This window comes from Doryrhamphus excisus, linkage group LG1, assembly GCF_037039965.1.
Source record: "Doryrhamphus excisus strain RoL-2023G ecotype Guam linkage group LG1, RoL_Dexc_Guam_v1.1, whole genome shotgun sequence".
Classification (NCBI taxonomy): Eukaryota; Metazoa; Chordata; class Actinopteri; order Syngnathiformes; family Syngnathidae; genus Doryrhamphus; species Doryrhamphus excisus.
Genome location: NC_136357.1, coordinates 391600 through 463401, shown reverse-complemented (window position 1 = coordinate 463401; position 71802 = coordinate 391600). Strand labels below are relative to the sequence as shown.

At 44.4% G+C, this 71802-nt stretch overlaps 5 protein-coding genes across 5 annotated transcripts; 4 read left to right on the top strand and 1 right to left on the bottom strand.

Moving 5' to 3' along the window:
• Positions 1 to 18705: 18705 nt before the first annotated feature.
• n4bp1 (nedd4 binding protein 1) lies at positions 18706 to 30313 on the top strand. The gene is made up of 12 exons (XM_058076283.2): positions 18706 to 19238; positions 22601 to 22828; positions 23047 to 23220; positions 23319 to 23863; positions 23921 to 24248; positions 25072 to 25404; positions 25506 to 25735; positions 25859 to 25989; positions 26067 to 26163; positions 26878 to 26985; positions 27108 to 27206; positions 28830 to 30313. The coding sequence occupies exons 1-12, from the start codon at positions 18927 to 18929 to the stop codon at positions 29182 to 29184; spliced, it is 2940 nt and encodes a 979-aa protein (XP_057932266.2). The 5' UTR covers positions 18706 to 18926; the 3' UTR covers positions 29185 to 30313.
• Positions 30314 to 34234: 3921 nt separating this feature from the next.
• siah1 (siah E3 ubiquitin protein ligase 1) lies at positions 34235 to 45593 on the top strand. Its single transcript, XM_058076258.2, has 5 exons — positions 34235 to 34392; positions 40039 to 40095; positions 42842 to 43023; positions 43453 to 43749; positions 44930 to 45593. Exons 2-5 carry the CDS (start codon positions 40086 to 40088, stop codon positions 45299 to 45301), a joined length of 861 nt encoding a protein of 286 aa, XP_057932241.1. The 5' UTR covers positions 34235 to 34392; positions 40039 to 40085; the 3' UTR covers positions 45302 to 45593.
• Positions 45594 to 49135: 3542 nt separating this feature from the next.
• Positions 49136 to 52269, top strand: cry1b (cryptochrome circadian regulator 1b). Its single transcript, XM_078791547.1, is given in 10 exon segments — positions 49136 to 49308; positions 49382 to 49628; positions 50789 to 50911; positions 50980 to 51110; positions 51188 to 51201; positions 51204 to 51253; positions 51256 to 51318; positions 51320 to 51401; positions 51683 to 51817; positions 52106 to 52269. Coding segments are annotated over 10 exon segments (1182 nt in total).
• A 1620-nt stretch (positions 52270 to 53889) lies between these two features.
• On the top strand, positions 53890 to 57812 carry LOC131131624 (dihydrofolate reductase). Its single transcript, XM_058076479.2, has 6 exons — positions 53890 to 54092; positions 55958 to 56007; positions 56326 to 56431; positions 56914 to 57040; positions 57223 to 57338; positions 57499 to 57812. Exons 1-6 carry the CDS (start codon positions 53986 to 53988, stop codon positions 57602 to 57604), a joined length of 612 nt encoding a protein of 203 aa, XP_057932462.2. The 5' UTR covers positions 53890 to 53985; the 3' UTR covers positions 57605 to 57812.
• A 2872-nt stretch (positions 57813 to 60684) lies between these two features.
• mterf2 (mitochondrial transcription termination factor 2) lies at positions 60685 to 63722 on the bottom strand. The gene is made up of 2 exons (XM_058076477.2): positions 63604 to 63722; positions 60685 to 62591 (listed from the first exon to the last, which is right to left on the bottom strand). The coding sequence occupies exon 2, from the start codon at positions 62559 to 62561 to the stop codon at positions 61434 to 61436; it is 1128 nt and encodes a 375-aa protein (XP_057932460.2). The 5' UTR covers positions 62562 to 62591; positions 63604 to 63722; the 3' UTR covers positions 60685 to 61433.
• Positions 63723 to 71802: the final 8080 nt, after the last annotated feature.

The window sequence follows — 71802 nt, the reverse complement described above, 5'->3', positions numbered from 1 at the left end:
GTGACCTTATGGATGAGCCGTCGGTTGCACTCTTGGGGTTATTTTGGTCGGCCGGCAACTCCTGACGAGGTTCATTACTGTTTCACCATTTGTGGATAATGGCTCTCACTGTGGTTGGCTGGAGTCCCAGAGATTTAGAAATGGCTTTAAAACCTTTTCCGCACTAATATACATTCTGTACATACATATATACTGTATTTTCCGCACTTTTTTTCATAGGTTGGCTGTTCCTGCGACTTATACTCCAGAGCGACTTATACATGAAAAAAGTGTTTATGTTCCATAAACACTGGACACCTTTTGTGTTCATGTTTATTTTTTGTGTATCTGAATAAGCGATGTGTTAGCATAGCTTACACCTATTCAGCCTGTTCCCTATTCTTTTATTTATTTATTTATTTATTTATGTACGTTTGTTTGTTTTTTAACTCTTTTGTTGGGTGATCAGTTCCAACCTCAGCCCTGGAACTACCGCACCAAAGTAGCACTCTGACCCTGAGCCGGACTTCATCAGTCAAGACAAAGACGATGCAGGCAGCCATCAAGTGAGGAGGCGTGACCAAGCACGATGGCCACGTTGACACGTTGCAAAGATCATGTATTTGATCAGAGCAATTTCCTCTCCATCATTGTCTTCCTCTTGGGGGTCCGTGCTGCATTAAAAGCTCATTTGTACTTTTGAACGCCGCCTTCCCCTCTGCTCTGGTTAGCCGTGGCGTCGCTCTGGCGCTCATTAAGATGATGATTGTCGTTTCTTCTCGCGTTGACCTTCAGGATCAGGATGGAATAAGGTTGAATTATGCTGGCACGCTTGCTTACTTTCAACATTCCGGAGTTGGAATTCCCATCATTCCAAATCACACATCTTGCTGTTGACGCAGTACAAAAAGTATCTGAGATTGCAGTTTCCCAATTTGTCGAGGTACATATTTGACGTAGAAACAGCAACAGGTGGATTTACATTACGTACAATCACGTACTTCTGCCATCTAGTGGAAGAGTATTGAATTGTTTACTTCACTGGCATGGACACATGGAAATATATAATCATAAATAACAAATACTTCCAAAGTGAGTGTTAAGAATATGAAGGTATTGTTCTTATTTAGACCACACAAACATGCATGGTGTCTGTGAATGCACCTCACGCTCCTGTAGTGAAACATGCATGGTGTCTGTGAATGCACCTCACGCTCCTGTAGTGAAACATGCATGGTGTCTGTGAATGCACCTCACGCTCCTGTAGTGAAACATGCATGGTGTCTGTGAATGCACCTCACGCTCCTGTAGTGAAACATGCATGGTGTCTGTGAATGCACCTCACGCTCCTGTAGTGAAACATGCATGGTGTCTGTGAATGCACCTCACGCTCCTGTAGTGAAACATGCATGGTGTCTGTGAATGCACCTCGTGCTCCTGTAGTGAAACATGCATGGTGTCTGTGAATGCACCTCACGCTCCTGTAGTGAAACATGCATGGTGTCTGTGAATGCACCTCACACTCCTGTAGTGAAACATGCATGGTGTCTGTGAATGCACCTCACGCTCCAGTAGTGAAACATGCATGGTGTCTGTGAATGCACCTCATGCTCCTGCAGTGAAACATGCATGATGTCTGTGAATGCACCTCGTGCTCCTGTAGTGAAACATGCATGGTGTCTGTGAATGCACCTCGTGCTCCTGTAGTGAAACATGCATGGTGTCTGTGAATGCACCTCACGCTCCTGTAGTGAAACATGCATGGTGTCTGTGAATGCACCTCACGCTCCTGTAGTGAAACATGCATGGTGTCTGTGAATGCACCTCACGCTCCTGTAGTGAAACATGCATGGTGTCTGTGAATGCACCTCACGCTCCTGTAGTGAAACATGCATGGTGTCTGTGAATGCACCTCGTGCTCCTGTAGTGAAACATGCATGGTGTCTGTGAATGCACCTCGTGCTCCTGTAGTGAAACATGCATGGTGTCTGTGAATGCACCTCGTGCTCCTGCAGTGAAAACCTGAGCGCTTGGAGACGTGTTTGTGAGTTGGAGATCCAAAAACGGGGTCGGAATCGCATGGCTCATAATAGAGCGTCAGACTCTGCGTGATGCTGTGGGGATGCTACACGGTGCTTCCGTCTGCCATCAAAACAAACAAGCATGGCTTGTCATTATGTGCGTTAATTCATTTTATCGGATGAATCGCAATTTTTGTATTCAAGGAACAGAAAGATAAAAGACAGGATTATACATATTTGTTTGTATTAACAACTAAATATCTATTTGTCTAATTTCATTGGAGCGGAATGTTTGAATAACACCTTAACCGGCTTATTATTACCAATGGGGGGTTGCGTTCAGAGACATCAGGTAGTTTAAGGTCAAAATGACTTGTTTTCAGTGGTTTTCCCAGCATACTTCAATGTAGCAAATTGTACAAAGTGAGGATAAGAATATGAGAATAACATAATAATATTATGAGGAAAATTCATTTAGTCATTTTGGCATCAAAGTTGCAATTATTGGAACGTTAGGTTTGCGGAAAAAGTTTGAACGTTGCAAACATCAAGTGAAAATATTACAGGAATAAAGTCATAAATAATTACAAAAAGAAAATGTGCAATAAGTGAGCTCAAACAATAAGACATTTTTCCCAAACAGCAAAAATGGGGGAAGAAATCATTTTACAAGAATAAAGTCTAAATATTAAGAGAAAAAAGTTGCAATTTCACAAGAATAAACTTGTAATATTCTAAAGAAAAACACTTTTATTTTTATTGCAATAAATGAGTAAATGAGGTTGGACAAAAGTTATAATATGAGAATAAAGTGTAAATATTCCGAGAAGAAAATTCCCAAGGATTATTGAAAAAGAAATGTTAAGTATTTGGAAAATAAAACTCATAAAAAGTCTTTTTCACCTATATGACAAAGCAGTTTTTCTTTAAATATACATCTTAGCATGACAAACTATCATAGTGGCCCTTGCATCCTGTCATTTTTCACTTTGTGGCCCTTGATGGAAAAAGTTGGGACACCTGCTGGAAACCAGGTGGAAACCTGCTGGAAACCTGGTGGAAACCTGGTGGAAACCAGGTGGAAACCTGCTGGAAACCTGCTGGAAACCTGGTGGAAACCTGGTGGGAACCTGGTGGGAACCTGGTGGAAACCTGGTGGAAACGTGGTGGAAACCTGCTGGAAACCTGCTGGAAACCTGCTGGAAACCTGCTGGAAACCTGGTGGAAACCTGGTGGAAACCTGGTGGAAACCTGGTGGAAACCAGGTGGAAACCTGCTGGAAACCTGCTGGAAACCTGCTGGAAACCTGGTGGAAACCTGGTGGGAACCTGGTGGGAACCTGGTGGAAACCTGGTGGAAACGTGGTGGAAACCTGCTGGAAACCTGCTGGAAACCTGGTGGAAACCTGGTGGAAACCTGCTGGAAACCTGGTGGAAACCTGGTGGAAACGTGGTGGAAACCTGGTGGAAACCTGGTGGGAACCTGGTGGGAACCTGGTGGGAACCTGGTGGAAACCTGGTGGAAACCTGGTGGAAACCTGCTGGAAACCTGCTGGAAACCTGGTGGGAACCTGGTGGAAACCTAATGGAAACCTGGTGGAAACCTGGTGAACGGAGTCCACATGTATTCCTGTTTTAAAAAGTATTCTCACCTTCTCATGCGAGCGTCAAAATCAGCCAACGCCACCCAATGCCGTTCGATTTGATCCTTTGCTTTTGGAGGCAGACTTCCCTGTAGGAGATTTCAGGAAGAATGTCCATAAATAAATGATGAATGTGACAGCTTTTGGAGAAACTCCATTGACAGATGGGCGTGGGTCGTCACGTAACAACGAGGGTGAATGTCATCCAAGGTTTCTGAGGAACAAATTGCTCATCACTGCCAGGAGAAGCGTCTTTTCCGTGTGACACTTTATGATTTTGCATTTGATCTCTTTGGAATGTTTGCCACTCGGATTGAATCACATGACAGCGAGCAGCCTCTGATTCCATGCGTCTTCTGTAATTGGAAGCGCATGATTACGTTGTATCAGAAGCAGCCGAGCGCCGCATCAATGTGTGTGCGTGGCATGGGGCGTGGGGGGGTTGAGGGGGGGTACTGACACGTCAAAGCTGAAATCAATAAGGTAAGTGCAAGACAGGAATTTCTTTCCAGGATCAGCACACGGGCGGAACACTGACAGCCACGTTTGCCGAAGGGATGAGGAGGAATTTGGACTTCATATGTGGAAAAATGGAGCAAATTGACCCACTGGATGAGGGAAGTGTTTCATTACACGTCCTCGGGGTGTTCAGGCTAATAAGGTTAAAGCTCGGGGCAGGAAGCGGCTGGGATGAAGATGAAAAGAGCGTAGTACTGTAATGACAGTGTTGTACAACCAACCCCCAACCAAACCCCCGCCCCCTCACAGAGTCTGGTCTCGATTCAGCGGGCGAGAATAAGATAGCACAAGTGTTAGCAGGTCATGAAAGGATTAGCTGATGCATTAGCCGCACCCGGTGAGTAAGACGGGTGAAGAAATCACATTTTATTTCACTCCTTCTTCTACTTCTTCCTCTGTCTACTTTATTTGCCGTGGATTTTTACACACAACATCAGCAACCTCAACTGAATGAGCAGAAAAGTAATGGCGTTTGTAGCACTGCTACACAGCTGTACTGGTAATTACAGATGAATAATAATAATAGTAATAATACATTTTATTTGTATAGCGTTTTTCAAAATACCCAAAGACACTTTACAGAAGAATGGAGTTGAATAAAAACAAGTAAACAGAGTAAAAGATGTCGTCGTGGTGAATCATAAGGAATGGAATGCAACCAAAGGCATGCAAAGCAGAACTAAGGCATATACGGGGAAATAAAGACGGGGCATGACAGTACCCGCCCCTAAGGGTGTGTAGTGCAAGGACAAGTGGTGAGTCACCAGCGACCCTACGGGACATGGCGTCAACAGGAAGCCTCAGGGGGATGGCCGGGACGCCAAAACGAAAATCATCCGGCCAAGCGACATTTTGTTTTGCAGGTGTAGTTATTGTAGGATTTGAGCTATTTCCACTTTTTCTTTACCTGTGTGATGTTCTAATGGTTCTTTGTCCAGGCAGTTTTTTGTATTTTGTAAACAATATTGCAAACTAGCTCGCACTGTGCCAGATGGCCACGGAGTACGTGCTGCGATGTGGTACAGCAGACTACCTGAGGTAGTAAAAAAGTGTGAAGTTTGAATATTAGTCTGTGCTTGGCCGTAGCTTTGTCGCCAGTCAGGTTGTTGCCATTTATGAATCTTTTATAGCGTACACTTGAATGTCACACCAAGACCAACAAAACCCCCGCCTGTGTAGGCAGCCCACTTCCAACACGCACCCGGTGAATGGATCCGGCTGGAGGGCAGAGGGGCAGGGTTTAGAGGTGACCAGTGTCCAGGTGCGTCTCTCCAATTATTTGGTGCCGCCGCCTCTTCAAAGTACACACACACATGCACGTATAAACACCGCAGTAGGTCCAACTCCTCTTTCATCAATCGAAAAAACACAATTAAAGCACCTCACAGCTCCAGCACCTGCTCTCCCACCGTACACGAGGCAGGGAGGCAGGGAGGCTGGGAGGCAGGGAGGCAGGGAGGCAGGGAGGCAGGGAGGCAGGGAGGCAGGGAGGCAGGGAGGCCTGAGGTCCAGGAGGAAGGCGGTTCTGGGACTATTCAACTTGAGGGTGAAGCAGGTGAAGGTGGAAGGAGATGTAAGGGATGACAAAAACGGAGGATTCTGAAGACGGATGGTTTGTGAGGTGATGGAGGAGGTGTGGGTGAGAAAATGGTTAAACAAAGCGATCAGGAGAGCCAAAAGAAAGAAGGGAAAACTGGTGCACATCAAAGAAAGGAAGGCTGATCCAGAAATAGTGAGAGGCAGAGGTTAAACAAAGCAGGCCAGGCCTCCATCGAGCAAACGTACGCTTCCCCTTGAAGCCGATACTTACCGTCTTACCGTCTATAGTTCCATGACTTCCATGAAAAAGTGACAGCGTGACAGAAACTGCAGAATTCAGCACAAAGTGGCTTGGAATCACTGTATTTTGTTGTCATATATGCTCATTTATTTGTATGTCTACGAAAAAACAAATGAATAAAATAGAGTGGTGCCTTGGTTAACATCTGCTCTGGTTAGGGTATGTTTTGGTTAACATCCAAAATTTTGGCAAAATGTTGCCACCTTGGATAGTGTATGTTTTGGTTGACATCCAACATTTTTGCAAACATTTTGCCACCTTGCTTAGTGTATGTCTTGGTTGACGTCCAAAATTGTTGCAAAAATGTTGCCACCCTGGATAGTGTATGTTTTGGTTGACATCCAAAATTTTTGCAAAAATTTTGCAAAAATCTTGGTTAAATAAATAAATAAATAAATAAATAAATAAATAAATAAATAAATAAATAAATAAATAAATAAATAAATAAATAAATAATAAATAATAAAAAAATAAATAAACAAATAAAAAAAATAAATAAATAAAAAATAGGGCGGCACGGCGGTCGAGTGGTTAGCACGCAGACCTCACAGCTAGGAGACCAGGGTTCAATTCCACCCTCAGCCATCTCTGTGTGGAGTTTGCATGTTCTCCCCGTGCATGCGTGGGTTTTCTCCGGGTACTCCGGGTACCCCGGGTACTAGTAGGTTAGCACTTCCTGATATGTTAGCATGTGTTTCCACAAAGGCATTTGCCGCTACTATTTTGGGCATGCAACGTACAGAGTAAAACGCAGTCAAATGCTCCACTCGATATGTCGAGGAAGCTTTGGTGGACGTGTGTGTTTGTGTTCCGAGGCGTTTATATCTGTAGTGGAATTGGCAGCGTTGTCAAGGTGGGTGTTTCCAACAAGATCTCTCCCACGATGCTCTTGGGGTTGTGGTTGGAGAGACGTACATAACATGGTGGGAGCGTGTGCTCATCATTTCAAACATCGTGTTCCGTCACATGACAAGCGTTACCCGTAAACTCTCAGTGGGGTGTGACACTCAAACACTTAAAATCATAGTCTTACGCTTTAACTTGAATGCAAACCAAGGCAGCGGGCCGGTGGTCCAGTGGTTAGCATGTTGGCCGCACAGTCAGGAGATCGGGAAGCTGGAATTGGAATTGTGGCTTTCCGTGTGGAGTTTGCATGTTCTGCCTGTGCATGCGTGGGTTTTCTCTGGGTATTCCAGACTTCCTCCCACATTCCAAAAACATGCTAGGTTACTTGGCCACTCCGAATTGTCCAAAAGTATGAATGTGGGTGGGAATGGTTGTTTTTTTAAATCTATATGTGCCCTGGGATTGGCTGGCAACCAGTCCAGGGTGGACCCCGCCTCTTGAAGGAAGTAAGGTGGGATAGGCTCCAGCATACCTGTGTGACCCTAGTGAGGATAAGCGGCATAGAAAATGGATGGATAGACAAACCATCAGGTGGCAAAATTTTTGCAACAATTTTGGATGTTAACCAAGATATACACTAACCAAGATTTTTGCAAATTTTTGACATTTGACTGCGTTTTACTCTGTACGTTGCATGCCCAAAATAGTAGCGGCAAATGCCTTTGTGGAAACACATGCTAACATATCAGGAAGTGCTAACCTACTAGTACCCGGGGTACCCGGAGTACCCGGAGAAAACCCACGCATGCACGGGGAGAACATGCAAACTCCACACAGAGATGGCTGAGGGTGGAATTGAACCCTGGTCTCCTAGCTGTGAGGTCTGCGTGCTAACCACTCGACCGCCGTGCCGCCCTATTTTTTATTTATTTATTTTTTTTATTTGTTTATTTATTTTTTTATTATTTATTTATTTATTTATTTATTTATTTATTTATTTATTTATTTATTTATTTATTTATTTATTTATTTATTTTATTTTTTATTTTATTTTATTTTTTATTTTTTTTTATTTTATCTTATTATAGCAGTGGCTTATGTGTCAACTTTGTGTCAATTTGTGGGGCATGGTCTCGTGACACCCCAAAGCATTCCGGTATTCCGATAGCTTTTCCTTTTTGCTCTTTGTACAACCCCCCAATACTAAATGATTCCACACAGAAACAATAGGTTGAATAACAAAGAGTTTAAACAGCCATTTTAGTGCCAGATTGTAACGCCGGATTCATCTGCATATCCCGAGGCAGGTATTTTGGAATGCTGTCATAAATTTTCAGTAATTCTTAAACACAAACCAGACAGCTGCAACATCGAACACACACACACACACACACACACACGTGCACACACACGTGCACGCTGTTGTAGGTCCTTACTTAATGAGCTCCAAATGCAGCGCTTCCCTACTGCGCTGAATAGGGGGTGAAAGATGGACACATTAGCTAGGAGATGAGGAAGGAGGGCAGCAAGATGACACTTGGAGAAAAAGAAAAAGTCTTGAAAGGACAAATGAAAGGAGAGCTGGATGGGGGGGGGGGGGGGGGGGGGGGGGCTGGAATGACTTATTACCACTTTGGTGGTTTTTCCGTGATTTTAAAACACGTGTAGTCGTCCCATCGCCACGTTGTGCTTCACTCTATGTGTACTTTTTATCTTAGTGGATGCAAATGTTGGTATCAGTACAATAGCAAGGAAATACAGCAGTAGTACTACTACCTCCGATACTGATAGCATTTTAGCATCGTGTTTCTCATTTGTTGATTATGATTCCTCCCCGCATACTTCATAATTCAGCATACAGCGCCCCGCAAACTCATGGACTTCTGGTCGTTTCTTCCAGACACAGAAAATACGTTTTTCCCACGGTCGAGTGGTTAGCGACCTCACAGCTAGGAGACCCGAGTTCAATCCCGCCCTCTGCCATTTCTGTGTGGAGTTTGCATGTTCTCCCCGTGCATGCGTGGGTTTTCTCCGGGTACTCCGGTTTCCTCCCACATTCCAAAAACATGCTAGGTTACTTAGCCACTCCAAATTGTCCATAGGTATGAATGTGAGTGTGAATGGTTGTTTGTCTATATGTGCCCTGTGATTGGCTGGCCACCAGTCCAGCTGGGATAGGCTCCAGCACCCCCCACGACCCTCGTGAGGATAAGCAGTAAAAAACTAAGTTCATCCACCTACCCGGTACTCATGCAGGTAACGTTCCTGATACGATCCTAGCCTCGGTATGGACTCTTTAGGTATTGTGGTCTACCCGCCAGCCCCTTGTTTTCCTGCCAGGCTTTAGAATCCATTATGCTCACTATTTTGTCGTCTTCCAGGCGCCATCTTTATTGCGTCTCATTAGCCAGCTCCCCTCCACTTATACACAAAGTGCTGCGTGTAAAGAAGATTTACTCCTACTTTGCTTTATTGTAATGAATGTCTCTTCCCAGTAGCTTCTCGTTAGCGTAGTCACAACATTCCAACTCCCGCTTGTGTGACGGATATTCCAAGGAGCATATTTATTGGCCAGACAATACCTTGTGACACGTTGCTTTTTAGCTAAAAGTCTTTTCATCAATTTGTAGCTCATCCAGCATATGGACTTACTGCTGCAGGCCAACACCACTGGACTCTTCCATCCGTTAGAATCCGACCATGCTGGGGTTTCAAAAGCTCCCTTGAATGGAAAAGCATCTTTACATCAACGTATATTTCATATTTCATATTTCATATTAATGTTAGTGGCGCCAACAGAGGCAATCGTGTCTTCACATCGTGTGAAGTCACAAAGTGGGCTCTTTGTGGGCTGGATGGATTCCACTACTTGAATGACTCCAGACTGCAAAGGTGCTCTTTGGTTGACAGACACGTTCTGGTCCACAAGCCCAGTTGGTTTCAGCGTGAGGTCACCAACACATGGCCGAGCGTTCTCCTTCAGCGGAGTTCATGCTTCAGCTTGAGGTCACCAACACATGGCCGAGCGTTCTCCTTCAGCAGAGTTCATGCTTCAGCTTGAGGTCACCAACACATGGCCGAGCGTTCTCCTTCAGCGGAGTTCATGCTTCAGCGTGAGGTCACCAACACATGGCCGAGCGTTCTCCTTCAGCGGAGTTCATGCTTCAGCTTGAGGTCACCAACACATGGCCGAGCGTTCTCCTTCAGCGGAGTTCATGCTTCAGCTTGAGGTCACCAACACATGGCCGAGCGTTCTCCTTCAGCGGAGTTCATGCTTCAGCTTGAGGTCACCAACACATGGCCGAGCGTTCTCCTTCAGCGGAGTTCATGCTTCAGCTTGAGGTCACCAACACATGGCCGAGCGTTCTCCTTCAGCGGAGTTCATGCTTCAGCTTGAGGTCACCAACACATGGCCGAGCGTTCTCCTTCAGCAGAGTTCATGCTTCAGCTTGAGGTCACCAACACATGGCCGAGCGTTCTCCTTCAGCGGAGTTCATGCTTCAGCGTGAGGTCACCAACACATGGCCGAGCGTTCTCCTTCAGCAGAGTTCATGCTTCAGCTTGAGGTCACCAACACATGGCCGAGCGTTCTCCTTCAGCAGAGTTCATGCTTCAGTTTGTGGTCACCAACACATGGCCGAGCGTTCTCCTTCAGCAGAGTTCATGTCCCATTTATCACGGCAAGTCTTCCAGGTCCTGAAGCAACCAAACAGCTCCAGACCATCACACTACCACCACCATATTTTATGTTGCTATGAAATGCACCGGATGGAATAGGACACACACCTTCCAAAGAGTATTTTCCCAAAAGGATCTTTGGTTAAGGGTCGTTAAGATGTTTTGTGGCAAAATGGAGACAAGCCTTCATGTTGTTGTTGTTCAGCAGTGGTTTTGGTCTTGGAACTCTGCCGTGCAGGCCGTGTTTGCACGGTGTCTTTCTTATGGTGGAGGCATGAACACTCACCTTAACTGAGGCAGGTGAGGCTTGCAGTTGTTTGGATGTTGTTGTGGGGTCTTTTGTGACCCCTCTTGGGAAGGTTCACCACTTTTACGTGTTTTAGCCATTTGTGGACAATGACTCTCACTGTGGTTGGCTGGAGTCCCAAGCTTTATAGAAATTGCTTTACAGTATTTTCCAGACTGATGGAGCTCAATTAATCGCAGTCTGGTTATGTTTTAACAGGGCATGGGGGTGGGGCATGGGGGTGGGGCATGGGGCATGGGGGTGGGGGCAATCACTTTTTCATACATGTAGGGTTGGATTTTGTTTTCTCTCAGAAGCAAAAGTTCCATTCAAAAACGACCTTTTTTGTTGTCATTGACTAAAGCATGTCTGACCTCTTCCATGATCGTGGTTGTGATCTTGGGTCATTTTGGTTGGCTGGGAAGGTTTATGAGGAGACGTTATGAGGTTTATGAACAGTAGATGAGGCTCATTTACCCATCATGCACTCCAGCTCCACTCCATGCCAGTATCAGTAGAAATCAGAAGATGAATAATAATAATAATAATAATAATAATACTAAGGACTTGGAAGTGTCGGCTTCTTCCCTGACTTGACGCGTGCCTTCTGTTTTCTGTTCAGTATTCTTGTTCCTTGCTCCTTCTGCCATGTTGTCTGTGCTGGCCGTGACTTCAGTTCCAATTACCTTGCAGCTCGGGCAGCAGGACCCTAAATAGGTTGTAGCACCAAACAGGCATGTCTGCAGCGGATCGCGCAGTGGGAGAGAGGTAAAAAAAAAAAAACATGAAGAAGACGGAGGGGGAAGAGCCAAAAAGGAGTGCTTTGCTGGAGATTGAAAATCAAGAGGATGGAAAGGACTTTTACTGTATGTTCAGATGAAGGGGAGGACAGGTGACAAAACACACACACACACCACACACACACACACCACACACACACACCACACACACACACACACACAGCGAGAGCACAAGAGGAGAAAGCTACAGATGCCTGCTGGACGGAGAGGAAGAGAAGGAAACGTGACTCAGGAGAGGAGCAATCCAGACATAAAAGCAGATTGTTGCATGTTAATATTGCATATTGCAGATGGTGGCTGCATGTTGGCATGAAGATGGGAGATGAAGGGTTGGAGGCCAAGTGGTGGAAGGAATGAAGCAGGGAATAAAAAGCAAGCAAACTAAAGGCCAGCTGTAATGTTCTACACATCTTAAAGAGCCACATTGAGGGAAAAAACATCTGAGATATCCAGAATAAAGTCACATTTTTTGGGGTCTAATTTTTAGTTGAATTCACGAAAATGAAGTGGAAATATTACAAGACTAAAGTCGTAAATTTGTAAGAATAAAGTCATACTTTTAGAATAATAAAGTTGTTGTAATAAAGAAGTTGTAATTCATGGGAATAAATGGTATGGTACGATCACAACAATAAAGATATACATTTCCAACCTTAGTCTTGTAAATTTATGACAAAAATAATTATAATATTCCAAGAATAAAGTCATAAATGTACGTGTCGTATGTATCAGAGGGAAAAGAGCATCGCTCTCTATTTTGGTCCAGCGACAGGAAAGAAGCAAACCAGACAAAAGTCATAAATTTAAGAGAAAAAAGTCACAATATCACGAAACTAAAGTCATGAATTCACGAGAATAAAGTTGGAAATTTAGAAGAAGAATAAAGTCGTAATATTACTACATTTATGAGAATAAAATTGTAAATTTAGCTGATGAAGTTGGAATAAAGTTGTAAATATACAAGAGTAAAGTAATAATATGACAAGAATAAAACTGTACATTTACGAGAATGAAGTCATAAATTTCAGAGAAAAAGCCGCACTATATTGAGAATAAAGTCGCAAATTTACAACAATAAACTTCCCAGAAAAAAGTGTTATATTTCGAGAATAAAGTTGTACATTTACTTGTCACCATGTCATATGTATCAGAGAGAAAATAGAGCATAGCCATGTCAATACATTTTTTATTTTTACTCATTTACCGTATGCTTTAAAAAAAACATAATTCCATACAATATATAACATGAGGAATCATGTCAGGGACCCTTGAAAGCCATATATTTCTCTGATTTAATGAAACATAGTCATTTGATTTCCGTGCCATTAAAGAGGATTATATTATTATATCGTGTGTCCTTGTCTTCTCAGACAAGGACCCTCTGATACCGTCCATCGTGATTTGTGGCCAGGAATAAATGTCAACAAGGACTACAGTGAATTTAGCATGAAACATGTGACATATACACGACGTCCAAGTTTCAACTCACTTAAATGTCACACAAGCTGTTGTCTACTGCAAGTTGCAAAAAGCAAAACTACCCACTACAGTCGTACCTGAACACATCGTGACTCCAATTTCGTCTCTTGACCCTGTGGCGGTTTTTCAAAAATATATGAATGAATAAATCGTGCTGTCTTGGGGCCTATTAACAAGCCTCATTTACGCTGGCACGCATTTTGCCGCCACAGTGGTGCGCAATTCTGCGTGCCAATGGTGTGCCGGTGACTAAGCAGGGATCAAGTACACAATGCAGCAGCACGTATCAAAGCATCTCGTTTCCCGACTTAGAACAGGGGTGGGCAAACTGTGGCCCGCCAAGCACCTTAATCCGGCCTCCCAGTCATTTCCAAACTATAAAACTTTAACATTTAAACTTTAGCTGCCATTTATTAAGTAACCTACATATCTGCGTGCAAAAAACACACATATATTCCCTGCCGCAAGGCATGCTTGGTAGCTTGCGGTAATCTTTCTCACAACATTTTGTGGCATTTTTGCTCGATTGGAAAATATGTTGAGACAAACATTCCTGTCCCCCAACAGGGGCATGAGCTAGGCCGACCTAGACCGTCACAAGGGTATCCGGATGCCGTGTTTTATGACAGCATGGGGGTACTGTGAAACTCTGTAGCCCTTGAATGCACCACAGGTGCTGTGAGACACCAAAGTTTGTTTGGCTACGGAAGCACTAGCTTCAACAGTCAGTGATGGGTTAGAGGTTAGCAGCTATTTAGAGCTTAAACCTGGATTGTGTCCCGATTGAGCACTTGTATTGCAAATGTTGATCTGAAATTTCCAAGCAAGGGAATGAGACGAGCGGAGGACTTCGCTGCAACCTCATCCACATGTCATATTGTCGCTAAGACCAGCTACGTCATTTTAATTCTCCCTTTCTGATTTAACTGTGATGAATTGTGATCGATTCCATCGAAAGAGCAAAAAGTGTGAATGCATTGCAGCTTTAGCTCCCAGGGACGCCCGACACTCTTTTTGGACAGCTAATGTGACCTCTCGTCTGAAGGCACGGATAGAACACGAAGCAGCAGGAGAAAATGTGCCCCGGTCAGCTATATTTATCTCCACCTCTTCCTTCTCTCCATCAGCCAAAGTGAGTTCGACTCTTGACAAAATAAAAGCGGGTAAATTCCTGCCTCCCTTAACTGACATGCCTCCAATCTCCGAGCCGGTGCGAGTGCAAAGTGGATGCGCGTCTGTACATGTCTTCCATATTTTCAGCGTCCACCTTCTCGGGTTCCTTTTTGTCACGCGTGGGATGGTGTCTTGTTTGTGTGTATATGTGAACGTGTGTGTGTGTGTGTGTGTGTGTGTGTGTCCGTGGCCACTTGTGCACTCTGCATCGCCATTCGTCTCAATTTAAGAGTGTTGAATGCGTGACTCCCCCCTGCGCTGGTGTTGTGCGTCTGCAGCCATGTGAGGCTGTAGATGTATAAATCATTGGTAGGAGATTACTGCTGTTTCATTATTCATGATGCAGGCCTTTTATTGCCGCTGATATTTATCTCTTCACTATCTGCCTTGACCCGCAAGAGAAAGAGGGATGAGGGAAGAGATGGAGAAAAGAGGGGTGGGAGGCTTTGGCTGATGTGTACATAAATACTTTTGTTAAGTAGGCGGGTGTGGTTGGGTATTAGAGTGTGTATTTGCGCATGTTACCTTCTGTGTTCCTCCCGTGTACTCTAGGAGTTGAATAACGTAAAAGAATCAGTGGAAGCAGACAGCAGTGAGAGTGTAGGCAGAACATCATCATAATCACAACTGGTAGTTAGCTGTGAGCTGTGATGCATTCATTTTCTACGCCGCTTGGTCTCACTGGAGCCTTGGGGGAGAGGCGGGGCACACCTTGGACCGGTCGCCATACTGTTGGCTTGGTTTCTGGTGGGAGCGTGATTTCCCTTGGGAACGCTTCCGGCATCTTGTTCTGGTCATAATGTAGGAAGACACAATGATATATGTTTACATATGACAGACTAATGTTGCATTTATTATATCTATGTATACTACATATACACGTACCATGTTACATACACTATATCATGTCTTTTTATTGTTAGCATACTTATGCTTTTGCAAAAACAGACAGATTTTTAATAGAATGAGAATTGGTTCTACGATCAAGCTTTTAAAAAATAAGCCAATTGGGCTGTGGGCCGTAAATCCCGTAATTACGCAAATGTGTTTTTCAACATGTAATTGTTATTATTGCATTCATTTATGATGAATTGGAAACATCTTGTTGTGATTTTGATCATTGTTTTTGTTGTTGTTATTTTATTATTTATTATTTATTATTTATTATTTATTATTTATTATTTATTATTTATTATTTATTATTTATTATTTATTATTTATTATTTATTATTTATTATTTATTATTTATTATTTATTATTTATTATTTATTATTTATTATTTATTATTTATTATTTATTATTTATTATTTATTATTTATTATTTATTATTTATTATTTATTATTATACGGGAGCCAGGCAACGACATTTCATTGGCAATTTCACTGCTGTGTTATTGTACAATAACAATAAATCTATCTATCTATCTATCTATCTATCTATCTATTTATCTATCATCTATCTATCTATCTATCTATCTATCTATCATCTATCTATCTATCTATCTATCTATCTATCTATCTATCTATCATCTATCTATCTATCTATCTATCTATCTATCTATCTATCTATCTATCTATCATCTATCTATCTATCTATCTATCTATCTATCTATCTATCTATCTATCTATCTATCATCTATCTATCTATCTATCTATCTATCTATCTATCTATCATCTATCTATCTATCTATCTATCTATCATCTATCTATCTATCTATCTATCTATCTATCTATCTATCTATCTATCATCTATCTATCTATCTATCTATCTATCATCTATCTATCTATCTATCTATCGATCTATCTACCTATCTATCTATCTATCTATCTATCTATCATCTATCTATCTATCTATCTATCTATCTATCTATCTATCTATCATCTATCTATCTATCTATCTATCTATCTATCTATCTATCTATCTACCTATCTATCTATCTATCTATCTATCTATCTATCATCTATCTATCTATCTATCTATCTATCTATCTACCTATCTATCTATCTATCTATCTATCTAGTATCTATCTATCTATCTATCTACCTATCTATCTATCTATCTATCTATCTATCATCTATCTATCTATCTATCTATCTATCTATCTATCTATCTATCATCTATCTATCTATCTATCTATCTATCTATCTATCTATCTAGTATCTATCTATCTAGTATCTATCTATCTAGTATCTATCTATCTATCTATCATCTATCTATCTATCTATCTATCTATCTATCTATCTATCTATCTATCTATCTATCTATCTATCTATCTAACTGTACTGTACTCTGACTCTGCTTCCTGTATGGAGTATTATGGAGTATTTCAGTGCGATTGAGAAGGGCCTCAAAGTATTCCTTTCACCGTCCTACTACATCCTCAGTCCAGGTCAGCAGGCCCCCAAAGCCACTATAAAGGGTGTGGACCGGATTTGGTCCAATTCCTCCCACACCCAGGTTTTTGCCTTGACCACCCTGGAAGCCGCGTGCCGCCTGGTCTGATGGTACCTGTCAGCTGCTTCAGGAGTCCCACAAGCCATACATGATCGATAGAACTCCTTCTTCAGCTTGACGGCAGGCCTGACCTCTGGTGTCCACCATCGGGTTCGGGGCCTGCCGCCCCCACTGGCACTGACCACCTTGCAGCCGCAGCTCCGATCGGCTGCCTCAGCAATGGAGGCCCAGAATATGGCCCATTCGGACTCAATATCCCGGTCCTCCCCCGGGACGCAGGCCAAGATCTGCCGGAGGTGAGAGTTGAAGACTCGACAAACGGGATCTGGGGAAGGTTTTCCAAGGAAGGAGTAGAGTAGTTGTACTGAGGAACTAAGGCACGCACAGTACATTTACTTCCTGAGGAAGTAATGAAGAACTTATTAGTGGTTAGGGTTAGGAAGATTCCTTCTTCATTAACGACAGTAATTTGGTGTACATTATTGTTAGGCGTTACCAGTGGCGAGTTACACTCTCTCTCTCTAGTTTGTCATTTTTTTAATTGTTGATATATTTTTAGATGTTCAAACCCAAACAAATCAGAGGTCTGTTTGAGTTCCATCTTGGTGGTTCTACCCTGTACTGTTTGTGTCTGGAGGCGTGTTGAATATGTTTGTTCAACACAAAGCTGCGCCGCTTCTAAGACACTTACATGATACTACACTTATATTACAGTGGAGCAACCAGGGTGATGGCTATCTAGTGGACTCGTAAAGAGAATCAGCGTATTCCTGCTTTAAGTGCTCATAAATGTTCTCCCCCGCAGGCATGTTTCCCCTTGGACCCACGGCACAGTCGCTGTTTCCTTATGGTTTTACATCCTGAAAACATCACCTTAAAATAGTGGCTGCTCCACATGTTTAGGCGTTTTAGCATTTTGTAAAATACTGATCTCTGTTGATAAAAGTCAGTTAAGATCAGGTAGTATTTGTCTCTCAGACAATCTTTTAGATAATTCAACGGAATTGTAACAACAAAACCTATTCCGTGTGTGTCTGAAGTGAAACAGTGTCAAATATACATACTGATATCTTGAGGCATGTATTCCTGTCATCCCAGTGCAGTGCTGACATGCTGAGGCTTACAGCGCCATCTAGAGGCTGCGGCTGCTACAACCTTGAAATGAAGAAGAATTACAGGATTTTTGTTGTCTTATTTTGAAAGGAAATATTTAACACATGAAAATATTTCATATTTTGAAAATAAATGACTCACTGAGAACAAATAAAAATAATGTGGTTTTGAATAGCCTTTAAAAGAAGTCACTAGGTCTCAATTGAACTTGATTTGGTGAATAATATTTAAACATGAAATGTTACTTTTCCATGAGAAATTGCAATTTTCCTGTGAATGTAGATGAGTGCTATCATCAAAATTAAATGTTTCAAACATTTCCTTTGTAGACTCGGGGTTATCAATTTTGTTAAAGAAGACACAGGCATTTAAAAATAACGGAAGAATGACAATATCTTTGTTTTAGCACACATGACATACTTAATTTTGTTTGTGTGTGGCTACTTGCATTCAAAAATAGTGCGATATTTTTTTTAACTTATTTTGTAGATACACGCATTTTAAAATAGTATTAGAATAATAAGAACAAATAATTGGATTTAAGCACAAATGACCCACCATATTTCCATGTTTTGTGCAAGTAGAAATGAGTAGTTTTACAGCACAATTCATTCAGCGACACCTATATAAGGCCTGCACAAATATTTTAAATTGACCTCATCAACAGCTATTGCTGGCTTCTAACTGCCTCAGGAAGTGGGGGCTTTCAAACATGTACAGTGGAATAAAAACATCCGTCTTCGTCTACACCAGATAGACGCTTAAGGTTTTTCTATGTCGTAAGAATAAAGGTCAGAGTGCAGTTTGCTTGCGCAAAGCCACAAGTCTTTAACAGATAAACAGTGGAGTACACACTGGCTTGTCGGCCGTTGATGACGTCATAAGTGGGACTTTCCGCATACGTCATCGGCTGCTTCCGACTTCTTAGCTAACCTGGCTGTGGTGTTCTTTATATCAGACGTTATAAACCTCGCTCTACCGCCCCGTATTGCTTACTAAAGAGGCCATGAAGATACCAAAGGGTCCTAACATCGCCGACGGCTTGGAAAATTGAGACCTGCTCGGCCGAGGCGACGCTAACACCGAGAGACGCTAATGTCAACAACGCGGCCCCTTCTCGGTATGAAGCGAGTCACCGAGCTCGCGTGCGTGGAGCAGCCGAACAACAGGCTCCCCTCGTCGGCCGCGAGGCAGCAACAAGACACGCAGACGGTCGATGAGTTTACCGTCCTGGAGAATAAAGAAGACGAGCTGAAATTCGCCCGGCCTCGAGTGGAGCGTGTTTTCAAAGTGACGTTCACTATTATCGGGCTGTTGGACCACACGGGACAAGCACACGGCAGCACAGCTGCGCGCCAGATATGGCTACAGCTCCGAGGAAATCCTGACGACGTTTCCAAAGCAAAGGTGAGGTACATTTTAGAGCTCTGCGTCTCCAAATACTGGGACATGCCACCGTGACCAGTCGTGAGGCATGAACAGGTGTTTCTGAGTGGACGTGTACAACTGCTGGGAGGATGTGGGGTATTGAACTTGTGATGTGTAGTTTCCCTGACGAGCAGCCAGTGCCAAACAACAGCACAGGGGCGTAGCACCAATGTCAGGGCCCCCATGCACCCCCCTCACCCTTACGCTGTTTTTATATTTTGGAGCTTAAAACAATGCACATAACGGCATAAATAACTCTCCATACACCCAAAGTCCGAAGCGCAGTAAAGTAGTAGTATTCCTGTATTGAATGGACCACATGCACATATGTCCAAAAAGGAGTAGGGAGAAGCAAAGCTCACCATATCCTGCTCACCGAGGTGACGCACAAACTCATGCTGAATTTTTAGGAATGTCAAAACATGGTATTTCATCAGTCATAACATGCTCGAACATTTTGGCTGAACTAACCTTTCTTCATAGAACGGTAAAGCCGAATCCCAATTCCACACCTTACCACTTATCTTAGCCCTGAACCCCTTGGCTTTGCACATTCATGAGACTCAAGTGGTGTCCCAATTCTTGTTGAGGGGATAGATTGTATTTTTTCACAGGAAGTTGTATGACATTTCTATCAGCAGTGTAGTCCATCAATAGTGACGTACCCCAAACTTGGTCCTGTGAGCCCACTTCTGCTCGGATTTTCAGTAATGAGAAATGTAGTTCCAGTTCGTGGCTGGGGTTACTTTTGTGAAGAATATTCGTATTAATGCGCTTTGTCGCCTATGTGAAGATGCATCTGCCTTGAGCGTCGCGGCGGCCATCTTGTTTATGTATGTGTTCCACAGCAGATGACAATGTGGGTGTTGCAGCCACACAACTGCATGTCAAACAAGTCCAAAGTATCCCGTTAAGTCGAGGGTTAAAGGCTAAGGGGTTGTAGTCCTTGAAACCAAGTCTGGTCCGGAACCACACTTGAAACGAAGGGTAGAAGACATTTTCTCAGCTGGACCACTCCCACTGACAAGACGGCAGAGCGGAGAATGAAAGATGTAAGTAACCAATCATAATTATTCTAATGTTTCAATTGCTGGTTGAACGCCGATATTGAAAGACACTGCAATCTGTTTTTTTATTTTATGAATGATTAGGTAGGGACTACATTAGCGTGTTAATGTACGTTGTATTTATGAGGTAGCTCATGCAGCTATTGGGAGCTACATCACTGAAATGGATTGCACTGTGATGCTAGCGTTTTATATTTGCTGTCTAATCACATGTATTTTGTACATGTGTACTTGTATTCACCGTACAGTATCGAAAGTCAGTGAGTTAAATGTTAATCATGTACATGTTAATGAGGAAAAACCCTAAAGAACAAACAACCTGGCTGGCCATATGTGGACAGCACTCCAGGTGATCAAAGTTTATCAAACTTTTGGAATTAGTCACCATTACAATGTTGTTATCAATTGTTTACACGGTAACGCATTGTGCAACACTAATGCTGCAGGGACACCACTAGCTAGTTAGCTAACAAGCCAGCGAGATATCATGGATATCATGACTTTATAAAAGATAAGATATGCCTTTATTACTCCCGCAAAGACATTATGTAGGCTAAAAACAACTACTGTATATACATTACATGTTGACAGTCACAGCTTTACAGTATGTCACAATTATTGCACTTAGTTATTGCATGGTTTATTGCACAGTTATTCTACAGGATTTTTGGAGCAGTTTATTTATAGAGTCTGCAGCTGCAGGAAGGAAATACCTGCAATAGCCTTCCTTCACTCACTTTGGATGTCTTGTTATGGTCATGGCTCAATGTTTTGTGTCATTACTGTCTCAGAGTGACCCGAATACCACTACACTGTACGTATTGTACTTGTATTTCAATATGTTTTGACTACTAATAGACCATAGGCTACCATGAAACAGCGATCATGTATCAATTCATTTCAGAAAAAATGTTAAATAGCGAGGGAGTGATAATGGAACCTTGACATTACGAGGGATGACCGTACTATGTTCACTGTGTACTTTGTGTCTGAGGGTACAAATGTGACAGCATAGTGCTGCCTGAACTCCGTTAATGTCATTGTGCACATCCCAGTCGTGACAATCGTAATGTTTATCTGCTCTTCGTTCTTGTCTGCATTTTACTATGGTCTCCATTGAACATATGTTATCAAGTGTTTGGCTTAAAACATAAAGTGAACTCAAATAATAATAATGGCGTGTGTCTGTCTGCTGGAATTCCACTGGAAACTCATTCCTTCAAACACGTATCTACTAATGTTAGTGATGGTTTCACTTTGACACAAGCCCAAATACGTGACATCAGCTTCTCTTTCTACACCGAAACCTAGCTTTCTGTCCCGCTGATTGTTGAGTCATTTCAAATACTCGCTACGACATCGGTATTTGTTGGTGCATCGATTCAACGAACCTTACATGTGACACAAGAAACCTGTAAGGAAGTCACCAGACTAACTGGCAGCTGATTCATTCAACTTCCAGTGCCAGGAGATTCCCTGAATGTGTGTGTGTGTGTGTGTGTGTGTGTGTGTGTGTGTGAGGCGTGTCAAGTTTATTCAGTTACGTATATCTTAAAAAAATTGTGTGTGTATGATTTTCTAGAAATGTCTGTATGAAACAGTGCACATTCTCCATATTCACAACTAGGCAATTATGTGGACGTTTGATTTTAAAAAAAAAAATGCAGGAACACCAGCCATTTTGTTCTTACCTCCAGAAATAGGCGGTTTATTGGTATAAAAGCCACCTTGTTTGCCCGGCATCGGTAAAGCCGGAGTTGTACATAAAGTAGTTGGAGGCAACGTTTACTTACTTTTGGAGGTGTTCTTTCATGTGCAGTGAATCAGCTTGATATTTACACTACAAGAGCTTATTGACCCCAAATGCCTGCCTCACTCGCGGTGCGACCAAAATAACACAACTCACACAAACTATGCCGGTATCACAATAGACGTTTACACACCATTATACAAATGAAAAACTATTTTATTCAAATGTGTAACCCACAAAGTATTTTGATTCCCCCATAGATGGTGTTGTGCAGTTATGTTGAGTGGGCCATAAGGTGTTATATTTGGTTGCACCGTGACTGAGACAAGTGTCAAAATAGAGATTTTTATGGCCGTTTCAATTATTGGCACCCTCGTTCTCATAGGTTTATTTCTTTTAATAAGAGGTGGGCTCCTCCCTGGACTGGAATGTTCCAGTCGTGTTTGATTTTTAACTGCAGGGTCATTTAAACGGCTAAAATGGACTGTCCTGAAATGTTTTTTTTCTTCCTTGATTTTGCATAGGAATATGTCCGGGGACTTTGTGACCCCGAACTGAAGAAAGACGAGCGGTACCCAGTGGACATGCACTGTATCTTTGCTGGAGCCCGGGGCCTCTTCCTAGACAGACTTGTACGGGACACCAGCGCTGAGGTTTTAGTCCCTGAGCCGGGGCGCCTGCGGTTGTTGGGCCGTGCTGAGCCCGTCGTCATGGCGCAGAGCCGAGTTCAGCAATTTGTTGCACTTTTCCAGGTGCGTCTAGCAGGGTTGTTCGTCTGAAAAAGGTCTATTTTTTAAAACACAGTGCAGCCAGCTCCATTGTAATCGCTCCTCCACAGTAACATTTCACAAACAAACATTTGATAATAGAAAGTAAGAAGAACCGGAGACATGTTATTCGGGGTATGCCACAATTAGGGCTGAAACACTTTAACTGTTCATTTCCAAAACTCTGCCATTTTGTCTAACAGGAGAAACGAAGTTTACTCAGTGATCGAGAGCAAGCGGTGAAACGAGCATTCAAGTCCTTTGTGGAGGAAAGGGATGATAAATACACCATGGAGCTTCTTCTGCTGCCCAGTGCCCTGAAAGAAGAGCTACTGGGATTGGCTCACAGTCCGACCAGCACAAGTACCCCCTCTCTGGTGTGTTTTTGACATGATTGTTTTTGTTTAGGCTGCCTGTTCTTGCCTGCCACGTTCTGGAACATTCCATCTTGGCCTGATTGTGTTGTGTCTCTCAGGCTCAGCTCAACCAGAACCTGCATCCTTGCGTTGTGGAGATCGACCAAGACCGTTCACAGAGTAGCACCCCTGTGACGGAGCTGTCCATTCGCATCCTAGACACCAGCTTTGAGGACAGAGGGACAAAGGCTTTTGGAGACGGTGCCGGAAAAGCGGCATCCGCAACAACAGCAGCATTAGGAGCAGCAGGAGGAGGCATCGGTTTGGGTCCTGAGCTAGTCCTCCTGAATGGCAGCAGGCCCTCACACAAGCGCCGCTTTTCTGAAAGCGAACCTCGGGACACAAAGAGACAGTATTCTCTGGAGCGCAGGGACGAGTCCCCAGAGAGGTCAAGGGACAGGGAGCGACACAGGGACAGAGATGGGCACGCCGGCAGCTGCCGATCCAAAACCCCATCTGCTTCATCGACATTGTATTCCTCTTCTTCAGCTAAAGCAAACACAGTTGCTGGCCCCATCATACTGGAGCCCAGTGAGGCTATCACGGACGACAATGAGGTGGTCAGCCCGGAAACCAACCTGCGCTGCTTAGTCAATTTTTTCAGGTGAGCATCACAGTACGTCCTGAGTTTGATTTCATATTGACGGCGTGTTTTCTTTAGAACCATGGGTTACCAGCAAGACGTCGTGGAGCGTGTCATCAAGGAGACGGGACAGACGGAAGACACCTTCCTCATTCTAGAGAAAATTGTCGCAGAAACAAAGAATTGCGAGGGAGGAATAAAAAGAGGAACAAAAGACAGTAAAGCGAACAATGTGCACTCCTCAGACCTTCCATCGGCTTCCTCCACGCTATCCTCTCGCTCTGTCGAGAAGGAATGGGAGCCAGGGAGGTCCAAAGAGAACATTAAGCCAAACCAGTATGGAGCAAGAAGCAATGGCCTGGGCCACCGGAGGCAGTGCAGTGGAAGTGAGACCAGCACCCAACAGGTAACATCCTTAAAGCCATGTCCCCATGTCTCCTCCAAGGCTGGTTAGCCATGGTGGAAGTTCCAAAGGGGAATGTGGCTTATGCTTCCTGCATATGGGCTGGATAGTCGTGTAACTGGAACAAAACCAAGAGCCGTGAACACTAAATGATCAGCTTTGAGTCTTCTCTCTGGCCTCGTGTATATTTTTATATTTAAAGACAAATCTCTGTTCATTTATTAATCAGCATTTCAGCTTGATCATTAGAGTAACACCTCCTTTATCACAGTTAATTGGTTGTGAATTTCACCAAAGTAGTCGTCCTTCTGTATAAATGGAATCTTTCCATACTTTGAAGGGATGCTCCCATCAGGGTTTTATGCTGCGATTCAGATACTGATCATACATGAGTGCAACCAGCCAATACCGATCACCTGGATTAACTCCAAGGGCTGCCTTTAGAACATTGTATGTGCTCAAAGTGACAGACGAGAGAAAAAAACAGTCCACAATCGGCCCTGTGCTCGCATTTTGGGTACAACAGGTTTATGTTGGCCGGGAAGGCGAGGTGTCCCCAAACAACATGGCTCTCTCTTCCTAGCTGTATCGCAAGTCCAAAAAGGTTGGGCTCCACGCTCGCTCCCCGCCTAATGCTTGTGGAGTGCCCTGCATGTCGGCATCTCTGCTCCAGCGGCAAATAGCTCCGCCTTCGTGGCTGCGTGTGTTTGGTTAGCGAGTAAGAAACACAGTACCATGTGGGAGTTACAGTAGGTGGCACCTAACAGATGGGAAACACTGCTGTTGAAGTGTAGTCTCTTAATATTTGCATTGCATTGTTTTACAGGCCATCACCATCAAAAGGAGCTCCAGTGCCCAAGGAGGAGCAGGGAACTATGAGGTCATAACCATTGATGATGATGAAGACGTCCCGGTCATCAATGTCAAAACGGCGGATGCTCGGACATCCAAGGTGACAGTGGCACACGCTGACACCCAGACCGGATCCAGAACAGACTACTTGGCACGGGGAGGGGGCAGCATTTCCCAGAGAGATCACGTGTCAAGAAGCGGGACTCGGACTTTGGGCGGGTCAATGAAAGTTGAGAGTGTGACAGCCCTGCGCAGCGCCCCCCAGTGGCTGACGGCCAGCACCACGTCTGTGTCATCCACTCCAAATGTAGGTGGTGCTTGTCTGGTGGAAAGCGCACACACGCTCATTTGCAATATTTGAACCTCAAGGATGTACGGACATGATTGGATGTCCCTCTGTCTCTTCAGGCGGCTCTAACGACAAGCCGGCCTTCGCCCTATCAGACCATCGGCCACATGGGCTTCCATGGCAGTGCGGCCAGGAACCCTCCTGCAACCAATCCCCAGGCCCCCCCGGTGACCGGCTTGGCTCGTTTCCACCAGTCATTAACAACGCCGTACACTCTAAAGCTCCCCAACGAACCAGGACGGCCGGAGCTGCGCCACATCATCATAGATGGCAGCAATGTGGCTATGGCGTGAGTGAAGAAGACGAATTCACAATAAATAAATGTATCATCAGTTATTTTAGATTTTATTTCCAATCCGACTATTAAGCTATTTCCAATCTTCTTCCTTGTTCTCATCATCTTTCTCTTCAGTCACGGCCTGCATCGGTTCTTCTCCTGTCGAGGAATAGCCCTTGCAGTGGAGACATTTTGGAGGCGGGGCCACAGGGAGATCACTGTATTTGTTCCTCAGTGGCGCCAGAAGAGAGACCCGTTGACGACGGGTACGTACAGCAATGTGTGTGCATGAGCTGCATCGTGTAGTCTCTTCAATCATTTCCTTTCATGGCTTTTCCTGCAGAACAACATTTTTTAAATCAGCTAGAAGACCTGCGGTTGCTCTCCTTCACCCCCTCCAGAGAGGTGTGTGGCCAAAGGATAGCGTCACACGATGACAGGTGCTCACCTATGACACACAAACACATGCCTTCCACGCCTGTGTCTGCCAATCAATAGCCGACTGGCCAACATGGACACGTGTTCGACACTGCACCGCAGAACGATGTCAAAAGATCTCAAAGAGTTCTTGTTTAGAAAGAAAAATGTCTCAGGCTCCAGGCCTGAGACAATGAAAACAATACATGAAATGAACTTTTGCTGGCCTTCATATGCTGGCATGTGTCATTCCTTTTCCTTGTCTCTCCCCTCCAAACAAGAGAGTTCACTCTGTTTCTTCCATTAAACAACAACATGAACTGTGGGTGGAGACGGGGCCACTAGCATACACAGAGTGCAGAAGAGTGTAGCATAGTAGAAATTAAAGTGCCGTCATTTGGAATAATTACGGCTGCCTCGCCACCAGAGGGAGCCATTGGCCAGTAACGAGATGCATTATAGGATGAAGTTACATTTTAGACCCACATTGGTACTTATCTTGTATATTTCTTAGGTATACCGTTTTAGTGTTAAGTTGCTGTGTGATGAGTTTAAGATGACACGGTGAGTAATGTTTCCTTACAGCTCGTGACTCCCAAATGGCCCCGTATAAACGATTAGTAGTTCTGATGTACAGCAGATGATGAGGACATGGTCGTAAAGCAGCTGTATAAGCTGCAGGGTTCAAAGTTGAAGAAAGCAAAGCCTACATGTTTAATCCTTGCCGTTTCTCTTAGATTCCTGCTTCATTTAGCGGAAAAAACGGAGGGGGTCATCGTAACCAACGACAATCTGAGAGACTTTGTCAACTCTTCTGAGACCTGGCGCAAGATCATTCTGGAGAGGTGATTGATGAGTCATTCGCATAACGTCACCCGACACGTGTTGTAATAGACACGGGATGCACACGTGTCGGCCTGGTGCCGTCTCTGGCCTGTTTGCCAAGTCGCTTGTCCTTTGCTGACAGGTTACTTCAGTTCACGTTTGTGGAGGACCACTTCATGATCCCTGATGATCCTTTGGGCAGAAACGGACCTCATCTGGACCTCTTCCTTCGTAGAAACAGGTACAGAACTCTCCGTAAAGACAAGTTTATTTGGTGTCACAGTCAGTATGTGACACAGACACCGCAAAAAGGAGCCCTGGAATGAATCCCCATCATGGTGAATGAATCACCGTATTTTCCCGACTATAAGTCGCACTTGTTGTCTAGACTTTTGCAGCAATATCTCCTACTCCTTAATTCAATATTTAAACAGCAAAGACAACTGAGAAGGACAGAACACAAAAGAAACACCCCCAAAAGAAAATCATATTCTGCAGACCACAAGCTGCAAGTAATGAAATTTGCAGCTGGAAACGGTAATCGAGCAGCAGAGAGTAAGTTTGGAGTAAGTGAGGAACTCGTTAGGGACTGGCATAAGTTACTGTACTTAAACCTTTTCTGTTCATGTTTATTTTTTGTGTAGCTGAATAAGCATTGGGGGCGGCACGGTGGTCAAGTGGTTAGCGCGCAGACCTCACAGCTCGGAGACCAGGGTTCAATTCAACCCTCGGCCATCTCTGTGTGGAGTTTGCATGTTCTCCCCGTGCATGCGTGGGTTTTCTCCGGGTACTCCGGTTTCCTCCCACATTCCAAAAACATGCTAGGTTAATTAGCCACTCCAAATTGTCCATAGGTATGAATGTGAGTGTGAATGGTTGTTTGTCTATATGTGCCCTGGGATTGGCTGGCCACCAGTCCAGGATGTACCCCGCCTCTCGCCCGAAGATGGCTGGGATAGGCTCCAGCACCCTCGCAACCCTCGTGAGGATAAGCGGTAGAAAACGAATGAATGAATAAGCATCGTGTTAGCATATCTTACACCTATTCAGCCTGTTCTCTATTCTTTTATTAATGTTAGAACTCGCCTTCAAAGATGACGTAATGTCTGTTACCCACAAATAAATTACCCACATAAAATGCGACTTAAACTCCAGTGTGACTTATGTATATTTTATTCGACCTAATTATGCATTTTTGGCCTTGTGCGACTTATATTCCAGAGCAACTTATAGTCCAAAAATACTATTTCTATACACATTATGTATTTACTGACTGAAACTGACAGATTCACTGCAAGATGGGCCAGAAAGACGAGTGAGTGCAAGCAAATCAGGTCTAGAAGGGTGACGCCGGCAACGGACGCACACAAGCAGAGCCACCGTCACCAATAATAACATCCACTAATATTGTATCAGGTGGCGTATGATATGCTTTACTGGCACGTGCCTCGCTGGAATTAGCCATGCAATAACCGCCGTGAGCACATTAGCCTTGGCGTGCCGTTACACAGTCCAGTGTTCCAGGGACAGCCTTCAACACAAGTGGGTAGAATAGAGGAAAATATTTCACCAACCCCACAAATTCACGTAAACGTGGCCTTTAAGCAGCAGTTCCTGGTAGGATCGTCACTTGCTCCACCTCCTCCACAGCCACAAGAGCTTTTTTTTATTGTAAATGTTTCAATGTGGAGTGCACATCTGACACAGGAAGTATGCCTTTCAATGTAAGCTGAAGATAAGATGAAAATCAATGAATGGTCTTTTTTTTTTTTAAATCAAGTCATAATAGAATAAATCTTTGACATGAGGATGGCCTTTAAAGTCAATTGATAATTAATCATGATCCCGCACCGTTTCCTTTTAGACAACTTCCCTTCGCCCCTCCTCCACTGAGACCGCCAGACCTGCGTCCGTCCTCGCAGCAGCAGCAGCCGCTGTACGTGCAGGCCCTGCACTCCGCCCCGTGGACCCCCGCAGTGGCTCCCCAGCCGCCACCTTCCCTGATGCCCCAGCCCACCGTGCAGTGGCCCCACCCAGGCCGCCGTACCGCCTCGCCCTCCCCCTCGCCACCCCCCCAGCGTTCGCCGGGGGAGACGTCGGCGCTGCGGAGGCAGCTGTGTGACATCTTCCCCGACCAGAAGCAGCAAATTGACCGCATCCTCAGCGAGAACCCGTACATGAGAGACTTGAACGCCCTGTCGGGGCTGCTGCTGGGATGATGTACCCACCGGGGACCCTCCAGTTCCACCCCGTAATCACCCCCATAATGTTGCTGGTTATTGGGAAAACCGTCTCACCTGTTGGATTCAACCTGCTTGAGGAGTTTTTCTTGTTTTTGTTTTTTAAACACACACACCACAGACCAAAAAGGACCTTATCAACCCAATGCTTGCCTCGCTCACAGTGCAACCAAAACTAACATTCAAGGACAGGCAGCACACTCGCGGTGCGGGTATGGAAAAGAGCACCGTTTCATATTTGTTTAGAACCTGCAAGGCATGCTGGGAAGCCCACACTTACCCAGCATGCTTTGCGGGTTCTAAACAACTATCAGATAGTGTTTACATGTGTGAGCTTTCAATGCCTGCGTGTGTTAGTCAGGGTCGCATCAGGGAGGTGTTCTGGCTGCGTTTTGTTTTGTTTGCCCCTGCCAGTAGCGGGCATCTCCGGTGTTGCCATAACACATGTGTACTACTACCTAATACATGTCCAACAGACCTTTGGAAATGCTTAAAGTACCATTTTTACATGGATGAAGTAACAACACAAAAAGCCACTCGTGCAACGTTTGTAAATACATCCATGACACAATCATCCTGTTGCTGAATTGAAGGCAACATTGCACATTTTCTATCTCTCCAAAATGTATATTTGGACTTTGATGTCATGTTCATACACTACGAGGACACCTGAGGGTTGGCGGAATATACTACTAACCTTTACTTTGGATTAGTGCTAGCAGGGCATCGCCTTTGGTTTGTCACGTTGGCATTGGCCACTCCAGCAGCATCCGCATCACATGGTCATGGTCACACGGTTCTCTGGATTTCTTTGTGTTGTTCCGTGGGTTGCCGTCGCAAACCATCTTTCCACTGTGCGGTTGTGGCGAGGACGTATGTACACTTAAGTTGATATTTGGCATTCATGGGGGAGCGACAGGAAGTTCCCCTGCATGCCTGGTGTGATGTGCATCCCCACACAAATACACCGGTGGGGAAAAGTGGTTACCCCCCAGTCCTGATTTTTGCACGTTTGCTGCCCTGAGATGTTTCAGATCAACAAATATTAGTCATTTTTTAATGAAAGGCATCATGGGAGAAAAGATCCAATGGTATATGAAAAGTGATTGGAGGCAATTGGAGGCTTTTCCAGCACGGAGCGTCTTTTCAAGGTCATGCCAGCATCAGTAGGGTTCAGCTCAGGACTTTGACTAGGCCGCTACCAAGTCTTCATTTGGTTTTTCTTCAGCCATTCGGAGCTTGACTAGCTGGCGTTTTGGATCATTGTCATTCTCCTTCAGGGTTTTTTGGCCAGACAGCAGAATTCATGGTTCCTGAATCGGCAAAACGGCCCCAGACCATCACGCGACTTATTGTTGCTATGATGTCCTTGTGTTATCTGAAACATGGCAAAGGAATCAGGAAGGGGGGGGGCACTCCACTCGATGGTGGTGTTTACTATGCTGAAGGATTTTTTTGTTGTTGTATTATACATTTTTTGTGTATACTGACTTCTGTTTGTACATAGCTTTTTTGGGACATGTGCTTTTATGTAAGTGAGGGACAAAAATAGCACAGTCCGCTTGCTGGTGAGATACCCTTCCCCCTTTTTTGTTCAGTGTGCTATGATGGCCAAAGTATAGATAAAAGGAGTTTCCTGACAGTTCTTTATGTATATAACATGTCAAAGAGGAATGTAAATAATGGTTTCCTTTTCAGGATGAATAAATACATATCAATTACCATTGGATGACACTGGTAATGGTAATGGTTTTATTTCATTTGAACATGCATCAGATTCCAATTGAGTGCATCCCATAATCAGTTCCCAGTTCCACATGTCCAAAAGGAGTAGGAAGAAGCAAAGCTTATTAAATCCTACCCCTCCATCTGGTACTTTTACAATCACTAACTTACATTTGTTCACTTCCTGCTTTCCATAATACAGTTTAAGGGTTTTTTTATTATTATTTGTTTTTTGAATTTTTAAAATTTTTGTCCCGTACCAAAGTACTCGGTGATATGACCATCCAATGACATAATGGGTCCCATAGTAAGTGTCCATACAGTGGACAGTTGGAAATTTGCTCCAGAGCTGGGAGGCAGTAACTCGTGCTTAGTTTCTGCACATGCGCTCTGTGACGGGTGTGCTGGATTCAGGCAGTAGTACATTCATATCAATAACGTAAATTTACAACAATAAAGTGGTACATTTCCGAGAAAAAGTGAAATTTATTAGAAAATTTTGCACATATCAGAGAATAAAGTAAAAAATATTACTTTTAATTTTCGTCACTGTGGCCCGAACACTCGGTCGTTCCATGACAACTTTTATGTTCAAATTTGTTGAGGACGATCATTGGTAAAAAGTCAAATGAAACCGAAGTGGCTCAGCAGGGTGCATTCAGTCTGCGTGTCTTTATTTACTCCCTACATTTGATGTCAGTTTTTGAATGTTGTGATGATGAATTGATGACGTCATTTGGCGGTGGGAGGGAACAGATGTGTTACCGCTGCTCGCCACTGTGGGGCAGTATAGGCTTGCAAAGCTCTTGGCATCTTCGGGTCTAACTCTAAAGCTTCCCACCCTCCACTCATTCAACTATATTGTTATACATATTTATTTACTTTTTGTTTCTACTTGGGAGTTACATGAATTGGCTATTTAAAGACCTTCAGAAGCATAAGCAATGTATCATTCAAAAGGAATATGATTACAACACTGACTACACACCAGTATACGTACAAAGCAATACTTTATTTGACACAACTTCATATCCCACAAGGCTGTCTGGAAAGCCTGCTCGCACACTTCCCTAACATGAAGCTACCCAGCATACCTTGCAGGTTATTGATGTGTACGAACTAGTATTGTTTTGCCATTATGGTAATCCATTGAAACTGTTTTTCAAAAGTGTATTACTAAGTCGTCGCCAGCCACCACAGGAAGTACTGTGCAGAAACTGGAAGTAAAAATGGGTCGCTCCCATTGCTAGCATCTTATGTCTACGATATTGGGTAATAGGAACGTAAAGGTGAGAGTATGCATGTTATAACATGTACAGGGGGCTCTAACAATGCTGAAAAACATATTTATTTTATATTTATAACTACAAAAATATGCCCTTCCTATCTATTTCATTTGTCCTTTGCTGTGCTTTTATCAACGGTGCCATCAGACTGACAACTCTCACACGTTACTCAATTTTGACATTTCCTCGCCGCTCCTCACCTTGCCCGACCAACTACAATGGCAGCCTGGGACTGGCCATCGTTTTCCATCCTCAACACCTCAAGCACCCCAGATGAAGGCTTTGTTGATGGTTGTGATTTGTGAAGAGGAGGATTCATTCCATTAAGCCGCCACCGAAGCCCCAAGTACCGAATGCTCCGCCCGCCGCTGCTGTCTAGGAGCGGTAAGGAGCGACTAAGATCCGGGTTTGGGAGTTTGTATTGTTCTTGTATGAGCGCCTGCTGCCAAACAGAGTTATGTGTGGAATTTGCTGACGGCAGTGGGAACGGTCCTGCCTCTCGGTCATCTTCTCACGCTTGTTGCTGGTCACGTCCACACGATCCTCCTCTCTGTACTTGAAACATCTCAGTCAGGGATGAGAACAGCTACAACTATGTGGATGTTCTGATGGCCCATCACAAAGTCCTATTCCGGTATGTCCCAACAGCTTAACATTCTCTGGGCTCGGATCTCTTCACCTTTGGCCTGTCCCCCTGAGTACTGGGGCCACAATGAAAAAAAAAACAAATCAAAGAGAATAAAGAAAAAAAAGTTCTAAATCTACAAGAAAATGTGGAAAAAAGGGGTAAATTTACGAGAATAAAGTCATACATTTACAAGAGAAAAGTGGTAAATTCATGAGAATAAAGTGGTACATTTATGATAAAAAGTCATAAAAATGTACAAGAAAAAAGCTGTACATTCACAAGGAAAAATAAAACTAAAATTTGCGATCAATACGGTAGTACATTTATGAGAATAAAGTTGAAAATTTATGAGAAAAAATGTTTGTAAATTTACAAGAAAAAAGTGGTGAATTCATGACAATAAAGTGGTACATTTACAAGTCGTAAAAATGTACGTTGTACATTTACAAGAAAAAAGTGGTACATTCGTGAGGAAAAAAAACGAAAATTTGCGATGAATACAGTTGTACATTTATGAGAATAAAGTTGAAAATTTATGAGAAAAAAAATGCTGTGAATTTACAAGAAAAAAGTGGTACATTTGCGAGTAAAAATTATTATTTTTATATATTTTTTTGAATATATATTTAATATATTAATATTTCTTACAAATATATCATAACTTTACAACCATAAAGTGGTATAGTTATGAGAAAAGAGAGCATAAGGTCGTACATTTACAAGGAAGGTTGTAAATTTGAGAGAATAGAGTGGTACATTTACGGTAAAAAAAGAAAAAGTGAAAAATAGTTGACTCCAGGGAGTAGCTGGAGGCTGGGGGGGTTGACTGCTTTAAAGGAATAAGATAAGTGTCACGTAGACTGTATTCCCCTGAAGTAATCAGTGAGTTTGCACACAAGTAAATCTGATAGCGCTGATGGAGCACAGCTGACCTCATCTTGGATCTCATACAAACCAACACAGAACATCTATATATTAAATAATTACATGTAATATTATACATATGTGGGTGTGTGTTAGATGTATACAATGATATACGATAATGGTGTCACATATATGATTAATTATATTGCATATATGGTAATGGTAATGGTTTTATTTCATTTGAACATGCATCAGATTACAATTGAGTGCATCCCAGTATAATATATAATCAGTATAATATATGAAATTAAAATGCAAAAGTGTCCTTCAAGGTTGCCCTAAATGAATAAATAAATATCATGTTCCCAGTAGTGTTCAAATGTGATCCGTGTCCTGGGGGCATGAAAATAAGAATAATATGAAATCCTAAAAGTAAAAAAGAACCACTGGACTGGGACGCGTGTGGAGCGCGCCCCCGAGGCAAACTTCAACAACTGCGCGCGTCCCCGAGCGGCTGCTACTTAAGGCCCGGCGTCTCGCCTCTGCTTGACGAGCAGTGCGAATGTGTGTCTATCTACCCAGCTAGCTAGCCGAGGAAAGACGGACTACGGTCGGCCCCCGGCGATCCCCTCTTCGTGTGATCGCGCTTGCGTCTGCTGCCAAATAAAGACTATTTCGTCCGAGGTAAGACGGCCGTGCCATCGATGGTGAAACGGGGGTTTTTCGAGTGAGCGTCCCCGGGTCAAAACAACAGCCCCCTGCTACAGCGGACGTTAGCTTGCCGTCATTAGCCAGATGCTAACGTTAGCTAGTCGTGTCGCTAACTTGTTTGCTAGCTTCTCGTGTTACCCAACACCACCCCGTGTGGCGTTTAAACAAACTATTAAACAAACTATTGTTGTTTGTGTTACTTGTGTTACTTCCACCGAGCGGTGCTTGTAAACTTGCATGGTGAGCTCGGTAGCAGACGTGCTAAGCTAACGCTAACCCTCCATCGGTACATGGAGCTAACATTACGGCTCCTGCTGCCCGTCACGATAAGGCCTAGTATCCCTCTCAATTCGCTGCGGGTGACATCCGTCGACGTAAGCGTGTTGTTGTTTGGGTTGCTCGTATGACAGCAAATGAGAGCAAATGATCAACATAGCCACTGTGGTTGCTGTGAGGGACTTGGCTCCGAGCGGAGGCTTGAATGTCAGCTTTTAGCTCCGATGGAAGTCAAATCCGGATTTGAAGTCTACATGATCTTTTTAATCGGGTCTTGTAATTCCGACTGATCGTAAAGATGAAGTGTAGGAGCCAAATGATATGTTCCAGTTGTCGTAAAGGATGCGTGTATGAGTCCATGAATGCACTCAAACCCTCAAAGCAAACTCCAACTTTGCTGAAATGATATTCATTTTTGGGTAATGTTCTTTACACTGAAGAATTCTAGAGGTGGAATGTATCCGCCACACTGAACTCCACTTTCCTGTGTGGAACTGTCGAGCAGGGTATCTTGTTGCCATAACAACGCCGACTGAGCCAAGCATCAACAGAGGCGCTTTAACACAGATGGAAGTGCTTTTGAGAGCAAACCCAAGTAGAACATGAACTAATAATGCATCACAACAGGTTGTTGCTTGGTGGTAGTTCTTGTACTAGCAGCAGTACCGGAGCACCGTGATCCTCCATCGCCAGTTGCCTTCTCTTGTGACGCCCTGCAAGCGCGTGGCGTCTCTTTAAGGCGGCACGGAGTTGTTAATAAGGCTGAAGTGTCGGTGTTGATTGTATATCATAAAAGTACAGGAAACTTGTCAATTCATAAATAGATAGACTTTCTTTATTGTCATTGCACAATATCACAGCAGTGAAATTGGCAACAAAATGTTGTTGCCTGGCTCCCGCATAACAATAATAAAAAAAATAATAATAATCTATGAAATGTTAGTGTTGTGCTGTCCGCCACCTATAGATTTAGCAGTGCCTGTTTGCCCTCACTTTATAATGGGACTGTCTGTGATGGAGGAGGCCATATGGATCCGAACTCGGCTTAAGACCCCTCATACTACCTTCGTCTGCCAGAGAATAGGAAGGCATAGCAGCAAGGATCAAACGTTGTCACCACTGTGGCGAGCTCGGGTCTCACAGGAACTAGGAAGAGGGGCGCTCCAGCTTGCACAAGGACGTGGTCTTTACTTGCTGCTATCATCTAAGCAAACGCTCAACAACTCTGCACAGAGCGACAAGAGGGCACTCGCAGTGTGAACAACGATCATGAGACATGTGGAACACATTATGCAACCCCAAAATAAACACCTACACTATGCATGAACATACACCAAAATGGTATGTCTATCAACACGCCACAAGCACGTATTGCTCTTCTCCATGAGCAGCAGGTCACCGTGTTGGTTCCTACATTTCACACAGACACTAACGAATGGGACTTTCTCAACCTGCAGTTTGTTGAGGCGCTTTAAATGAACATTAACTCATGTTCTATTTCCCCGGCGTTGGATTGTCTGAGTCAACACGTTGCATCCATGCGTTTTTTTTCTCTCCACTTGGACAGCATATCAAGCGTGTCCCAAAGCATTCCATGTATGATCGTCTTCCTCTTTTGGTTTGGCGGACTCCCAACAAACTAGAGTGTGAGTCGGGGAAAGCACAGCGTCTGTACGGGGCAACCATGAGATCGTGGTCACGACTGGTGGAGAAACACGACATGCGGCCCTTTTGATGATATGATGACAAATGTTACACTTTTAAACCAGAAGCCCTCTGATAGAAGTGCTACACTTGAATACAACGTCTTTTAAAAGGTGATACGTGTGTGTGTGTGAGGTGCTCAGATGTTGGAACAGAGCCTATTGAGTGACCTCATGTGCCCTATTGATGGGGCTTTGTCATCATTCTTCTCCATTCAGTCTCTTCTCATTTATTGTCTTGCGCATCTGAATTGGATTGCATCTCAAGTGCTGTTGCAATTCATTTCTTTCCACGTTCACATTTAGACATTTAGGTTTTGATGAGGATTTACTTAATTTTGACAAATAGACATTTGTCTGATGAGGCACATGCGTCCATGTACGAGATGGACATCAATTGGCTATGTAAAACACAGTGTCACCCTTGGACTTGTGATGGTTTTTACTATGGGTGTCCCAATCCGATATCACTCATATCAGTCCAATATCAATGGAAAAAATGTCTTCTGATTAGATCAGCCTGAATCTAAAATCTCATATATTTTGTACTCTGATACCAGCAGTGCATTCCAGAGTCTGGGTAGCACTTCTGTCCAAAAGTACATTTAAAAAGTACTATTAAACACACCGCAGAACATGCAGAGATGCCCTAACTAGCTTGCACTCAGGCGGCGCCATCTTGAAACATGAGACGTCCGCATCAAATCCAGTTGATCTCAATATGAACCATGTGCTTGTTTTTGATGGCAGAATCTCCTTGTGCAGAGACTGAATAGAAGCTAGCAAGGGTTAGCTTAATTTAGGATGGCAAGTAGTTTTGTGCGTGTGCATGTGTGACTCGGGCTCAATGAGTATATTTCCATATGCAGTCGGAATTGCATGGGTGACTACATCTTCCTTAATGACGAGCACAGGCATTCCAGTTAGTTGAAGATTTAGTAGCAGAGTGCAGAGGCTGACATCCCATTAGATTAGCTAGTTTGTTACCAATAAAGAAATGTGCTTGACAATTTCAGGCATGTGTACTTAAGGTTTGTAGCTTTTTTTTTTTTTTACGAGACTCAGTTGAATTTAAATTTGATACAGTCTTATCATATCTTGATACTTCCCAAAAATATCGTGATATATGCTAAGGTCCATATTGCCTAACCATATCGCCCAGCCCTCACGTGATTTACGGTATCACCTCAATCCATATCACCCAGCCCTGTTTTGATTTTGTCTACAATCACGTCTTTAATCAAGGTTAAAGTGACGTCAAAGTGAAGGGTTCATTTATCCCCTTATTCAACATTTACATGAGTTTCTATGCTTTGCAAATTGGTTTCTGCATGTAAAACTATAAATGTGTTACATCTGTTTGGAACACAATATGATATCAAACTTGCATTATTTCTCACAGGAAACATTGATTCGGTTTGAGTTGGACCTTCTGGAACGAATAAATGACTATAACAGAGGTTTCACTTTGGAATGGCAGGCTCGCTCAGATAAAGGTCAGAGGTCATTGGTGAAAAGTACTTCATTTGTAATGCAACTTTTCTAAACTGCACGTCAGGGGTTGTAATGGAGAAAGGCGGCCATGTGGATGCCAAACAGGGCTTCAGTTGAGACATGGCGTCACGATGCCGCTACTTCAGTTTGCCACCTCATCTTTGTATTTGTGGGCTGCTAAAATAAGCATGTGGGTGTTTTATGCGTTTTGGGTATCCCTTTGGACACATTTTTTTGAACAAATATGCTTGCTGGGCTTATGTTTTTACAACATACACCCACTCATCACCATTCCAGTTCAACTAGGTTTTCATAATTCTGAATCCGTCCCACAATGTTACGCTGATTATTTATGTTTGGCCACAGAGAGGAACATGCTGGGGAAATAATTAGCAACTTTGTTGGGGTAGACGATGTCTACCATCATGTTAAAGTACTTTGTCCCAGTGTTCCTCTCCTCCTTCCTTTCCTTTTGTGATGTTGGGCATCATAAACTAAAGGCATGCTTACAGTAAGTACCAATGACCTAAAATGTAGTTTTTGCAGGAACAGTGTTTCCCACATTACTGCAATGTTTTTAATGGGGGGGGTTGTGCATCATTACTCGTTACTTAGATGTGGACATTTACGCCTAACCTTTACCGACAGCGACTCGACACGCCTGAAGTGGTTAGCCTTTTTGGGAACACTACAACGTACAGTAAGTCAATGTCTATGCATGCGCTGATCTTCCAGCTACGTTGATATAGAGACATATTTATATAACATAAGTTGCTGCTCGTACAACCTCCTTTAGACAGACAGAGTTGGAATAACATTACAATATTTGTTGTTTTTTGGCAACTTTTGCCAGTCTTCCAGGTCGCCATCTCGACATGCTTAGTTAGGGAGGGAGGGGGGTTGGGGCGCTCTAGTGTTTGTGATGAGATTCTGCCACAATTGAATGGTTCTCCAAGGAGATGCCTCCCCACATAAACGCTCCTCCTCACGACGACAGCATTTCATCCACATGATGTCCACATTTAACAGTAGGTGCCATTTATGTTGGCCAATTGCGTTTACGCGGACATGGGCCCTACAAATGAATGCACAGGAAACATTGAGTCAATATACTGTGTGCTTTTTCTTTAGCCATTGTGCTTGTTTTACAAAACCTTCCACTTTGAGATTTTCAAAGAAGTTTAAGGCCGCGTATCCAAATGTATTTCAGTAGTACAGTTTTCAGTCAGACCATTGCGACAATGTGACAGAAAGCCCACTGTGATATTGTTTTACCGTCTTATCTTCTCCCCTGATACGCAGTGGCCTGATTTGATGGATAAATGCTCCACAGAAAGGATGTCAGTTGCTGATGTGGGAACATGGAAGTGCGATGGCTTGTTTGTTCCACCATCTCCTCCACTTGTGAGTGGGAACAGCCGGCTGCCGTTTGTTGCGGCTTCTGTTGGATCCTAATGCATGTTTCCCTAATGGGGAAGCCAGTGGAGTGAAACCCGATCCTCCAGCGTTGTGGTGTGTTTAGAGCGACTGGAGCAAATGTCAACATCGCTGAGGGGTTTCCATGGAGAAAGTGCGAAGTGACGAGGAGCTCAAATGTTTTACCGCAACTTCTTTCGTCCAGGGGAAGTTGAGTTGCATATCACTCCATATCCCGACTTGGACCGCCTTTTTCAGACCGTGTCAGTGTGTGGCCACATAGAACAGGAAAGGGCCTAAGCGTAAACCGCTTGGTGTGTCTTACAAGGGATTTGTTCTCAACTTTTGACATTTGCAAATGAAATAATTGTAACACTCGTTACAAAACTCGCCCACCCGATCACTTCAGAAGTGAAGGTTTGCCTCCCAATTTCCTCATTGTGTCCTCAGTGCATCTGTCGGGTATCTTCGTAGAGGAATGTAGTGTCAAGCTCCATTTCCTGTCAGTCAAAAAATGTCATTCGGGATGGGCATTGGATTCAATACACATTGCTTTTTGTTGATCAGACATTTTGCTAGTGTTTTTGTTCCGAGTGCCATCGTGGTTCTCTTGCTTCCAGATTTGATTAACGTTGTCCTTCACACAATCTATTCTGGCCAGTCAGTTAATTGATCACAATACCAAGTGAATCCAGACGATCACAATTTGTCTTTCATTTCTCCTTTTTAGAGGTCACCACATTTCAAGAGAAGACGAAAGCCTTATTTGGAAATCTTATGGACGAAGGTGAGTGTTTAGTTTTTTTTGTTTTTTATGCCATCATCAGAAATGAGTGAAATCTCCAGTGTGGGAACTGCAAAATTAGCTGAAAGCCCAAACTCTGAAGAGCAGAGAAGGTTTGCCTGAACAAACAACTCAACCATTTCTTTTAGGGATGTCCCGATACGGCCTTTAGGATTGGGATCGGCTGCCGATCCGCTGTATTTTGAAGATCGGATAATATCGGCTTCTGTCATGAGATGGGGCCGATCTGGTTGCCGTATCACATTTATAACAAAGGGCCACGTGCTAGCATGCTCCAACATGGCCACCTGCATATATATATATATATATATATATATATATATATATATATATATATATATATATATATATATATATATATATATATATATAGATTCTGAGTGAAGATGGGAAGTACGTTTATTCTTGTAACCAACTCGTCGTACAAAGGTACAGAGGTTTGTTACAAAAGCCAAATGTTGTTGGTAATGTGGTGTAATCAAAAAGTACATTCAGCAATTCTTTGCTTGTATTATTTTTAACACTTTAAAGAGCTACTTTCATAACCACATTCAGTTCCACAAAGGCATGTTTGTAACAAAGCTTATTATTAATATTATTGCAAAGGGGGAAGAATGTCGGTATGGGATTGGATCGGCAAGACTACAAAAAAAATCTGATCGCAAGCCAAAACACGTGGAGCGAGACATCCCTAGTTTCTTCTTCTCGCCCTGCTGCAACAACCACCTAAACACTCTAATTTGGGGGAACAAACTGCTTAACCACATTTGTAAAATAATAACGATCACAAGGCAATCCACTGTAAATGTTCATAATTGAATACAGGTTTGGGTATAAACATTGAAATCATGATAAAACCTCATCTTGTTTTGGATTACAGACCAAATGTGTCATCCAATGCCACATATGAAAACTAATCTGCGTGTCCACCCTAGCATGCCTCCTAAACAAACAGGATATCTACTATATTTAGCCACCTAGCACATGCTCTTAAGTGCGGCGTGCTGTTTAACGGACTATTGTAGTGCCTGTTAGCCAGTTAATTTGTCTTCCAAACTACCAAGCTGGGCATAGAAGATGGACGGACGTGTGCAGAGGCTGAAAAGTTACATCTGGTTATGACAAAATGTAAGGATTTTTTTCATTTAATTGAGGGACATTTTGTTCACTGTCACAAACAGCATGCACGCCACCGTGGCTAAATAAGTGTAAAAGGTAAAAAACTGATTGACATGTACACTTGAGTATATAGCAGGCACTGTAGACTGCAGACACCATTGAGAATGATCACATATTCAGTGTTTAATCCATTCAGTCATTGAGTCATCTATGCCATCAGTAAATGGTTAAGTGGAAGCCACCTGGCTTAAATGAATAGCCAATAAAAGGGTGGCCCTCCTGCCACCCCATCAGGTCGTAGCATTGTTCTTAAGGCGGATTAGTCGGTGCCCGCAAGGAGCTGCCTTCACCGGCTCCATCAGTTGTGCATGCTAGCTGACTGACCCTGGCCTTGGCCCAGCTCCAGCTCCATGTCCTGTGCTAATTTAGTCCCATTGCTATTGCGTCTGCTACCGCTGCTGCTAGTATGCTTGGCAGCTAAAAGTGCTATTAATAGTTGCTAAGGCATTATCCTTATTGCAGCAGATGTGCAAGCATAGGGATTGTGTGTGTGCTTGTGTACACGCATTAACCTTGTCCACACAGATGCAGCCTGAAACCCAGATGTAAAACCAGATCTGGGCATGTCATGTGTTGCCTAAAGGCACTGGGTTACCCTGACTCCTACTCCACCAGTTTGGATTTACATATTCTAATCCTGTCATGGAAGGATGCAAATATCTGCTTTTAAGTTGACCTGTAAGAGTCTTAAAATGGTGGGTGATTGAATCCTGCAGCTTTGGACCGCAAGCTTTCCTTGACTGTCGGTGTATGCTCTCCATATAGCCGTGCTATAACATCTCCAAATCTCCTTTTGATCTTTCCTTTCCACACACGTTCTATCTCTCCAGTGTGGCTCTCCTTGTGTTGTCCAAGTGTGGGCAGGGCTATTAAAGAATGAGCTATGCAGGGTCGCAGTTGTGTCCCCACTTAATCCTCTCTATGCCTAATTGAAGAATGTCTGTACATTAGCAGTACTTGGACTATGCATCTTCCACTGTGATAATGGGGCAGACTAAGAGGACACGTCCCAGGGCCAACTCATAAATAAACTGAAATATTTACAATTAATTCGTGTATCGGAATGGGCAGCATAGAACCCTCATTGGAGCACCTCTGACGGGAATGTAAAAACGGGAAAATGGTGGCAGGCATGGAAGAAAATGCCATGCTAATAGCCGTGGAGGTAGCAGTGGTGTTCAGCATCCCACCGTAAATGATGATGATGATGATGGCTGGGTTTGCTTGAGAGATGAGGCACTTTTGAAGCAAAGGAGCCTCCGCATAAACAGTTGTTTATAGGTAGGTAGCACCAAATGGTTCTGTGGCGGACCCCCAGAAATGAATATCCATATACATTGCCAGAGCATGGCAGTAGTTCTTCCATCATTGTCGTGGAACATCTGTCTGGGCCTGCCAACCTCAGCTTCTTCCACAAGAGTTATACTTGTGAACTTTGATGTCAGTGTCGGATGCATGCCGCCTTGGAGTTATAAATAGCACGGAGAAGGAAGGTCTTTGATTGGTGACCCCCCCCCCCCCCACCTTTCTCTCTCTGACTCTTGACCAGAAATGAGTCGCCAGACTGCCACCGCGCTGCCCACAGGAACCTCCAAGTGCCCCGCCTCCCAGCGCGTGCCCACCCTGTCGGGGACCACCGCCTCCAACAGTGACCTGGCCAGCCTGTTCGAGTGCCCGGTGTGCTTCGACTATGTCCTGCCCCCCATCCTGCAGTGCCAGTCGGGACACCTGGTACGTCATCGCCAGTTCCTTGTTTGACAGGCCACATTGGGTGTGATGGGAATAACAGTTCTTCATTCAAGATTTTATGGATGCATATTTCAGCCCTATGCTGTACTTTCAAAGTTTTAAATTTACACGGCAAAAATGTATAGTTTTTTCATTGTAAGCCCCATGGGGTGTCCTAACACTGACCAGGACCAGGACAATAAAACTACAAGGAATCCAAATATTAGGGGTGTAACCATTTATTTTAATAACCATGCGATTGGTATCGCAGTACGACTCAAGGGCGATACTGATTCATTTAGAACGATACCATGTGAACCAATTCAGTAACTTCTTAGCCCAAAATTCAACCGGGGCAAAAAAATGACTTGTGGTATTAAATGTAAAATATTCAGCATCCTCAACTATAAAGTCTGTGTGTGCTTATGTCAGGTATGCTCCAACTGTCGGCCCAAACTCACCTGCTGCCCCACGTGCCGAGGGCCGCTGGGCTCCATCAGGAATCTGGCCATGGAGAAGGTGGCAAACTCTGTCCTCTTCCCCTGCAAATACGCCTCGTCGGGCTGCGAAGTCACGCTGCCACACACGGACAAGACGGAGCATGAGGAGCTGTGCGAGTTCCGACCATACTCCTGCCCGTGCCCTGGCGCCTCCTGCAAGTGGCAGGGCTCTCTGGACGCCGTCATGCCTCACTTGATGCATCAGCACAAGTCCATCACCACACTGCAGGTCAGCCTTCAACTAGCCGCCGTCCACAACGTCCCGACATTCGTATGGGACTCATTGCAGCTCATTCCAAGAAGGTCCGAAATGCAGTGGTTCCCATACATTAGGTTACTAGTGGCGGTCTACCGGGAATACATTTGGACCGCCACAAGTTGCTGAAGACTTTAGGAGTGTTACTTCATATCTTCAGGGCTCTCAGCATGTAGAAAGTCAAAGGGGTGTTCTATGCTCTATAATCATTTTATTAATGAAATCTATATCACACAAATTCATTTATCACAGTTGGGTCTGGAACCAATTACCCCCAACGAACGAGGCATTGTATCAAACATCTCTACTTGAAGATCTTCTAGTCTTTCTGAAGGCTTTAATGGGACCCCTGCTCTCAAACGGCAGAACGTAGGACATTGACTTTGTTTGAAAAGCCCAAGAACTCTGCTCCTCCACCACTTTGATCATTGAAAGGCAGCCTTCTTGAGACGGGATTGGTTGCGTGGTTCCCTCAGCCGTGACCTAAAGACTCCTGCCACGGGACCAAGATCAATACTTGCCACTCCAGCGTAAGCACCGCGTTTGCAGGCGGAGTTGGGTATCGATCAGGCCAATATGGACTCTGCAATGACTCTGCTCCTTGCAAGTTGTTGTTGTTGTTGTGGCCATGTTGCATCATCGTCGTCTTTATTTGCATAACGTGGTGAGTGTTGCACGAGGGCCTTGATTCCATCTCTGCGTCTATGCCCTCACAAATGTAGCTCGTCCTTTTAAAAACTCTAGTGGAGATTTCCCAAAACTGAGGCTCGCTGTTTGTGTGTGGACGGGCTAAAAGAGTGCGTCATACGAAACGTGTACCATATTAGCATCTTTTGACCCTTGCTCAACAGAACTAAAGTTAATGACTTGGGGGTGTTTTTTTTCTTCGTCTTCTTCTTTATTTCGAACATGAAAAACATCCAAAGTACCACAAACCAACCCAAATCAATATAAATAAAAATACCTATGTATACGTAAACATACACATGTTGAAAAGGGAGGGTTCATTGAACGCCACATCGTGATGAGCCGACGTGGGATCATGTTTCCAGGCTTTTGATTGGCCAAAAGGTCCATGACAGACGCTGAATGTGTGATGAGGCGTGTCAAGTGAAGCCTGTGGTCTAAAATAATGTGTCGTGTTTTTTCCCAGGGGGAGGACATTGTGTTTTTGGCCACAGACATAAACCTGCCGGGCGCAGTGGACTGGGTGATGATGCAGTCCTGCTTCGGCTTCCACTTCATGCTGGTGCTGGAGAAGCAGGAGAAGTATGACGGCCACCAACAGTTCTTTGCCATCGTGCAGCTCATTGGGACTCGCAAGCAGGCGGAAAACTTTGCGTACCGGCTGGAGCTGAACGGCCACCGGCGCCGCCTGACCTGGGAGGCCACGCCGCGTTCCATCCACGAGGGCATCGCCACCGCCATCATGAACAGCGACTGTCTGGTGTTCGACACGTCCATCGCACAGCTCTTTGCCGAGAACGGCAACCTGGGCATCAACGTGACCATCTCCATGTGCTAAGAACTCGCCAGAAGAAGCGGGGGGACATGAAGTTCCATATGGATTGGGGGCATTTTGGGGGGGTGAGATCGCTCCCTTTCTCTCACTCTCCGTGCCGCACCCCTTGAAGACACTATCCAGTTGACTGTCTGGTCAGGCAGCCACCAGGCCAGGGGGCGTGTGGGAGGGGCATGAGGATATAACCGTAGAGATGGCCGTAGCCTTATAAACGCAACACCAACTCCTTTATGTGGGATTCACACCGTATCCTTGGAAACATGCTCTCCTTGTCTGTTTGTCCGTATGTGTGTACTGTTTGCCCCCCCCCCCCCCCCCCCCCCCACACCCTCGTCGGGCATCTCCTCACACTACACGACTGCCGTTCGATCTCACCACGGACGCCCTGCTCTACGCTAGGCAGCAAGCTAGCCGCCTCGCCACACCGTTAGTTGTACCCGGCTACCGGGGCCGTGTCCTGCGTGATGGAAGTTATGGAGCTCCCAGGACGCCGCCACGCCACTCTCATGACTCCTAGGACGCCGCCACGCCGCTCATGACTCTTGGATTACCCCCTCCCTCCCGGATTTGCCAATGCAAGTGATCACAACGGCAGACACCTGTGTGTGTGTGTGTGTGTGTGTGTGTATGAGAGCGTATCAAAGAAACAAGGGGGGGATGGGGGTACAACCACATTTCAGTTGAGTCAAGTTTAAGTAGATTTTTCTATGGGTGTACGCGTGCATATGAATGAAAGAACGGTCAACAATTGGCCACCCCCCCCTCACCGATGAGCATCCAAACTGGACTCTGCCAAGGATGCTACCATCGTTATTCAATGGAGACGATCCTTAAAACTGTTTGGGTTTTTCGTAATGACTCTAAAACACGAAGGCGGTTGTAAAACTTGTGGTTAAACTTCAGTGTTTGTAGGTTTAAAAAAAAAATAGCAAGTTGTTTTCATCTTCATCCTCCGCCCGATTGGATGGTTCTTTTCTCCCCCCCCCCCCTTCATCTATTTGTAAAAGTTGTCGTCTTTTATTTTATACGTGTGAGCAAGGTGGGGGCGTCCCCCCCCCTTTTCACTCTCTCTCTTCATGTGGAGTCTCAGTAACCTTGCTGCTGTCCCTCAGCTTGACCCTCCCCGTGACCTTTTCTTTTAACATCGTTAAATAAATTTATCTTTTTCATACCTGGAGTTTTTTCTTTGGAAAGCTCAGCTGGATCCCAGCGGCTTCATTAGCATATTTTATTATTCCCAGGTCTCCTTTGTCGTCTGCAATATTCCGTTCCATCACCAACTAATGGTTGAACCTTATTTTGTTAAACGTGTTTCTATTCCAACAGATGCCAAGCTTGAAGTTTTCATACCAACACGTGCCGAGCTGCGTTGGTAAGTCTTTTTTTGCATCAAAAAGTCTATTCCAGCACAGGAGGCAGCTGCTTTACTTTGTAGTGTATCATATCATGTACTTTATTGCTGTCCCATACTCTCAAATGAAAGCAACCCTGCTTTTGCTGCCCCCTCCTGGACAGACAGAGAACTGAGTCTTTAAATGCTTTTTTTTTTTTAGTACGATGAAGAACTAGTGGACCAGCCATTTGTATTTTATATATTAATGTGCTAAGCATTATGTTTGGACTGTGGTAGGTTAAATTATCGATGAAAGTACTTTTATTTTACTGACGACGTGCGTGACGTCACATCCGTTTGGTCACTTCCCTATTGCGTCTGGAAAGAGTGGAAGACCATTGCAGTTGTGCTTTGCTAGTCTGCTGCCATCCAACGTGAAGCATCATGGAGACTATGCTTGTAGATATTTGTCTACAAGATGTTTGCCTCATGTATAAAAACATAACTCGTGCTGCTATGTTTAATAACTGCGTCGATTTCTACACAATGTACGAATGATGCGAGGCGGCTGTCGCCCTCTGCTGGACGTTCATAGAACTGCAGTATGAAAAGTAGTAGAAGCGATTTATTTGTTTTGTTTTTTTTACATGTGCTGACAACAAAATCATGTGAATGTGGTGGAGGTAAGGCTTCTATTAATTACTAAACTCATTTGAAAATGAACATGATTGTGTTGGAAGACTCATACACGCTTTTAAAGACGAGGCTTGAATCCTTCTATGATGACCAGAGCAATATTTCTGCTCAGCCACAAGAGGGCGGCATTTGACTGCCAGGGGTGGCTTGTTGCTTGTTATACTGTATGTGCTAATACCAGCTATATACAGTAGGTGGGGGGCCACTACAGTTATTGTGCTAATACCAGCTATATACAGTAGGTGGGGGCCACTACAGTTATTGTGCTAATACCAGCCATATGCAGGAGGTGGGGGGCCACTACAGTTATTGTGCTAATACCAGCTATATACAGTAGGTGGGGGCCACTACAGTTATTGTGCTAATACCAGCCATATACAGTAGGTGGGGGGCCACTGCAGTTATTGTGCCAATACCAGCCATATACAGTAGGTGGGGGGCCACTACAGTTATTGTGCTAATACCAGCTATATACAGTAGGTGGGGGCCACTACAGTTATTGTGCTAATACCAGCTATATACAGTAGGTGGGGGCCACTACAGTTATTGTGCTAATACCAGCCATATACAGTAGGTGGGGGCCACTACAGTTATTGTGCTATTACCAGCCATATACAGTAGGTGGGGGCCACTACAGTTATTGTGCTAATACCAGCTATATACAGTAGGTGGGGGCCACTACAGTTATTGTGCTATTACCAGCCATATACAGTAGGTGGGGGCCACTACAGTTATTGTGCTAATACCAGCCATATACAGTAGGTGGGGGCCACTACAGTTATTGTGCCAATACCAGCCATATACAGTAGGTGGGGGCCACTACAGTTATTGTGCTAATACCAGCTATATACAGTAGGTGGGGGGCCACTACAGTTATTGTGCTAATACCAGCTATATACAGTAGGTGGGGGGCCACTACAGTTATTGTGCTAATACCAGCTATATACAGTAGGTGGGGGGCCACTACAGTTATTGTGCTAATACCAGCCATATACAGTAGGTGGGGGGCCACTACAGTTATTGTGCGAATACCAGCTATATACAGTAGGTGGGGGGCCACTGCAGTTATTGTGCTAATACCAGCCATATACAGTAGGTGGGGGCCACTACAGTTATTGTGCTAATACCAGCTATATACAGTAGGTGGGTAGAACTTGAGAACATAGAACATATTTAAGTAAAGTTGATGAATCATGGCAGGGAGCCCCTAGGATCAGTGCACAATTTGATCAGGAGCGTATTTGTCTAGAAGAGTATTTCTGTAGTCTACTGTGGTTTTTGGTGCAGTATTAGTACTTGCCCGTCCCTAAGGACAAGTGCTAACTACTACTGGTGGCTGACTTCTAATTTCTATGTTTCATTTGTGTTTGTTGAGTTTTTACTGGTCCTGATCAACACCCCAAACGGCACGAGGAGGATTAAGAAAGAAGGTTGGTGAGAGCGCTAACAGCTAGCGTTGATTTTTAAACCCGGAATTATTGACCCCGCTGGGGTTCTGGCTGGAAACAAAGTCATCGGGTGGACGGGGAGACAGGTAGACTCATTGTGGACTTTGAAGGTAACACACGGTGCATTACTTTAGTTCAGTAAACTCAACCCCTCCATCTTGTATGCATACAGACGGCCTGTGATAATGTCAACAATGGCAGCAAATACTTTCATAATCAGCCCAAGCCCACACACACCAACCATAAGCAGAAGGATTCCTTTCAAAGTAAGAGCCCCCACATAATCCTGGAGAATTCTTACCAACGTACGCTGCATCAAATTGATCTGTGGCGGTCACTATCAATTAGCGACGGGCCTCAATGAATGTCTTTTGTGGCTTTTGGCCCCAGGAATGGCAGATCATCCATTTATCCTATGAGTACGACTCTGAGCCCTTTGGCAAAGAACGTGACGCCGCCGTACCAAATCTCTCCAGGGAGGCGGGGGTAGAAGTGACGGTGTGGATTTCACACATCCTCTACCATCTGGACCAGTAAGTGGCCGTTTTAGCACGGTGGTAACCGCCATGTTTGCCTTCAGGCGGCGTGTTGTTTCCTGTTCTAAAGGATCCTCCACGTTAATGGCGGTCAGCCTCCTCTCACATACGAGCGCTTCCGGGCCCTCATCAACTGCATGGACGCTGTGGACTCGCCTGTGGAGACAATCACATCGGAGGTCCTCAAAAGCTGTGCCACACCGATTAGAGAGGACCATGACGAAAAATTGGGAGTGCCATCACTGGAGGAACTCAGCAGGACTCTAACGTTATTCACACCAACTAATTACTACTTGCATGAATGGAAAGTCAATCAGGTGTGGACGAGCGGCAAACAGCTTAGCTGTTCTTTAAAAGGTTATTGACCCTGCCACAGGACTGAGCTCTTTTTGCTTCCTCAGGTTTTGAGACCGCCGGCCTAATGACGGAGTAACGTAAGCGTTCTTGAGACTAGGGGGACACCTGGAGAGGAAGTACAAGGACCACGTGGGTTATGTGGTTTCCAGGAAATGGCACCTTTCTCCCATCCTCTTCTAAATCTAAGCCCCGACTTTGGTGAACACACGCTATGCATGTACGCCGTACGCCGTACACCGTACGCCGTACGCCGCTCCATTGCATCATTACTATGTGATACGAAGCAAGTCTCTTTAGTGAGGGTTCAATTCCATAGTCATTTATTGAATACACTCCTGACCACAATTTTAAGACGGGTTGAAAAATTTCAATAATCTACACGTGGCACTGCGGGATCTTATGGACGTACCAAGTAGAGCTTGGAAATACAAAATGAGCAACTGGACAAAAAATGTTAGCAATTTATTCCCAATTAGCATGAAAGTCAATTAGGCTGCTTAAAAGGCAGAAATCTTGGCGCAAATGTGGATTCACTCTCAAAAAACCTCAGCAGCCCTGAGGTCCAGGATTCCATTGGCTGACTGAAGACACGGACCATCCTCGGCCCAAATGAAGGTGGACCATCCTCGGCCCAAATGAAGGTGGACCATCCTCGGCCCAAATGAAGGTGGACCCTCCTCGGCCCAAATGAAGGTGGACCCTCCTCGGCCCAAATGAAGGTGGACCATCCTCGGCCCAAATGAAGGTGGACCATCCTCGGCCCAAATGAAGGTGGACCCTCCTCGGCCCAAATGAAGGTGGACCATCCTCGGCCCAAATGAAGGTGGACCCTCCTCGGCCCAAATGAAGGTGGACCATCCTCGGCCCAAATGAAGGTTGTTACTGGTGCGGAGGTCAAGACCCCAAAGACTTTTTAAGAAGAATAAGAGGTGATGAGAACAAACGTAAGATGGCCCTGATGGTCTCCAACGTTTCTGGCATGACAAGGAGATCCCACCTGAGATGTTTCCCACACAGCACAGTGGAGGGGGGGGGCGTCATGATCTGGGCTGCTATGTGGAGGTGTTGCGGGGGGCATCCCTCGTCTGCGTGGTAATGACCAGCCTTTCCAACACTGCAGTTGACAAAGCGCCAGAGAATCGATGCCATCATGACCCAGCTGGGGCAGGAGGGGTGGATCCATCATTTGGCCCGGCACGCCGTGGCCTGCTTCCTCACCAGGGGAGATCTCTGGATCATGAGGGTAGGCGTGCACGGCGTAGGTTGTAATCGCTGGTCGTATCGCCGCCCGGCTTCCTGTCTAAATGGTAGATGTTTGAGGAGTTGCTGTTGGACGCAGGGTGTGGCTTTCTTGCACTTCCTTCCTTTTTCCAGCAGTTCTTCCACTGCTACTGCCCGGTTGTATTTGGACGAAGAGCAGACCCCAATGGCGACCACATGAGGTGCGTAGCGTCCGTAATGCTGATGGAATGAAACCATCATCCTGTCAGGTTAACCTGCTCTTCATCTGGGCCTGCAGACGACATCTGCCCATATGGAGAGGCTTCCAACCAAATCTATCTGTGATCCGTGGAATGCCCCAGAGGAGCCCCAGAGGAGCCCCAGAAGGCCGCCAGGTGTGTTATGGGAGTCCACTATCCAAAGCCCCAAGGTGAACCATGCCGAGGCCAGCAACATCAACATGGAGAAGATGAAGCTAATTTATCAGCAGCTTTCTTGCTACAGCGGACTAAGTAAGAGCCCCCCCTTGACGTTCCTCCCCCCAGTAATGTCAGCTATGCAATAGTCAAGGGTGGGCTTGGTCATCCATGGGAATCGAACATTGCAACTGATGCTTATTGACACATTGTTTGTTTGTGTATTTTTAAGTGGCTGCAGCATCACACACTCGCTGACACATAAACAACAGCATATGTGGACATTTTTCATGAGCTTTTCGGCCCCCGACCCGCACTTTGGACACCCCGATGTCTGTAGGCTACTTGGTTAGTTTGCGACTTTGCTCCTGTTCCAGGCTCGTTAGCAACAGTCCCACCTAATCCCAGCAGTTGGACAAATGACGGTAACGTGGGAAGACAGCTCGGCGCTAGTCGGGGACCACAGGACTCCTCAGAAGATGCCTCAGGGCAGAAGAGGACATCTCCGGCAGGTACAGCGATTGGACTCTTCCCGATCATTAAATGGGCTGTCTGAATATTCCAAGGAATGCCAAGTTCTAGGAGCCCGTCCAGGAAAAGTCAAATGAGTATTTTTGGTATTTTTATAAGCTCCTCTATTTTGGTGAGAATGCAGCTAGAGGGCATGGATGCAAAAACAACGGCATGAAGACGACCCAGCAGGGCGCAGGTCCAAATCCTTGAGGCAAAGCAAATAATGTTGCAAAAGACACAAAGCAAACATTCCCTGAGCCGGTTGGGATTGGGATCCTGTCCTGCAGGGCCTTCAGCTAACTTGGAAAAGGAACTGGAAGGTGCGGCCCCTCAGGAGTTACATTGCCAGATCAGGATCAGGATCAGAGCCCAACTGTTGATCGCCTGCCTGCTCATTATCATCATCATCATCATCATCATCATCATTGCTATTTGGAATTGCACATATTAGTCACAAGTTTACTTCCAGACCAGGAATGGAGCCTCAGGTTGCGTTTAGGCTCCATCAGGTCCAAATGTGACCACATTTCCATGCAGGATTAAGGTTCATATCGCCCTTAAGGTAAGCAATAAAAATACATGGAATCTCGTGTGACAACACGAGGCTTAGGAAGTACTGTAAGTTATCAGAAATAGACCAACACGGCCGCCTTGGGAATTTTCACGTGGATAAAAGCCATGCCAGGTTTATTGCACGGCGAGGCTGAGGGTGAGGGTGAGGGTGAGGGTGAGGGTGAGGGGCCCCGGCAAACAGAAACTATGGATTTATTAGTAATGCTTAGAACATACATAAAAATACTTTTCTAATTGAAATCACATTCAGACAAAACATAGGTATCATATCATACCCACTAAATGACATTTCATCTAATAACTACAAGAAAACAATAACTCAATTAACCGGTAAAACCGGCGGTGTGACATGCACACACACACACACACGCACGTGCAAAAGACGTTGGCCACCAAAGGTAGAAGCCTTTGGAAAAGGAGCGTAGCCCAGCCAGTAAGTACTGTAGTAGTACTGAGTAGAGTACAGTAGTACTGAGTAGAGTTTAACAACACTTGCATCATGTCCGCAGCAAAAGACAAGCAGCAGGCGGTTGTTACCGTGCGGGGGGGGGGGGGGCTCACCGACTAAACCCCAAGACCAAGTCTCCAGGGACGCATACCTAACACCCTGAAGCCGCCGCTACGTTGCGGACTCGAGAAACTGGAACAAGCTAGAGTTCGCTAGTTGGTTGTCATGCCAACCTACCCTTATTTACCCAGGAGCCGGACCACACCAGGCAACCAGAAGCAAGAGGCCAGGCAATGACGCCCCCCTTTTTGTAGGGGACCCTCTACCAGCCATTCACCTCGTTTTCATGCTGAATCAGGAATGATGGCAGGTTTGGAGGCCACATATGGAAAACCAAGCGTGAACAGTATAAACTACAGTAGCCAATGAACATGAAGTGTACATAAGCGTACATAATCGTACATAAGCGTACATAAGCGTACATAAGCGTACATAAGCGTACATAAGCCATAGCTTTGGAGACCACTGGATGATATGTTATGTAAATATGAACTTTTGTTTGACCATGTTTGTATATTTGGGTTTCCACAAGTGTATATTTGTAAATATTTCCTACATTCCCAAACCACCAAGATTCATCTCCCTGTTGGCCCTAAATCTTTTTAATATACGTAAATAAAGAGCAAATGAAGTATTTATAACATACAGTATGTCTTGGCAATAAAAGCTAGGCTGTCTATCTGCCGTTTTTAGTCATTTCCGGTCAGGCTGCTAAGTTCCGTGAAGTTCTTCGTGTGCATCCTGGTGACCTTCAGGAGACCACCGGAGACTAGACCACTGCTGTACCTAATCAAGTGGCCGTGAGTGCTGCGCCTTCACAGGCTTTCCCATTCACGATGAACGCACCATGAAGTCACATTCCAGGCCTCTGGCACAGCAGTTTGGAGCCGGTTTTCTTAGCGTGTGGGGGGGGGGGGGGGGGGGGGTTCGGACCAATAGCGGCTGATCCCGGTGGGGGCGGCGACAGACTCATTCACGGGTGTACGCGTCCAGGCTACAAATGAAACGTGGAGCTCTTCGTGGGCCCGGTGGTTGGCGGTGAGCTGGCGGTGAGCTGGCGGTGAGCTGGCGGTGTGACGGCCGACGATGGAAGGGAATCCCCGGGAAGAGCAGAGGAAACCAGTGCGCGTCATCGCAGCGGTGAGCCGAGACGGAGGCATCGGCAGAGACGGCAAACTCCCCTGGAATCTCCCGTAAGAGCCGACACGCACCTTCATAACGTTCATATTGTGGCGATCACCAGGGATTGTGGCTATTAATATTAATATTATTAATATCATATCTTAACAGCTGATAGGATGAACCCATTTTAGCACCAATAATGGCGATCCAATTCTTCCCTTGTTAATGTTAATACATTTTTATAGTTTGACTAAATATGTTATACACGCAGAAAAGCATTGGAAATGCATAGAAATGATGATAAATCCACATTTAAGGTTATTTTTATCATCGAAGACGTGATAATTGAACAACTTGACATGATGAAAAAAGAGGGGGGGGTTGATCTCACTGCCACATCGTGTCTTTGACAACAGTAGATCAGTCACAATGGTGACGTTAAAAGTTCATTTATCACTTTTGCATAGTTTGGAATAGTTTTATGCATATTAAACTGTATGAAAACTATGTAAACTATGAAAAGATATTTTAGCTTTCTGGAAGAGCCAACGGCCGATGACGTCACAGACAGGCAACATAAGTAGCTTCCATGTTCCTTAGCTAGCCAATAGGATGCTAACAGGATGCTAACAGGATGTCCATGTTAGGAATGTATAAAATAGTATTTTGGATTTGGATTAATCCACTCACAGACACTTGATTGAAATAACATCTTACATAATACCATCTTTGGAGTGCTCCATTGTGTGGGGGCGGGGGGCGGGGCTTCCTAAACGAATAGAAAGACTCCAAAACAATCCACAAAGTCAAAAAGAAGATGAGATTTTGTAAATTGTCAAAACCCTTCCTGAAAGACGCCATGTTGCCATTGCTCCTGATTAACCCCCAGGCTTGGTCTAGGGAACACGCCAGCGTAGATTAACTGCGATTAACCATTAAAACGCGTCTCCGCATCTCAGGTGTGGGAAGACGTTTGTCCCAGTTTTACCTGCCAGTTGACTTTGACGGACTGCTGGGCTTTATTCTCATTCTTTTCTCACGTTATTGTCTTTGGGCCATGGATGCCTCCAAATGTTGCCATTGTGGCTCAGCGTTGCCAGATGTACTACAACCACAGTCTATGTATTATAAGTACGTACTATAATTTCACTCTCTACGATCATTTCACCCCTTCAAGCACCAGCAGGACACATAAGTATTATGTATGTACATATATTATGTACATATATTATGTACATACATGTATTGTCTCACCTGGCTCTTGTTCGCCGGGCGGGGGCGCTGTTTGCCCAACAGTGTGGAAATTGGTTCATCCTGCTACTATGAACTGGCTTATTTAAAAACAAATACAACAAATTTCACAATTAAAGTTCACCTACCAGGTTTGGAAGCCTCACTGACGTGGAAGTCTGCAGCACAAAAAGTCACCACACAAACCGAATGTGGTCCCCACGGCGAAACATAAATATAACAAACAAAACAAAACAAAAGACGATTGTCCTTGTGTTTGTTTGCTAACACAGGAAAATGGAATCCATGGATTTTGCTTGGCACTGTAATACATGTAAGAAGGATTTTACACACAATACTACTAACTTCCTTGCAATTTCAACAAATACCTGACCGGACACGTACATTTAAAAAAAACGCCATTATTTTTCTTCGACGGCACCTGCTGGGCTGACAAGGGTAATGGCGTCAGAGCACCATCTGGTGTCCAGACTAGGGAGTGCACCCAAGCCCAGGATAATCCGTTCCCTGTATGAATGTTAATATGAGGTTAATATGAGATGGGGGAAATGTCCTAATAAGTACCCAAACTGTTACTTTAACCTCTTACTTCCCTGTCAATCAAGATAAGTCATTTATTGAATCCACGGTTAAGTTTGGAGGGAAGTAGAACTCCCACAGTGATGAACCTTTTCCAATTTTGCAGGTCTGAATTCCAGTATTTTCTGCACACCGTGACTCAGGTGTCAAGAGCAGGTATGAAGGACAGCCATATAGAAAATGCATGAAATGGTGTCAATGCAATTGTGTGTACAGTACACGAGTACAACACGCAACAAGCTGTGTTTGTGCGTCGTCTACATACAGTAATAAAGCTGCACAAAACGACACTCCTCTTTGTGTCGTTCAGCCTTAAAGAATCTTCCATTGGTCTTTGTGGCATGGAAGATCCCTGGAGGACAGTTGATGGGGATGTTCCTCATAGAAATGAAGAGAAAGATAGAACATAATGCCACGAGGCAGATAAAAATGTCACTAATCAGGCCTCTGGTGGACGCTTGCTGTGTTTGACAGGAAAGGTCAACATGATGGTATGGGGCAAACTGTGCTGGTACAGCAACCCCCCAACTATGTTCCCTATGGCAAACGTCCTCCACGTGGTGCTCAGTCAAACACTCACGTGAGTGCGCCCGTATTTGTAGTGTATGTCTGTGTATATACGTATATGTATGTACGTATGAACATATGTATGTATGCACGTACGTATGTAGGTATGTACGTATGTATGTATGTTGGTATGTACTTACGTATGTACATGTACATATGTATGTACGTACATAAGTATTATGTATGTTGGTATGTACGTACGTACGTATGTATGTACTTATGTACATATGTATTATGTATGTTGGTATGTACGTACATATGTATGTACTTATGTACATATGTATGTATGTATGTTGGTATGTACTTACATATGTATGCACATATGTACGTACATATGTATTATGTATGTTGGTATGTATCTACGTATGTATGTACATATGTATGTATGTATGTACATATGTATGTACATTCATATATATGTATGTATGCATGTATGTATGTAACTATGTATACCCCCTGGCACCTGCTGATTTGCTTTCTTTTACATCACAACAGGTCAGTTCCAGACCACGCCCACTTCCTGTGTCGGGACCTGGAGAGCGCCATCCTTCTGGCTGCACAGTACCCTCTAGCAGACTTGGTGGAGACCATCTGGATCGCTGGAGGCACACGAGTGTACAAGGTAAACGTTGGCGGCGGTCAGAGAGCGAGGTCACGGCACGGCTGTTGCACAACTTTGATCCGGACGTTTGCTAAATAGACCTTCAGGCAAGCGGAGGCCGTCGCTCGGGCGTCCCGGTCGTGCGTCGCGGTCGTGCGCGCCCCCCGCCCCTTTTCATTGGGGTCCTCTTGTGTTTTGGGCAGGATGCGCTGCAGCATCGCTGGTGTGATTTGGTTTACCTGACAGACGTCAAGGCCAACTTTGACTGTGACGTCTTCTTCCCCGACTTGGATGAAGAAGTGTTCAAAAGGCAGGAGAGGTACGTGTGCTCTCATCCATCTGCCGATGAAGCAATGCTGCTGTTATTCATATCATAATTCATATCATGAACAGAATATTGCAATATTCATTTCATCACCTTTCTTACTTGTTTGCTTTTGCAGTCAACTAAGTGACATTTCTTGTTGTCTCCAAATCAGATTTGCTGGCCTGCCAACAGGAATTCAGGAGGAGAACGGCATTAAGTATGAATTCCAAGTATTCAAGAAAGACCAAGCACTTGAAGAAATGAAGACGAGGCCTTAAGTCGTTTGTTGTACTTGCCGGATCATCCAATGGAATTTCATGTTTCAGCAAAAATATGTCATAGGTTTTTGGAGCTTTAGAAAAGAAGTAGTGTGGGATTTGCACTAGAGGGCGCCAGACCCACATACAGGACCTAGGGCCAACTTACTGCTGGGCAGACCGTACACTAAAACCACCAATTCTCTAAGCACCAGACAAATATATATAGTATATACACTACCGTTCAAAAGTTTGGGGTCACCCAGACAATTTTGTGTTTTCCATGAAAAGTCACACTTTTATTTACCACATGAGTTTTAAAATGAATAGAAAATATAGTCAAGACATTGATAAGGTTAGAAATAATGATTTGTATTTGAAATAATAATTTTTTCCTTCAAACTTTGCTTTCGTCAAAGAATCCTCCATTTGCAGCAATGACAGCATTGCAGACCTTTGGCATTCTAGCTGTTAATTTGTTGAGGTAATCTGGAGAAATTTCACCCCACACTTCTAGAAGCACCTCCCACAAGTTGGATTGGCTGGATGGGCACTTCTTGCGTACCATACGGTCAAGCTGCTCCCACAACAGCTCAATGGGGTTTAGATCTGGTGACTGCGCTGGCCACTCCATTACAGATAGAATACCAGCTGCCTGCTTCTTCTCTAAATAGTTCTTGCACAATTTGGAGGTGTGCTTTGGGTCATTGTCCTGTTGTAGGATGAAATTGGCTCCAATCAAGCGCTGTCCACAGGGTATGGCATGGCGTTGCAAAATGGAGTGATAGCCTTCCTTATTCAAAATCCCTTTTACCTTGAACAAATCTCCCACCTTACCAGCACCAAAGCAACCCCAGACCATCACGTTACCCCCACCTTGCTTGACAGATGGTGTCAGGCACTCTTCCAGCATCTTTTCAGTTGTTCTGCGTCTCACAAATGTTCTTCTGTGTGATCCAAACCCCTCAAACTTTGATTCGTCCGTCCATAACACTTTTTTCCAATCTTCCTCTGTCCAATGTCTGTGTTCTTTTGCCCATATTAATCTTTTTCTTTTATTGGCCAGTCTCAGATATGGTTTTTTCTTTGCCACTCTGCCCTGAAGGCCAGCATCCCGGAGTCGCCTCTTCACTGTAGATGTTGACACTGGCGTTTTGCGGGTACTATTTAATGAAGCTGCCAGTTGAGGACCTGTGAGGCGTCTATTTCTCAAACTAGAGACTCTAATGTACTTATCTTCTTGCTTAGATGTGCAGCGGGGCCTCCCACTTCTCTTTCTACTCTGGTTAGAGCCTGTTTGTGCTGTTCTCTGAAGGGAGTAGTAGTTTAGTAGTTAGTAGTAGTTTAGGAAATCTTCAGTTTCTTGCCAATTTCTTGCATGGAATAGCCTTCATTTCTAAGAACAAGAATAGACTGTCGAGTTTCACATGAAAGTTCTCTTTTTCTGGTCATTTTGAGCGTTTAATCGACCCCACAAACGTGATGCTCCAGATACTCAACCTGCTCAAAGGAAGGTCAGTTTCATAGAGTCTCTAACCAGCTAAACTGTTTTCAGCTGTGCCAACATGATTGCACAAGGGTTTTCTAATCATCCATTAGCCTTTTGACGCAATGAGCAAACACATTGTACCATTAGAACACTGGAGTGATAGTTGCTGGAAATAGGCCTCTATACACCTATGTAGATATTACACTAAAAACCAGACATTTGCAGCTAGAATAGTCATTTACCACATTAACAATGTATAGAGTGTATTTCTGATTAGTTTAAAGTTATCTTCGTTGAAAAAAACAGTGCTTTTCTTAAAAAAATAAGGAAATTTCTAAGTGACCCCAAACTTTTGAACGGTAGTGTATATATATATATATATATATATTCTTTAGTGTAGCTGATTGGTTTGTGTTTTTGTAATTGCAATACAAATAAACTAACAGCCGCTTATTGAGACTCCTGGATGTTTTGGCTTATATAGTATGCTGATGAAGGCAGACTACGTCAGGATTGGTGAGCCAAAGATGGCACACTGAAGATGTTTTTCCTGAAGAAGAGGCATGTGTTGTCCTTCTGCTACGTTTCTATTGTAATGGCGTTCATTTGCATGCTATCTTGGCAGGAACCCCCCCCCACCCCCAGACCGCCATTCGTACTGTGGTGTTATCTGACCCCTTTGTTTGGCAGAGGTCATAAAAACTGCCAAAAGTGTCTTCTGTATTTACTTCAGGCATTCTATTTCCTGCTTAGGATGATAGAAATGTTTTCCACAAGACCGGCTGCATGATGGGTGTTATTATCCACATACATGGATAATATACAGTATATATGGATAATATACAGTATATATATATGGATAATATACAGTATGGAGGATGGAAAAAGGATGGATGGTCATTTTTTTTCCACAGCATAATTAACCAAAAATAAAGAATAAAATAAGGAAATACTGACGTGTGAAAGTGGCGGGCGGCGAGCAGATGCGCGTACTCGAAGCAGCGCCGTCGTGAAGGAGCTCCACAGGATCTCCAGTCAAGCATCCATCTGCTGAGCTCACCTTCATGATTACCTCATGCTCTCACTTGGGCCTTCTGCCCGGCGGCCGTTGCCATGACGACAGTCATGCTGTGTGACGCAGACGGCAGCAGATGGGAGGTGGAGGTTGTTAAGGTATATGTTTTCTTCTCGCCCCTCTGGACACCCTCCAGACACCCTGTGGCCCCCCCTGGACACCCAGGTTCCATCACGAGGGCGTGCAGGCAGGCCGCCCCAAGGCATCCCGTGACGGCTTCACGAGCTGGGAAAGCAACCCTCCTTAGAAGCAGCCTGGCTTCAGATGGCGATGGAAACAGTAGGACACGTTTAAAAGATGACGAGGAACGCCAGAGCTTGAAGCCATCAGATCAGGAACCAGGACCAGGAAGCAGCTGAACGGGTGGAGGCGGCGTGGGGCCATTTCTCCCTGAAACCTCGTCTTGCGTCTGTTTTGGAAACGCTAATGATGGAACATTTTCACGGGTGAAATGGGTTCCGATAAAGAGTCACCATCTGTAGAGTAACAATAAAAGTGATTGCTTTCGGGGGAGAGAACATTTGGGTGGGGGGGAGGGGGGGGGGACATTTGCTGGCGTAAATAAAACCTTTGTCTCCAGGTAAACTTCACCTTAGCCATCTGCGTTTTATTTCTACGTGTGCAGTCATGGGGACACCACAGGAATATTCACGCTGATGATCATTTGTGGCCTGCAGACATTAAATTAGAGATGTCCGACATATTGTCCAACTGTCAATTTCCGACATCAGTGGACACAAATATGTTTACCATGACGTACCTCCTGGGGCGGAGTGAACACGTGTTGGATACAGCATTTGTTTAGCAACGCTTTTCATGATCGGGAAAAAAGCCACCATACGTTTTATGCTGATATCACGCAGATAAGTATCAGTACCGATAATTATTGGACACGCCCCCTTATGAAAAACTGACTGTAGTCATTTCACAGGAAAAGTCAAATGTTGGAATTTAACCCGGAGAAAAGCTACGCATGCACGGGGAGAACATGCACCCTGTCTGAGGGGGAATCAAACCTGGGTGTCTTAGCTGTGAGGCCTGCACGCTAACCACTCAACCATCGTGCAGCGAGTGACGATTCATCCATCCTTTCTCGAGCGCTCATCCTCACGAGGGTGATGGCGGTGCAGGAGCGTCTTCTTGCAAAATCCCTGCTAATCTTTCTGATTTTGCTGCTGATGTTTAGTTTCTAAAATGATCCGCCAGCCAATAAAAAAACATCAGCGGACTGCAAACGCCCCCCGGGCCGCCCTTTGGACACCCCTGCATCAGCCAATGAGGCGATGTCAGTCGTCTCCTTTTAAAGGCGCCACGGGATTAAAAAGAGGCCTCTGTCTGCGGACCTGGAGTTTCCCAAAGCGGATCTCAAAGTCCTTTTTGGTGCCTGTCAGGACGTCCAGCCCGGCGGTCCTCACATCGAAACCGTGAGACTCCAGTCTCTGGATGCGATACTTGACTATTTGGGTGGTCAGCTCCAACACGGTGGGGGTCTGTGCGATTTGACGCACGCCGACGCCGGCGTCGCGGAGCCCCCGGAAGCGCTCGGCCAGGATGTCTTCCCGGTAGTAAAGCAACGCGGGACAGCTGAGGATGATGTGGCGCAGCTCTTCCTCGGAGCAGCCCAAGGTGTCCCGGGAGAACGCCAGGGTGAGGCGCATGCTGTCCGGGTTTAGATCGGTGACGAAGCCCTTCAGTTTGGAGAGGAGGAAGAGGAGCTCCGGAGTGGTGAAGCCTTTGTCTCGGAGGAAGAGCATGTTCTGCCTCAGCACTTGGGGAGCTTTGAGGAGGACAAAAGGGTCCTGGGTCAGCAGCTTCTGAAGCCAGATCTTCATGTTGTCCTCCTCCCCACCCAGTTCCCGGTAGGTGCGCCGCAGGGTGCGTACCATGTCCTCGTTCTGCTCCACCGGCCGACTGAAACTCTGCGGGGCGCCGGCCATCAGCTTGGCGATGATTCGCTTGTTGAGGTTCAAGCTCTGGAAGTAAGTGATGTTGCTGCGCTGGTTGTCGTGGTGGCGCGAGGATGTGAAGAAGGAGGCTGGGAATTTCTCTATGATGCCGACCAGTTCCTTCCGGTTAGGGCACACCGACGTCCACAGCTCCTTCTGCGCAAGCGTTTGCTCGGGGCTGCAAAGCACAGCCTCGGGGTGAGCTGTTAAAATGTGGGAGATGGCGGCCTCCGAGGCCCCGAGGTCCTTCAGCATGTCTGCGACCTCCTTGGCGTAGGCCGGACTCTGGTGCAAGACCCAGCCTCTCAGCTTTCGGACCTTCTGGATGTCCACGGAGAGGTCATAGAGGGCCTCCACGGTCTGCTGGTTCTCCGCTGTGCTGACCGTCACACACCGTCTGACGTTTAACGGGAAAAGGCTCGCACGGCGGCACTGCAGGCACCACCATGCCGGGATGAGGCGCAGCATCGATGGGAGGGAGGCGCTCGGGATGATCGCCTAAACGAAGAGGAGACTAACGTGAGGAACGACCGACTCGTAGCGTTTACGTCACAACGAACGTCGCACACTGAGAATGAAAGGAAGTTAAATTGTAAAAGTGTCAAATTCCTGTGAAGGATTTTTTCTTTTTTATTATCAAAATATTTCAACTTTCTTCTGAAATCATCTTTGGAACTTTTCAGAATATTAAGACTTTAATCTCAGAATATTTGGACTTGTTTAACCTTATTTTCTTTGTTTGTCATACTACGACTTTTTAACTATTTTGTCAATATTTCAACTCTAGGCTTCTAAAAAATTATCAGGTTGTTGTAAAATTGGGACTTTTGTCGCAATACTTTGACTTTACTCTCATAAAAATACAGCTGTTTTTTTCAATTTCTGATGTTTTTCCACAACTACATTTTCTTCTCGTAATATGACTTTATTCTTACAGATTATTTAAAAAAAATCTATACAACATATTACCAAACTGACATTATTTTTTTGTCAACAAATGACAACTTTTTCTTTAAATATTTGGACTGTATTCTTGCTGTTTCTTTTGTTATTCTTAATGTGATGTGGGACAATAAAAACCGGGACGCACTTTAGCTAACAAGCTAGTACGGTAAATTCTTTTTTGTGTGATTTAAGACATTGTGTACATCCATTTATCATTTTCCGTTCCCAATCCAATGCCTATGGAAATGGTTCGCCTTCGTTTCTTTTGCAATCAGAAAATATTGTTAAGACTAATATTTTAGGAGGGTGGATGTGCAGCCTCCAACAACCTTTATTGTTTACATTGTTACAGTCTTTACATTCATGTATATTTCCTATAAGCTGCTAGAAAACCGAATTCAAAGCTTCGTAATAAATACAAAAAATACACAGTCCCAAAACGTATTGGTGACACAACTGGTGTCATAAATAAATAAATATATTTTCTTAAAAGTGATGCATTCAATTGTAAATGAAATAAATCAAATAAAATCAAACCATTTCCATAAAAACATGCTAGGTTTACCTTTAGCAGCGGTCAGCGGAAGTGACGTAGAGTTATGGAAGACTTGTTCTTCTGTGTTGATATTCCTTGTCTCGGATGCCACAGCGCCATCTAGGGGCTGAAGTGCTCATTAAAATGCATTCTAACTATAACTACGGTTGCCAATACTCTGATTTCCTGAATAAAACCCCAAGCTGGTATCGATAAAGATATTAATATGTTTTAACTCTAAAGTATATCGAGTTTATAAAATAATAAACCATGAAAATACATGGTTTTATTATTAGTTTTATTATTAAGGAAGAAGGGTGACAATGGGGTATTATTCCATGCCAAAACCCCCTTAGGAAGGTCATAATCAAACATATCATATTTATAAATAAGGAATCCTATAGGCAGGAATTCCCTGATCTCGGATGGGAGAAACAAAGGATTAGCGTATGTTTAACGAGTGTCCCATTGTAGTTCCTCCTGATCACTATTTACTGCATTCTGCTATTGTAGCTCACATGGATAATATTGTATATAAACATATATTATATGTATATATATATATATATAGCCAAGTGGTTAGCATGGTGGCCTCACATCAGACTGAGCATTGGGATTTTCCACCCCCCCCCCCCCCCCGCATGCCCTCTAGTGGCATGTGGCATATTGCATGAATATTAATACGGGTAAGAAATGTGTATCTCAAACAGCAGTTGTTGCCTCCAGCATATGGTTCCACCATCATCCCAGAGTGGAATTGGTAGGAACACATGCAGGCTCCTTCATCAGGATGCTTGATGACCAGCTCTGCAAGCTGCTCCCTCAGCAGCACCCACTTCATTACGTACGAGTAAACAGATGAACTACCTGGAAGAAAAACAGGTCACGGCTTTTTTTCCAAGTTGTAAAACGTTGGGAGGAATGACTTAGTCCTGATTAGATTAGCTTTTCAAAATAAAAGATGTTCCATGGACTATTTGGACTATTTCTTCAGTGCGTCTTTGACACCAGGACCGCTTTTGTCCTGTCACCTCGTTTGCAGTCAGCCTGCCTACAGATTCATAACATAACGTAACATATTTGATATCTGTATTCATAGCCACATGCCAGTGGTGTGCGTCAGGGCCAGCAAAGCCAGATTGAGAAGCTCAGACTGAGTACTTCCTGCATTCCACGGTGCGTTCGCATACAGGTGTGTTCCTGCATCTTGGTGCTGGGGAAGAATGTCGAGGAGGAGAAAATGATGTCTTAGCAGGAGGCGGGACTAAAAGGCTCAATGAAGACTGCTTGATGGGAGGCGTCAGCCACAAACCAGACCTCAGCTTCCTGACAGACGGCATGGCCTTTGTTGGGGTTCTGCACATGTCTTTTCTCTTTCTCCTTCATCAGGTGCTCGGCGAGGAGCTGGAGCCTACATTTCGAGCCGTCGGCAGCACCATCGAGTGGGGCTACTGTTTCGGAGTGGACTATATCGTCCTTTATAAACGCGGGCCAGACGGAGACCAGCTGCTTAGCAACTCCTCAGATGACACCCAGCCCACCAGGACGCCCGCGGACCTCCAGGGTGGCATCTACATCAACAATAACAAGAACCTGCTGGGACTGCAGATGCGGCAGCTCACCTACTCGGACTCTGGGGTTTATCGGAGGGAGTGCTGGAAGAACCAAACGCGAGTCAGCCACCGCTCACAGCAGCTCTTCGTGTGCGGCGAGGAGGTGGGGGCCGAGAAGGTCATTGCAGACCAAGGAGGGGGCCAGACCGAGCTGCGGTGCAACCACACGTCCAGCGGAACCTCTGTGCGCTGGTACTACGACGTGGAGCGGTCATCCAGATTGCAACTCTTCGTGGACACCAGCGTGTCACTCCGGCCTCTGGTGGACCAACTGGAGGGCATTGTGAAGGTCAAACACGGCGGGACTTTGCTCCTGATTAACAATACCCTGTTGAAGCAAAAACAGGAGTTTTACTGCGTTGTCGCCAACGGACAGAAGTGTCTCAGCTTCCAAAATATGCCCCAAAGTGTCCACACTGAGCTCAGGACTATTTTTGCCTCAGCGGGGGACAAAGTGGAACTGAATTGTCCTTTTGAGAGTGAAGACCAGGAATGGGAGACGCCGCTGGGAAGCATCAACGGAAGCGGCGGGAGGGACAATCACATGTACATCCAATCAGACCCGCCAGGCCAGTACACGCTGGTGATTCCACGTGTTTCTGCCGAACACGGCGGCGAGTACTCGTGCGTCTCGGCTACACTTGACCTGCAGTACTCGTTATCTCTGTGTCCTCACAGGAGAAGAAGAGAAAAGGAGTTTAGCGGCAATGGTGGCATCACGCTGGAATGCGGTGTGGGCCAAGACGATAGACCCCAAAGGGTGCTCTGGTTCCGGCGAGAACCAGCAGGCGAAAGTAAGCTCATCCTGGACTCCAATGACGACACGGCATCAATCCCAGAGCTTCTGAGAGGCAGGATGTCGCTGTCTAAAACGGACTTTGCGCTGATGTTCTCTCACGTGGACCAGGAAGATGGAGGCCTCTACCAGTGTGTTGCGTTAGAAGGAACGGAACCGCTGGAATACGATTATGACGATACGGAAGACTACGATGTGGAAGAGGCCGATGTACAATACTGGTACGACACTCCCAGGTGTCTTTTCAGGCAGGAGACCCAAGTGATTTGGAGGAGAAGTGGGAGTATCCCCGAGTCTGCTATTGCAGCCATGGCGGTGTTGGTGGTGCTGATAGTGGGGGCGGTAGTGGGGTTGCTTGTGACCATGGTTGTAACCAGGAACAGGACTAGCCAAGGCAGGCCCAAACAGAGAAGGAACAAAACCACAACGGGGGTCCAGCCTGAATGTATGGAAAAGTTAAATCCTGTTTAAAAGTTTCTACTGTTTCTATTTTCATATAAAAAATGCTTTCATTTTCGGTTTTCGGCATCATCATCAGCGTGTGTGGTCCCCGGTGGGCGGCTTCATTAGGGCGTGTGCCAAAATGTAAACAATAAAAAGCATTAAACGCCAAACTCTTTATTCATGCTAAACATCTGCTGCGCTTCTAAAAACACCCGAGCAGCACAAGGATGTGATGAAAGGCTGACAAATGACAGAAAACCAGTTAGACCGCCCGTCAGTCAACTGGTCTGGGGCCATTCATAATATTCCCAACCGACACAACGGGCTGACATTATTCCAAGTGAAGGGTGACACAAATAAAGTACTTCTTTAAAAACACAATTTAGCATACCAGCAGCATGTGGACGCCGTTTCATTGCTTGGACTACAAACGTGTCCCATTTGAAGATATTGAAGCTGCACTTCTTTATCTGTCAAGAAGGAAAGACGAAATAGAAGATGAAGTATCACTAAAAGAAGTTCTCCTCCGCAGCCAGCAGGGTCATCCCTGCCACATTCCAACAGTTAGCATGCTAACCACCTTCCTGAGATCTTGTCTCCACAGCTGAAATGTCCTGGTGAAATCCTTCCCGGGCTCATCGCTGACTTCCCCACAGGTCCAGGGAAAGAAATCTAGACGGGAATGCAAAAAGTGCATCTTCAGTGACATATTGTAGGACTTCAGGGGGTTTGCCACCAGCTGCTTATAATGATCAAGCTTGTACTTTCCTAGGAACTTCCAAGGAACTGATGGAAAAGACAATTTCTGCTACCGTTCTGTAAATAGAAAAACAACACGAGTTTATGCCAAAACTCGAGATATATGAACTATACTAAATACTCGAGATATATGAACTATACTAAATACTCTAGATATATGAACTATACTAAATACTCTAGATATATGAAATATACTAAATACTCTAGATATATGAACTATACTAAATACTCTAGATATATGAACTATACTAAATACTCTAGATATATGAACTATACTAAATACTCGAGATATATGAAATATACTAAATAGATATATGAAATATACTAAATACTCTAGATATATGAAATATACTAAATAGATATACAGTGAAGAAAATAAGTATTTGAACACCCTGCTATTTTGCTATTTCTCCCACTTAGAAATCATGGAGGGGTCTGAAATTTTCATCGTAGGTGCATGTCCACTGTGAGAGAGATAAACTAAAAAGAAAAATCCAGAAATCACAATGCATGATTTTTTAACAATTTATTTGTGTGATACAGCTGCAAATAAGTATTTGAACACCTGTGTATCATCTAGAATTCTGACCCTGAAAGACCTGTTAGTCTGCCCATTAGAAGTCCACCTGCACTCCATGTATCATCCTGAATCAGATGCACCTGTTTGAGGTCGTTAGCTGCATAAAGACACCTGTCCACCCCATACAATCAGTAAGACTTTAACTTGTAACATGGCGAAGACCAAAGAGCTGTCCAAAGACACCAGAGACAAAATTGTACACCTCCACAAGGCTGGAAAGGGCTACGGAGCAATTACCAAGCAGCTTGGTGAAAAAAGGTCCACTGTTGGAGCTATCATTAGAAAATGGAAGAAGCTAAACATGACGGTCAATCTCAATCGGAGTGGAGCCCCATGCAAGATATCACCTCGTGGGGTCTCAATGATTCTAAGAAAGGTGAGGAATCAGCCCAGAACTACACGACAGGACTTGGTCAATGACCTGAAAAGAGCTGGGACCACCGTTTCCAAGGTTACTGTAGGTAATACACTAAGACGTCATGATGTGAAATCATGCATGGCACGAAAGGTTCCCCTGCTTAAACCAGCACATGTCAAGGCCCGTCTTAAGTTTGCATATGACCATTTGGATGATACAGAGGAGTCATGGGAGAAAGTTTTATGGTCAGATGAGACCAAAATAGAACTTTTTGGTCATAATTCCAATAAGCGTGTTTGGAGGAAGAAGAATGAAGAGTACAATCCGAAGAACACCATCCCTACTGTGAAGCATGGGGGTGGTAGCATCATGCTTTGGGGGTGTTTTTCTGCACATGGGACAGGACGAGTGCACTGCATTAAAGAGAGGATGACTGGGGCCGTGTATTGTGAGATTTTGGGGAACAACCTCCTTCCCTCTGTCAGAGCATTGAAGATGGGTCGTGGCTGGGTCTTCCAACACGACAACGACCCGAAGCACACAGCCAGGAAAACCAAGGAGTGGCTCCGTAAGAAGCATATCAAGGTTCTAGCATGGCCCAGCCAGTCTCCAGACCTGAACCCAATCGAAAATCTTTGGAGGGAGCTCAAACTCCGTGTTTCTCAGCGACAGCCCAGAAACCTGACTGATCTAGAGAAGATCTGTGTGGAGGAGTGGGCCAAGATCCCTCCTGCAGTGTGTGCAAACCTGGTGAAAAACTACAGGAAACGTTTGACCTCTGTAATAGCAAACAAAGGCTACTGTACCAAATATTAACATTCATTTTCTCAGGTGTTCAAATACTTATTAGCAGCTGTATCACACAAATAAATTGTTAAAAAATCATGCATTGTGATTTCTGGATTTTTCTTTTTAGTTTATCTCTCTCACAGTGGACATGCACCTACGATGAAAATTTCAGACCCCTCCATGATTTCTAAGTGGGAGAAATAGCAAAATAGCAGGGTGTTCAAATACTTATTTTCTTCACTGTATGAAATATACTAAATACTCTAGATATATGAACTATACTAAATACTCTAGATATATGAACTATACTAAATACTCTAGATATATGAACTATACTAAATACTCTAGATATATGAACTATACTAAATACTCTAGATATATGAAATATACTAAATAGATATATGAAATATACTAAATACTCTAGATATATGAAATATACTAAATAGATATATGAAATATACTAAATACTCTAGATATGTGAACTATACTAAATACTCTAGATATATGAAATATACTAAATAGATATATGAACTATACTAAATACTCTAGATATATGAAATATACTAAATAGATATATGAACTATACTAAATACTCTAGATATATGAAACATACTAAATAGATATATGAAATATACTAAATACTCTAGATATATGAAATACACTAAATACTCGAGATAACTGAACTATACTAAATACTCTAGATATATGAACTATACTAAATACTCGAGATAACTGAACTATACTAAAGAGTCTAGATATATGAACTATACTAAATACTCTAGATATATGAACTATACTAAATACTCGAGATAACTGAACTATACTAAAGAGTCTAGATATATGAACTATACTAAATACTCGAGATACATGAACTATACTAAATACTCTAGATATATGAAATATACTAAATACTCGAGATAACTGAACTATACTAAAGAGTCTAGCTATACTAGCTATACTAGATATACTAGATATACTAGGACAACCGCTAGCAGCCGTTCCGTCCTGGAGAAGAGTAAGAGTGGTCTTTGTGTGAGGACTGAGTAATGGTTGACTTGGAATAGACTCCTTCGGAGGGAGGATGCGGAATTCCAGCAGATGCTGGCTGCTCTCATGTGTGGTTGGGAAAGTGCTGGGGTGCACACATCCGCCCCCGGGGGCAAACAGGCGCTGAGGGATCAACACGCCTCGGAGATCATGGAGACGCGGCAGCAGGCTTCCTCCAGCTTGTCACATTGAGAGCTCTTCAATGGATCAGCTTCGTTGTTGAAGCATCTCTTGGACCATCTGGGTGTGTGTGTGTGTGTGTATGTGTGTGTATGTGTGTGTGCGTGCGCGTGCATGTGTGTGTATGCGTGTGTGTGTGTGTGTGTAGAAGGGTTGGGCATCTGATGTTGATGTAAGAACATCCACATAAACCTTAACAATAAATGAAAGAAACATTTAAAGACACCTTAACTTGCTGTTAGGGGTGGACAACATTGGATTGGTACTAGATGGGTATGGGATTAGTACTAGATGGGTATGGGATTGGTACTAGATGGGTATGGGATTAGTACTAGATGGGTATGGGATTAGTACTAGATGGGTATGGGATTAGTACTAGATGGGTATGGGATTAGTACTAGATGGGTATGGGATTGGTACTAGATGGGTATGGGATTGGTACTAGATGGGTATGGGATTAGTACTAGATGGGTATGGGATTGGTACTAGATGGGTATGGGATTAGTACTAGATGGGTATGGGATTAGTACTAGATGGGTATGGGATTAGTACTAGATGGGTATGGGATTAGTACTAGATGGGTATGGGATTAGTACTAGGTGGGTATGGGATTAGTACTAGATAGGTATGGGATTAGTACTAGATGGGTATGGGATTGGTACTAGATGGGTATGGGATTAGTACTAGATGGGTATGGGATTGGTACTAGATGGGTATGGGATTGGTACTAGATGGGTATGGGATTGGTACTAGATGGGTATGGGATTGGTACTAGATGGGTATGGGATTGGTACAAGATGGGTATGGGATTGGTACTAGATGGGTATGGGATTAGTACTAGATTGGTATGGATTAGTACTAGATGGGTATGGGATTAGTACTAGATTGGTATGGGATTGGTACTAGATGGGTATGGGATTAGTACTAGATGGGTATGGGATTGGTACTAGATGGGTATGGGATTGGTACAAAATGGGTATGGGATTAGTACTAGATGGGTATGGGATTAGTACTAGATGGGTATGGGATTAGTACTAGATGGGTATGGGATTAGTAGTTCCAAAACCCAAACCAGACCAAAATCCAGACCGGCAGGGGGGTGAGGAGCCGCTTGGGGCTTTTCTTTTCTCTCGATGGGATGACGGGTGAAGGTGTGTACCTCCATTGTTGCAACATCCAAATTTATGTCTGTGATGTTCAGAGGGGCAAACCGAGCGAGACTGGGACCAATCAAACGCTCTCAATAAAACCAACCCCCCCCCCCTCGCTTCGCCCCGGAGGTCTCAAAGGCTTTACGGCGATGTGATTTCGAGTGTGGAGGTCAGACTCTAGCGTGGATGAGGCTGAGATGTTTGTCAGATTGGAAAACTTCTGCTCCCTCGTGAAACCTGAAAAGGTTTGCAAGCAAACGAGTCAACATTTTTATTTAGATCCCTCACACGTCCGGACGCTTGCAACATGCACAGCAGGAATTAGCGTCACAGAGAAGCTCTTCCTCTTTTTGTGGCAGCGAGGAACGTTTTCAAACTGGTTGGACTGGTTAGAGAAAAGTGTCATGTCACTGTCTTGTCCAGGTATGCGGCAAGGAAATGAATTTGCTTCAAGAGGCGAACAGGCTAAGGGTTAGAAGCAAGGATGAGGTTAGCTACCCACATGCATGCGG

Coding starts and splice junctions, on each gene's coding strand:
- n4bp1 (XM_058076283.2), top strand. CDS start 18,927: ATGTCAACAACGCGGCCCCTTCTCGGTATGAAGCGAGTCACCGAGCTC. Junction 23,864..23,920: donor TGCTTAGTCAATTTTTTCAG/GTGAGCATCACA, acceptor TGTTTTCTTTAG/AACCATGGGTTACCAGCAAG. Junction 24,249..25,071: donor GTGAGACCAGCACCCAACAG/GTAACATCCTTA, acceptor ATTGTTTTACAG/GCCATCACCATCAAAAGGAG.
- siah1 (XM_058076258.2), top strand. Junction 43,024..43,452: donor AGTGCCAGTCGGGACACCTG/GTACGTCATCGC, acceptor TGCTTATGTCAG/GTATGCTCCAACTGTCGGCC. Junction 43,750..44,929: donor AGTCCATCACCACACTGCAG/GTCAGCCTTCAA, acceptor GTTTTTTCCCAG/GGGGAGGACATTGTGTTTTT.
- LOC131131624 (XM_058076479.2), top strand. CDS start 53,986: ATGGAAGGGAATCCCCGGGAAGAGCAGAGGAAACCAGTGCGCGTCATC. Junction 56,008..56,325: donor GACTCAGGTGTCAAGAGCAG/GTATGAAGGACA, acceptor TGTGTTTGACAG/GAAAGGTCAACATGATGGTA. Junction 56,432..56,913: donor GTGCTCAGTCAAACACTCAC/GTGAGTGCGCCC, acceptor ACATCACAACAG/GTCAGTTCCAGACCACGCCC.
- mterf2 (XM_058076477.2), bottom strand. CDS start 62,561: ATGCTGCGCCTCATCCCGGCATGGTGGTGCCTGCAGTGCCGCCGTGCG.